Source organism: Cucumis sativus, chromosome 2 (genome assembly GCF_000004075.3).
Source record: "Cucumis sativus cultivar 9930 chromosome 2, Cucumber_9930_V3, whole genome shotgun sequence".
In the NCBI taxonomy this organism is placed as follows: domain Eukaryota; kingdom Viridiplantae; phylum Streptophyta; class Magnoliopsida; order Cucurbitales; family Cucurbitaceae; genus Cucumis; species Cucumis sativus.
Window position 1 is genome coordinate 20237302 of NC_026656.2, and position 69980 is coordinate 20307281.

General features: G+C 31.5%; 9 protein-coding genes across 14 annotated transcripts; 5 read left to right on the forward strand and 4 right to left on the reverse strand.

The window, feature by feature from the left end:
• Positions 1-253: 253 nt before the first annotated feature.
• On the reverse strand, positions 254-745 carry LOC101204732 (lachrymatory-factor synthase). Its single transcript, XM_004148375.3, has one exon. It carries the CDS (start codon positions 743-745, stop codon positions 254-256), a length of 492 nt encoding a protein of 163 aa, XP_004148423.3.
• Positions 746-1407: 662 nt separating this feature from the next.
• LOC101204487 (lachrymatory-factor synthase) lies at positions 1408-2257 on the reverse strand. Its single transcript, XM_004148374.3, has one exon. The coding sequence runs from the start codon at positions 2143-2145 to the stop codon at positions 1609-1611; it is 537 nt and encodes a 178-aa protein (XP_004148422.1). The 5' UTR covers positions 2146-2257; the 3' UTR covers positions 1408-1608.
• A 4794-nt stretch (positions 2258-7051) lies between these two features.
• Positions 7052-14213, forward strand: LOC101218249 (casein kinase 1-like protein HD16). Of its 3 annotated transcripts, none has more exons than XR_968768.2 (18): positions 7052-7714; positions 8519-8650; positions 8734-8807; positions 8915-8984; positions 9206-9261; positions 9385-9456; positions 9863-9957; positions 10044-10110; positions 10200-10329; positions 10415-10633; positions 10742-10884; positions 10955-11129; positions 11246-11336; positions 11438-11595; positions 11696-11884; positions 11970-12225; positions 12835-13219; positions 13926-14213. XR_968768.2 is itself a non-coding variant. In XM_011651429.2 (16 exons), exons 1-16 carry the CDS (start codon positions 7346-7348, stop codon positions 12027-12029), a joined length of 2100 nt encoding a protein of 699 aa, XP_011649731.1. In that variant the 5' UTR covers positions 7052-7345; the 3' UTR covers positions 12030-12709. The 3 variants fall into 3 exon arrangements, 1 of the variants encoding a protein (XP_011649731.1); XR_968769.2 differs by having other exon boundaries at positions 12838-13219; XM_011651429.2 differs by lacking the exons at positions 12835-13219; positions 13926-14213 and having other exon boundaries at positions 11970-12709.
• Positions 14214-14819: 606 nt separating this feature from the next.
• On the forward strand, positions 14820-15554 carry LOC101218010 (mitogen-activated protein kinase kinase kinase 1). Its single transcript, XM_004148344.3, has one exon. The coding sequence runs from the start codon at positions 14820-14822 to the stop codon at positions 15552-15554; it is 735 nt and encodes a 244-aa protein (XP_004148392.1).
• A 621-nt stretch (positions 15555-16175) lies between these two features.
• On the forward strand, positions 16176-19441 carry LOC101217770 (ultraviolet-B receptor UVR8). 2 transcript variants are annotated; one of them, XM_004148343.3, is made up of 5 exons: positions 16176-16485; positions 16606-16770; positions 17288-17323; positions 17443-17567; positions 17662-19441. In XM_004148343.3, the coding sequence occupies exons 1-5, from the start codon at positions 16392-16394 to the stop codon at positions 18985-18987; spliced, it is 1746 nt and encodes a 581-aa protein (XP_004148391.2). In that variant the 5' UTR covers positions 16176-16391; the 3' UTR covers positions 18988-19441. The 2 variants fall into 2 exon arrangements, with proteins under 2 accessions (XP_004148391.2, XP_031737283.1); XM_031881423.1 differs by having other exon boundaries at positions 16177-16504.
• A 667-nt stretch (positions 19442-20108) lies between these two features.
• Positions 20109-26710, forward strand: LOC101217533 (nuclear pore complex protein NUP85). Its single transcript, XM_004148342.3, has 18 exons — positions 20109-20606; positions 20767-20869; positions 21060-21170; positions 21281-21364; positions 22000-22071; positions 22179-22235; positions 23062-23181; positions 23275-23475; positions 23604-23714; positions 23787-23824; positions 23916-24072; positions 24452-24553; positions 24669-24725; positions 24859-25005; positions 25445-25515; positions 25591-25681; positions 25826-25882; positions 25970-26710. Exons 1-18 carry the CDS (start codon positions 20221-20223, stop codon positions 26165-26167), a joined length of 2163 nt encoding a protein of 720 aa, XP_004148390.1. The 5' UTR covers positions 20109-20220; the 3' UTR covers positions 26168-26710.
• Positions 26711-27482: 772 nt separating this feature from the next.
• Positions 27483-32697, reverse strand: LOC101217303 (protein unc-13 homolog). The gene is made up of 5 exons (XM_031880909.1): positions 32113-32697; positions 30754-31623; positions 29715-30170; positions 29029-29215; positions 27483-28948 (listed from the first exon to the last, which is right to left on the reverse strand). Exons 1-5 carry the CDS (start codon positions 32629-32631, stop codon positions 28017-28019), a joined length of 2964 nt encoding a protein of 987 aa, XP_031736769.1. The 5' UTR covers positions 32632-32697; the 3' UTR covers positions 27483-28016.
• A 4987-nt stretch (positions 32698-37684) lies between these two features.
• Positions 37685-42325, forward strand: LOC101217059 (probable transcriptional regulatory protein At2g25830). 3 transcript variants are annotated; one of them, XM_011651432.2, is made up of 8 exons: positions 37685-37850; positions 37947-38107; positions 38476-38537; positions 38840-38996; positions 39078-39355; positions 39530-39650; positions 41685-41817; positions 42090-42325. In XM_011651432.2, exons 1-7 carry the CDS (start codon positions 37760-37762, stop codon positions 41775-41777), a joined length of 963 nt encoding a protein of 320 aa, XP_011649734.1. In that variant the 5' UTR covers positions 37685-37759; the 3' UTR covers positions 41778-41817; positions 42090-42325. The 3 variants fall into 3 exon arrangements, with proteins under 3 accessions (XP_011649734.1, XP_004148388.1, XP_031737352.1); XM_004148340.3 differs by having other exon boundaries at positions 41685-42218; XM_031881492.1 differs by having other exon boundaries at positions 37690-37850; positions 38444-38537; positions 41685-42218.
• A 607-nt stretch (positions 42326-42932) lies between these two features.
• Positions 42933-46877, reverse strand: LOC101216826 (carotenoid cleavage dioxygenase 8 homolog B, chloroplastic). Its single transcript, XM_004148339.3, has 6 exons — positions 46546-46877; positions 45014-45757; positions 44669-44859; positions 43867-44056; positions 43663-43765; positions 42933-43479 (listed from the first exon to the last, which is right to left on the reverse strand). The coding sequence occupies exons 1-6, from the start codon at positions 46813-46815 to the stop codon at positions 43334-43336; spliced, it is 1644 nt and encodes a 547-aa protein (XP_004148387.1). The 5' UTR covers positions 46816-46877; the 3' UTR covers positions 42933-43333.
• Positions 46878-69980: the final 23103 nt, after the last annotated feature.

Below are 69980 nucleotides of genomic sequence, written 5' to 3' on the forward strand. Positions count from 1 at the left end.
TAAAATACAGTTCATATACACAAGAAGACGTAAGAACAAAATCTCAAATGAGATACACAATCATAAAATCAAACAAATTAAACACACATGAGAATTTCTAAGATAAACTCATAGTCAACGCAACTTAAATAACATAGAGAATTCAAATTTCCCTTTCTCTACAAACATTTGTTGTAAGTAAAAGGAAAAATGAAACTAAAACTTATTATCAGCTCCAAATAGTTCAATATAAAGATTTGAAAAATGATAATGTTTATAGGGGACTCTTCTTCAAAAAGTCAGCCATTTTATTCACCATTTGGTGGAGACCAGAGTCAAGATACTTCACAAACTCCTCCAGCGGCCACCCTTCGATCGGATCCGCCACGAACGACCAGACGAACTTGCATCCCCCGCCGCTTCCCTGGAGTAGCTTCATGGTGGCCACGTAGGATTTGAATCCCATGTTGTTATCGAGGATCTCGTAGGTGAGAGTGTGTGCGATGGGATCAATCAGATTCAGCCTCTCTTTGGCCCACTTGATCGACGACGGGGTGACGGTGACGGCGCAGTGGCGGACCAAGCCTGGCTGCCCAGGTACGCCTTCGACGTAGTGACAGGTGTCGACAAAGGGGAGCCATTTGTGGAGGCTGCAGAAGTCGTCGGTCAGTAGCGGCCAGATTTGATGGGGATCTGCGGCGGTTGTCTCGGCGAAGACTTCTCCTTCCCACTTCGACGGAGGCGGCGGTGGCGATTGTTGTTCCATGGAGAGATAGAGAAGGTTTAGTGTTTGTTGTTCCTTTATGATGGATTTTAATTTAGATTAAATAGACATTCCTATGCCACTAAACGATTTCTTTATTCTGTTTTCTTCTCAACTTTAGAAAAATGGGAATCAGATGGGATTCTTTATTTAATCGTTATTATTATTATTATTTTAACTTTCATTTGGGTGAAGCATAAAAAAATATTATTAAGTTAATTAAATGATAAGTTTAGAAATATTGACATTTTCTTATAGTAATTATATTGTATGTCATATAAAGTCATACATAAGTTCTAATGATTATGGTACTATAAAGGCTACTCTCGTGTTCCGTCTAGTTAAAAAGTAGCTTGTCTAATACGTTGTTTGGGTTGAGTTTAGATTGATTGGAATTTGAAAAGTCTCACTACCTTTGATTCCGATATAAAAATAGAAACTATTTAAATATGGCTTAAATGTACAAGCTTGTTTTTTTCAAGATGGCTTTGTAATCACACTGTCTTATGTGAGTATCAACTGTAAAATCATTTTAGTTAATTTATACTTTTTATATTGAATTAGAAATTCCCTTAAAAGTCATAAATGTAATATTTCTTATTTTTCTCTCCTTTTTTTTTTTGCAACAGAATATATTGTTGTTTTAAAAAAGAAAAAAAAATGGATAGAAATGTTGGGCATTGATGTTTGAACTTTTCTTTGAAGTGGAGAAAGGACAAAGGAATCGCTACCACATGCATGGCTGACATTAGCATGGTTTTTTCAAGAACGATAGTAACTATATAATATAAAAGACAGAAATTGAAATTAGCATTGAGGAGAAGCCAAAAAGGCATAATTATTACAATAAGAACCTCAACGAATGGTTACTTTGTGATTTCATTTTCTACTACAGCAGCCTCCATTCGGTTGGCCATCGACCTCAATCCCACTTCATACTTCTTCACCAAATCCTCCAGCTTCAAGCCTTCCACTGCCTCAACCTCAAACCTCCACTCAATCATGCACCCACCCCCGCTCACACTGCCCACCTCCATCGTCGCCACGTACGACTTGAATCCTATGTTGCTATCCACTATCTCGTAGCATATGCGGCGGTGCTCCTCGTCCACTCCCACCAGGCGTTCTTTGGACCAGCTAACAACGCCATCTGAGCCGTCGGAGGAGGGAATCGAGAACCCGGAGCAGAACCGGACGGAGCCCACCTCGGCGTTGGTGCCTGAAAGTCCGTAGCAATTAGCTAGAGTTGGAAACCATTTGTGGAAGTTGAAGAAATCCTTTATCATGGGCCATATCTGGTCCGGCGTCGCCACGGTTAAGGTTTCTGTAACCCGGCCTTCCCATTTTGCTGCCATTGGAGAAGGATCGTGGAGTCCGGTGTGAAGATATATCCTTCCCCCCATTGCTAAATGCTTAAAAAAAAGTTCAGTTTGGGGGTTTGGGGATTCATGCCAATCATGCCCATTGGTAATTCAATATCGTTGTTCCATTCACGACAGATGTTGGGTCCAAAATATCATTTTTCATTTTCGTATATGCATATTTAAGGCATGTTTGACCACTTTTGTGGGTTTTCTCCTTTATTGTTTATATTTTTGTGATAAACAAACAACTATGCTTAATAATTATTCTTTTTTCAAAGTAAAAACAAACAGAAACATCAATTTATAACCATTTCTTTGTTTCTTGTGTTATCTTTTCTATCGTTTTTGTTTATTTTTTATAGTTTAAATATTTATATAAGGTCAAATTCTAACTCATTTACAATAAGTCTAAATTTAAAACCTCTTAAAATGTATAAAATATTTAAATTTGAAAGATCAAAATAATATATAGGTTTAGATATTCAACTGTTTAAAATTTAAAATTAAATTTAACATGTAAATACGAACAAAAAAAAAACAAAATATAAAAATACAACCAAGTAGAAAAGGAACATAAAATTTGAAAATAGAATAATACATGAATCTAAGTATAAAAAATTTCAAATTTGAAAATTAAATTAAAATAAACATTTAAATATGAACCCAAAATAAAAGTAAATACATATATGAAAAATTAATAATGGAGGGAAACAAAATAACAAGTATTAAGCATATATAAATATAAAAAATTAATAGAAGAAAATAAAAAAAAATAATACAAAATTATTAATATTGGAATTGAACTCAAAATTTAGAAAAAAAAAATGGTTTCAACATTACACAACTAGCAAATTTAGAAAACATACGAAATGGAATTAAATAAAACGTCAAGAAGATTAGGAGAAACTGGACTATATAGTTTCTCAAATTTTGTTCCTTTTAAAATTTTAGAAACGTGCTACTTAAATTATTTAAGTTTGGTAGTTCAATTTTAAATTTTGGATAAATTATAATTATGGTTACTAGAAAAAAAAACTGTAGAAAGTTGCATGATAAAAATAAGTAAATTTCCATTAGGTGCAATATATACTAAAATTTATCTACAAATAACTACATAAGTAAACGATGAGAAAAAAAACAATAGAATGGAGCCTCAAACATCCCATAAAAAACGACATCGTTTTCAATCATATAAACTACTGATTTAACTTAATCAAGACCAAACAATTGAAGCTATCAATGTATTACAATTAATGAAATGGTTTAAGAGTAACAAATAAAGAATAATGAACTTTAAATTAATAAACAACTATTACCTCCACTAATTACTATTCTAAGCACGAAACAATTGCTCAGAAAAGTGGGCTGGAGTGGAAAGCCCAGTAAAAATTGGGCCTGAGCTGGGGTCATCAAATGGAAAGTCTTCGTGTTGGGCTTGTTGACGGTTGGAAGCGAGGAGAGCAATCTCAGCTCGAGTTTTGGCCAACTGGGTTTCTGCCACGTGTAATTCATATTGTAATTGGGAAATAATCCCAACACATCCGTAAATTGGATCTTCAATTCTACATTTTGCTTCAAAATACAAAGTCTCTGCTGCTTCACCTCGTAGATCCATAGGAACTTGCTGATTAAATTAAATTAAATTAACCCAAAAGAGAGTCTAAGATTTTTAATTTAGATTATAATTTAATGAATTGTTCAATAAATGAAAACAATGTACTTACTTGAAGGAATTTAGCAACATTACTAGCACCATAGATTCTATGAACAATGGCGAATCTTTGAGGATTGTTTGAGGGAAAATAAGGAGAGAAAATGCAATTTGATGAACATCTTCTTCTTAAATACTTACAAGCTGCACAACGACTTGGAATCATAAGTAAAATCTTGAGACAAAAAATGGTTTTGGAAGAAAATATTAGAGAAGATTTTGTGTAGATTTTGCAAATCTTTTTGTTGTGTGTGTATATATACACACACACATGTTGTATTTTTTTGATTGAGTTGAAATGAGATGTCCAACGGCTAGTTTTTGAAAAAAAATTATGATTTAGAAGGAAATTCTTAGGTGGTTGGTTATGGTAATAAGTAAATTAAGAATTTGAGGCTTTAATATTTTCCTTCCTAAATGTTTCCTTTATATATTTCATTTACTTAGTTGTTTTTCCTCATGTCGTTGAGTGAATCGAATTTATTTGTGTGATTAAATATTAATCGAAGTGTTGTTTTAATACTATTTAGGAGTTATGTATGACTAATGAAATGTGAATTTCATGTGGTTAATAAATTGTTACGCAATTTGATTACATGGTTAAAGTTTGATTTTTATAATTTTGTTGTTGTGTTGTGTTCGTACTTTGGTTAGTCTCTAGTTGTTGTTTATTTTAATCCGTTGAGTTTAGTTTCATGAGTGTACGTTATATTGATAAGTTGTTGGAGTTGTTGATTCTAATATCTGTATATAATGAGTTGATTGATTTGTAAGTTCAATGAATCGTATGTAATTAACTTGAGAAATCACACACTTGTATTTCAATTTGTAAACATTTCAAATAGATAATTGTTATTCATCGAAACTTAAATCAAATGAGTAGAAAATAAATATAGTAATGTGGTTGAAGGGTAGTTATTTTGTATCAGTATAGTGTGTTGTTTTATGCATGTGATAGTACCATGGACGTTGTATGGAATAATATACCACTGTTATTAGATATTATTGATCTTAGTAATGTGCCCATTTTTTTTTATATACATGATCACACATGCCTATAAGGTTACAATTGATGATGAGGTTCTGCCCCCAATATGTATTTCAAAAGTTGAGAAACAAGAACGAGTAATATAAATAGCAAAATTGTGACCCTAAATGAAATAAACAAGTGGGTGGAGCCATTTACAAGTTGTAATTGTTTTGTCTTAAGAAGAAACAAATTGTATAGTTCTAATTAGGAATGACTTAGATTTAATATTTAAGTTTGTCAACGTGTTTTTGTAGTATCTCGTTGTGTTCTTAACATTTTTTTTTAAATATATATATATTAAGAATATGTAACGAATGCAAGAATAATATAATACATCACACGTAACTGTTTAAAAATTAAAAAATGTTTATTTATTATCATTATCGTTTATCATAATACATTTTCTAGAAATATCCATCGATGTCAATATTTTATTTTGATTCTATAAGATTTTTACAAGATAATGATTTAATGGAGTTCTTGTAAGGATGACCCATTTATATAAGTCCATATAAAACTTGATCCAATATTCAATTTTATGTTTTTTTAAAATGACATTTTGAATAGTCAGTAGCGTGTGAAAGTATCACATTCTCCATAAACTGCATGTGAGGGTTTACAGCTTAAAATAATTATTGTTTCTCGTTACAGCTTCTAGCTCATTTTTCTTATTTCTCATCAAACGCAACGATAATTTTTCTTCGCTTTTTTTAATCTCACTTTAAATTCTCTTCAAACACAAGCACAATTTAGTTATTTGATTTTTTTTTTCTTTTTTAGATTACTTCTCTCGCTTCTCACTTCTTCCTCTTGTTCTCTATCACACGATTTTTCATTAAGAACAACAACTGTAAAACGAAGAAGGAAGAGAAAAAAGTTAGAGAACGAATGAGAAGAAAAACGTAGTAGAGAAGAAGAAGAAAGCATATAAAATAGAATAAGAAGACGACGACGACGATGAGACAAAAGATATAAGAAAAAAAAAGTGAAACAAAAATGAAAAGCAAAGAAAAAAGAACAAGCATTAGTGCATATCTAAAAGCTTATAGATTAAACTTGCAAGTAAGTTAAGCTTTGTCACAACTTGACATAATTAACCTATTTTAACAATAATAAAAAAAATGTTTCAACTTTCTATTTATAAAATAATCGTTTTAACCCATTAACCTCAAACATTACACAAATAAATCATACATACCAAAACGTTGATATTAAGTTTGTGCTATTAATTTCGTGGTCAAAAGCTAAATACGTAAACACGTTTATTAAAAATAACAAGTAAGCGTCAAATCATTCATCCATGAAAAGGAAGAAAATAAATCCCCATGATTTGTTGTTTTTCTTTTAAAGTATTATTTAATAAATTTAGAAACAGAATATAGAAAAAAGAAACATGTGAAAAAGCTTAGAGTATTTAATATATTTGTCACAAAATTGATAGACAAACCTTATGAAATAAGTTGGCTGTCATGGATTATTGATTCCAATCTCCAAATGCAATTGCTATCAACATATTCTTTCATATATATACATATAAATTTAATTCAAAAATTAGTTAATCTACGTTAAAAATAAATAACTCTTATGTTTAATAAAATCGTAATTTGAATTCATTATTCCATCAAGTTCTTCCATGTATTTTAAGATTTTTCTTTAAAAAAAATTAAAGCTAAGTCATTGGACTTTTGAAAGTAAGCATATTTCACCTATTTACTTCTTTCTTTTGTTATATACATTTTACGATGGGTTGTATAATAAAAAACCATATGCTTTATTTGATAACTACCTATTTATTTATTTTTAAATTTTCCTTTTTTTTTCCAATGTGGACATTTGAGTAAGTCAGTTTTCAAGAGTAAAAAAAAATACTTTTTTTAAAAAATAGAAAAAAAAATAGTGCATATGAATTTAATCTTCAAACATAAAAAGAAATAAAATCGAATGGATATCATATAGGGCAGTAATTTTAAAATTTTGTTTTCTTTAATTACCTAAAAACTCAAATATTTATTTTGACAAATTGTTATTGGAATTCAAATTCACAATTTAAATAGATGGTAATGATTTTTTTTTTTGAAAATTTGTTATTTAAAATAATTATTCTCACCTAATTAGACATTAAATAAACATAAAGTTTAAAATTTTGATACTGAATTCGTTAATTTAATAGAAAAAGAAATGAAAAAATGAGTATGGATTATGGTTTTCATAAACAAAGGCTAAGCTCTCAATATCTCTCTCTACTTTTCATCGTTTAGCTCTTCTTCTTCTTCTTCTTCTTCTCCAACCTTCTCCTCTGTACTTCAAAAATCAAACTCACCCTTTTCTCTCTTCTCCTTTCATAGATCTCCAACTTTCCATATCCACTTCCCCTTCTCTCCGATTTTCCCACATTCTCTCTTCTCAATTTGAATTTTCCCATTCCAATGACCCTAAATGCTTCCTAACTCTCCTTCTCCGGCGACCTCTTTCGCCCTTCATGGACCACCCTCTGTACCATGCCTGACCTCCCTCGCAATCCACTCACGACTCGGTCATTCCAACTTCCGCTTCCGATTGCCCACAAAACACCCATTAAGTTAACTCTAACAACACGCCACCCATCCCAACCCGCTAAAGGGAGTGGTGGGAAGAGTATTGAGGAGGGGAAAGACGCGATCGGTGCCGATGGTGATAGGGATTTTGTGAACCCTGGAATCGGTTTTGAAACAAAGGTACTACCTGAGAGTAAAGACGAAGTTGGGAAGGAGGAAGAGGTAGGGATAGTTGGTGTTGGAGGTATGGATGAGTTTGATAGCGGTGGAAAGAACGGTGATAAGGGTCCTGTAGCTGAAGATGAAGGCACGACTACTCCTCTTCCTGAGAAGGTGAAGCTTCTTTCATTCTTGGTTATGTGTTTGTTTTTTGACTTTTCTTGAATTATTGGGTTTTTGTGTTGGTGGTTTGAGAAAAGATAGCGAAGGATTAGTGAAGGAAAGTTGGGGGCTTGATTTCTTGGACTTCTTGGCTCATTACTGGGCAATCCCAAGTTCTTCGGGGGCGGTCTTTTTGGTTATGAGCTGATGCAACTTTTAGAAATGGCATAGTTTTGCTCTGAACTTCTGAGAGGGTTTCCATATATTTGGAGCTAATGAAGAAATGGGAATTTGCTATTCTGTTTGATTTCATTTTTTTTTCTTTATATTTGGAATTGTTTTCAGATAGTGTCATAGTATCCATTTCAAACTTCTCGAGCTGCAAGGATCTGATTGTGAAAGACAAATACTTTGCATGGAAATTATTGTGGCTCTACCTTTATCTTTCCTTTTGTGATTTTATTCAATACCCTATCTCTCAGCCTTTCTTTCTTTAGTCTTCCCGAGAGAATTATTTCTTGTAATTTTATTCACTTTATTAGCTCTTATTTGTCTCCATCTTGTTGATTGATCATTTTATACTGTATTTAGCATAGGATTATCTTCATTTAGATTTGTTCTTCTGGAATGACGTGGAAGTGATATGATGCCCATTTAAATAATGCACTCTATTTTTATATTTTAGTTTTTTGGGACAGTAATAGTGAGAGATTATATCTGGGAGTATCCCTTCATGAATATTGTAAAAAATTGTTGTCATGGACGTTTTTTTTCTTCAGTTTCTTTTTCAAATGGTTTATCCTCTTTATGCAACAGGTTCAGGTTGGTGGTTCTCCATTGTATAAAGTTGAAAGAAAACTGGGAAAAGGAGGTTTTGGTCAGGTGTATGTGGGTCGACGATTGGGTCCCATGAGTTTGAATGAAAGATCTGGCCCTGGAGCTGTGGAGGTATGGTATCCCTATCTGTAATGTCTACAGAATTATTTGTTTCATGCTTTTCCAACATTTCATATGATCTGTTAAAATTTCAGGTAGCCTTAAAATTTGAGCATAGAAGTAGTAAAGGGTGCAACTATGGACCTCCTTACGAGTGGCAGGTTTACAAGTAATCCTTTTCTCAGTTCTTGTATATTACATTTTAATGTCAGAAGGTTTCTTATACTACATATATGTATGTATACATGTTCTAATCACTTATCTCTTGGTTTTCAGTGCATTAGGTGGCAGTCATGGTGTGCCACGAGTTCACTACAAGGGTCGGCAAGGTGACTATTATGTCATGGTAAGTGTTGGTTCCTTTAACTTTTTTACATTTTAAGACTGTTAAAGCCTAAAGTGAATTGGGCATTATTATTATTTTGAGTTAAAAAATTGTGAGGTAGGACATTAAACCATCAACCTTTGGATGGTAATTGGTGCCTTTGTCCATTGGCCTATGCTTGAGTGGCCCAAGATTTGCAGCTTAATTTTATCGTTTTGTTTATAACTATAATTTGGATATAGGTTATGGACATGCTTGGACCTAGTCTCTGGGATGTCTGGAATAACAATGCTCACACGTAAGTTTAATTTAACAATTTATCATTCGTTTTTCAATCAATTTATCGATTTTGCCACTAGTTGAAACTTATACTCATGGTTTTACTGCATGGTAATATGTCTTCTTTTTCTTTGAATCTCAGGATGTCAATTGAAATGGTAGCATGTATCGCCATTGAGGCAATCTCCATATTAGAGAAGATGCATTCTAGAGGGTGAGGCCTCTACTCTGTATACTCCAAATAGTGATGATGGATAAACAGTTTTCTGGTTTGACATTGTGTGATTGGATTGCCATGGAATCAAATGGGAAGAAACTCAAAGTAATGGCTTTTGGATTGACATTTTAGGACTACCTCTTTTAGTTCATTTCACATTCACAGTAGAGTTAAATAGGGTCATAGGATGCTGTAGCTGTAAAGGGACATGTTAAGTCTGTCAGATTTAGGTACCTTTGCACAAAACATTGTGCTGCTCATGATGAATGATTTTTGCATCTACTAGGGCTACTGAGCTGGACTCTTTTTACGTAGTTGGCTCACTCACTGGCTTATGAATGATTTAATTGTCTTCTTGTAATTATTTTCTGCTTTTGAATAGCTCTGTTAACTTCTCTGACAGGTACGTGCATGGTGATGTGAAGCCTGAAAATTTTCTACTTGGTCCTCCAGGAACCCCAGAAGAGAAAAAATTGTTTCTTGTAGATCTTGGTTTAGGTATCTCAATTTTCATTTACTGTTCCATCTCATGATTTTTAATACTTATGAAACTCATATTACTATTTTATTGGTTCACCATTTAGCAACCAAGTGGCGAGATAGTTCGACTGGACAACATGTTGAGTATGATCAACGACCAGACGTTTTCCGGTATGAAAGCTGTATGTATGATATGATATTTATATGCATATATTTAACATTTAGGCTCTTAAACAACTCCATCTCACATCTACATTCAGGGGAACAGTTCGGTATGCTAGTGTGCATGCACATCTTGGCAGAACTGCTAGTCGGAGAGATGACTTGGAATCGCTTGCTTACACTCTTGTTTTTCTTCTCCGTGGTCGGCTGCCTTGGCAAGGATATCAGGTTTATGTTTTTTAGGGCTGATGGATGTTAACTCTTTGTGCAACTTTATGATACATTTGTTCTGAACTTGAGTTTATTTATCCAGGGAGAAAATAAAGGATTCCTTGTGTCAAAGAAAAAGATGGCTACTTCCTCTGAAACATTGTGCTGTTTTTGCCCTCAGCCTTTTAGACAGTTTGTTGAGTACGTCGTCAACTTGAAATTTGATGAAGAGCCAAACTATGCAAGATATATCTCCCTCTTTGATGGGATTGTCGGTCCAAATCCAGATATCCGTCCAATAAACACAGATGGTGCACAGAAAGTATTCCCTCTTTCTATGATTTTCACTTATCTGTTGACTGCCCATTTCACTTTTTGGTTGTTAACTTTGGACTTGAGCATACTCTAAACTATCATTTGTTATGTGAAGCTTATATTTCAGGTTGGGCATAAGAGAGGAAGGCTATCCATGGAGGATGAAGATGATGAACAACCAAAGAAGAAGGTTCGGATGGGGATGCCTGCAACCCAATGGATTAGTGTTTATAATGCCCGTAGACCAATGAAACAAAGGTTCGCACTTGAATCTAAAGATAAAGCTTAATTCTAACAAAAGGTTATTGACTAATTTGTCCTGATGTAGATACCACTATAACGTTGCTGATATGAGGCTCTCTCAGCATATTGAGAAGGGGAATGAAGATGGTTTATTTATTAGTTGCGTTGCTTCATGTTCAAACCTTTGGGCCCTTATTATGGATGCTGGAACTGGCTTTTCTGCCCAAGTTTATGAACTCTCACCCTACTTTCTTCACAAGGTTGGTTACCTTCCATTTTGGTCTATGAATTGTAAATACTGCTTTATTGCTCATCAACATAGTTAGGCTCTTATCAGTAGTCAAATTGCCAATTACATTCGTGTTTGTTTATTTAGGAGTGGATCATGGAACAGTGGGAGAAAAACTATTACATCAGTGCAATAGCAGGGGCTAATAATGGAAGCTCATTGGTAGTGATGTCCAAAGGTTAGTCTTAATACAGCATATTCCAAATGGCTAGAACAAAATGCAGCTGTATTGCGTGTCTGTGTGTGTTGCTTCTCATATTATATTCTAATTTAATGCAGGGACACAGTACCTCCAGCAATCCTATAAAGTCAGTGATTCATTTCCCTTCAAGTGGATAAATAAGAAGTGGAGGGAGGGATTTTACGTTACAGCCATGGCCACTGCTGGTGGTAGATGGGCAATTGTCATGTCACGTGGTGCAGGATTTTCTGACCAGGTATTAGGCTATTAGATTTTGTTAAAGTTGTTCTGTTAAAAGCTATTGCATGACATTGAAGGGAATTTTCCATGAGTGTTGACTTTTGATCACTTCACAGGTTGTGGAACTAGATTTCCTATATCCCAGTGAAGGCATTCATCGCAGGTGGGATAATGGTTACCGCATCACATCAACTGCAGCAACTTTGGACCAGGCTGCTTTTGTTCTGAGTGTGCCAAGGAGAAAGCCTGCTGATGAAACTCAAGAAACACTCCGTACATCTGCCTTTCCTAGTACACATGTGAAGGTTAGTCGTGGAGACATACACTATGTTATGTCTTTGCTTAAAATTGTTAAATTTCTGAAAGGTTTGGTTTCTGGTGTTTATGCAGGAGAAATGGGCAAAGAATCTTTATATTGCATCTATTTGCTATGGCCGAACTGTTTCATGAAACACTCCTAAGTTGATGCCACTTAGAGCCTGGAATTTTTAACAGATGGTGCTCTTCTTTAGGCGGATATGGATTTTTATGGCAAACACTTGACTGTGGCTAATGGAGTTGATGTAGCTAAACTATTCATTAACATCACCAACGTGTTGCATCAGTTACAGACGCCTATGCTCTGGCTTTCATTCATGTTATTCAAGTATGAGCTAATTTTAGATCTTTCATGTCCCTGGGGTTTGGGTACTTTTACCAATTTGTTAAAGGTTTTGTATAGTCATGAGCACTAGTTCTTGGTTGAAGGCATGTGCACAGCATAGGTCATCTTTTCTGGGTGCTGGGGAAATGTGCAGTTACGGTTATCAAGCATCAGTGGGCTCTGGCTATCGATATCCATTTTGCTTGTACTTAGATCCTTATCTATCACCTTTTTGGAACTGAGGATATTCTAAATGTCTGAACCTGGAAGATATCGATTTTACACTTCTAAGCGACACTTTTAGTGGATTTTGTATCAATATAATCATTAGTTAACTGATGATTTTGTGGCCTGTGCCTACCCCCTTATTTTTGTGGATATGTACTAGGGCAGATATTGATTGTCAAACTCTGGAACTGCTGTCATATTTACTCCCCCCACCCCTTATTTTAGAATATTAAATCAATTACTTCCTCTTTACAAGGTTGATATGACCCATTTATTTATTTATTACCCTTTAATTCTGAATTCCATTTTGGCCAGTTGGTCTACAGTTTTATTTCCGTGGCACCTTCCACTATGTAAGATTATAAAGTTTCCTTCCCCCTGCAGTAGATCACAAGATTTCTCAAACCAGAGACCCTGTAGCTGAATATAGTCAAGGGACAAATTGCATCTACATTTGGCTGTACAGAGGCTGAATGTGGAAATTTGCTAATGGACTTGTTGGTTGCAGCAAATTATGCCAGATTCAGCCATCAGCTAGTTGGCCAATTAGATCTTGCCAATTTGGTAATGCCAGTCCACTATTACCATTCTCTTCTTGTCTTTGACCTAGATTTTGGAATCGGAAAGTTGTGGGGCTCCCATCATCTATCAAGAATGAAGATGGCTGCCATCTGATTTCCAAGTGCCATCAAACTACTTCATGCAGTTCTTCCAGTGATTCTACCATCGTGTTGCATTTTTCTTTGAGCAAGTACATCGGTGTAGTGTGGTAAGGAAAAACTATTCCTTTTAAATGTTTGTTGATATGAACTTTGTGGTTTTCAATTTTAGAGGTAGCAAAGGTAAAAGTCAAATACAATGCATGTTAATGTAATTTAAGTAGTGGATCCACTACTAATTAAACACTCTCCCTTTTCTATTATTGATCCACTACTTCTTTTATAGAAACGACAACTTTCATTTTTTTTTAATGAAAGTTGTTTCTATAAAAGTAGTGGATAAATAAAAGAAAAGGTAAAGAGTGTTTAATTAGAGTGCTCCTCACTGATAAACAGGCAGTACCTTTTCCCTGAGAATTAAGTACCTGAATCTCACGTCCCTGCATTGATTTTTGAGAGAAAAGACTTCTTTTTCTGCCACTACCCGACTGTCCCTTGGAAATTCATAGCAAAACATGTCCAGTGGGCTTCAGAACATTTTGAACTTGTTTTTGGAGATGCTACACTTTGGATTGACAGTAGCTTGGTTATTTGTCAATTTGTTGCGTTGCATATACTTCTATTTTTGAATCATGATTCATGTGATGTGATTGTGTGGTGTGCTGTACGCGTTTGGATATCAATAGAAAATATTTTCTCGTACTGAACATGGAGGCAATGAAGATCATTTTTCCTTGTGATTGTATAGACTGCTCATTCAGAATTAAAGAATTGAATAATTTTTGTTACTTATTCTGTTTCTATTATTAACTGCAGGTGTCTGAATTTTAAATTAGCACCTTCATAATCAATCTAAGTACATAATCTCTGAAGCCTCTCAGCTCGATACCAGATTCAAGAAAAACTGGATCGTTTGTTGATCACATATATGCCATGCACGTCACCATTTTAAGCTAGAAAGGTACATTGACGTGTTTGCTGGGATATTTAACTTCATTTTCCTGCTTAGTTTGTCAACTGATTAATGAGTTCCTGACATTTTGGATTATTGGTTTATTTGAGAGCTGCTATGCATTATCAACATCTTGCCTTCTTTCCTTCTTACTCAACATCTTATAACTCACCGTATGACTCCATTTATCATTGGGTCTGTCTGTAATGTTTGCTTGTTTTCAAACGTTTCATACGACATCTGAAAAAAAACATCAAAGTTAGATATTTTAAATTCCAAATCTGGGCTTAGCATAAACAGATAATGAATATGAATACAATCTTGATGGATCGTCAAGATTCATTTGCCTTGATAGGTAAGAAATTTGATTCCCCCAAGTTTCCAGGTTTATTTTTTAATCTTGACATTGTGTGCGTAGAGCTTCATTTTTCAACTGCATGTAACAGGATCTTTAGTGGGTAGACATGAAGGAAGAGAAAAGGGTGGTGTTTATTTATTTATTTATATTTTAGCCATTACGTGCCTTGTGGCTGACCACCATTACAACAAAACCGAGCAAGCCTATGAATTTTCCGCCTTACACTTTTCCTCTCCTCCATCATCCACCAAAACTATCCCCTCAAACTACACAAAGAATCGTGTGGCCACGTTCCTTACCCCATATTCCTTCCTGAAATATGTGTGTATATATGTATGTGTGTGGATATATCTAAGAACTGTTTACCGCCATCTTCATTTCTTTTCCTTCAACAATTCTAATGGAGTCTGTTGCCTCTACTTCATCCCCTCATTCCGTTCCTCGGTTCAAGCCCTCCCAACCTGTGGCCGATAGGATCGTTAGAGCCCTCCACCATCATCTCCGTCTCCTTCACCGCTCCGGTTCTAATTTCTTCGTGTTGGGAGCCACAGGCAATGTTTACATTGTGTCTCTATCCTCCACCCCCTCCTGCACTTGCCCCGACCGTATTACCCCATGCAAACACATATTGTTTATCTATCTTCAGGCCCTGGGTTTGTCGCTTGATGACGTATGTCTTCGGCGAAGAACGCTGCGTCCTTGCCAATTGAATCGTTTGCTGGCTGCACCCATTATGTTAAAATCCCTTGCTGAAATTGGGTTACGTAAAGTATTTCATCAACAATTCTTTCAGGTAAATGATAGAGCAGCATCTTCTTCTTCTTCTTCTTCTGTAACCGTTGAAGATATGGAAGATGGGAGTGCTTGTCCAGTTTGTTTGGATGATATGAAGAAGAAGGATCGGGTTGTGGCTTGTTCGACGTGTCGGAATCTTGTTCATGAAGATTGCTTCACGAGGTGGAAACGGAGCAAGGGAAGGAGAAATGTTAGTTGCGTAGTTTGTAGGGCACGGTGGAAAGATACGAAAGATGAACAACAAAAGTATTTGAATTTGTCTGCTTATATCATCAACGAACACGACACAATCGATGCCACTTTATATAATAGCAACAACAACAATAATAATAATACTTGAATGAAACTTCATAAACATCTCTCGAATAATAAAATATCATCCCCAAGTATTTCAAAACTTCTTTGCTTTATATCAAATTAATTCAATCGTCAAAAAGTAAATTATAGGGAGAAGAAATGTATAGCAAGTTTAGAGGAATTAATAGGTTGTACCTAAACAAAAATTGATCATACATTATTTCAATTTCCTTTCAAGAGATTTTTAAATATTTTATTTTACCTTTGAGCTTTAGTAGTCAAAATAATAGTACACGTGACAAATGAATGAGATTTTTTAGAAAAAGAACTATTTTATTAACTTACCTACCTAAAATGGAGATGAGAAATGGTATGCGACCATAAGATTATTTGTAGCTTACGATCGAGGTAGATTTTATTTTAATCTTGTAACAATTTCAAGTCAAAATGAAAAAAAAAAAAATGTAACTACAAGAATTTAATTAAAATTTAGCATGAAGTTCATAAAACATATTTGAAAATTAAGATTAAAAAGTGGTATTTTTCGAAATCGCAACAAGGTTATTTTTTAAATATTTAGATAAAAGGGACAATTTTCAAAATTAAGGTGTAAAAAGTGATATGCTTCAAAATTGAGGTAAAAACCGATATTTTTCAAAATTATTGTATGTAAGAGATAGGCTTCTTCTTTCTAAGATCATATCTTCTTGTTTGAAGTTCCGAGTTCAATGATGAACTAGATCAACCAGTTATAGAAGTGAATTTTGTGTTATTCAATCAACCGATCCAATCTTCGTTTTCATCTCGAGCTCAACTTCTGATAGCACCATTAGCAAAGACGCCGTAGCTCTGTGCGTTACGTCCTTTGGTAAGAAAGGCGATGGAGGAGTCCGGAACTCGACCTTCTTCCGGTAAGTTGTCTGGTAAAGTCGTCGCAATTTCCGCCGGTGAAGCTCACACTCTCGTTCTCACAGGTAAGAGAGGACGATGGAGGTAGGGAGAGTTTCTGATTTGTACATTTGTGCATTTCTGTTGTTTCGAAGTTAACGGAGAACGAATCGGAGCTGGTGACGGAGTTTTGGTGTGGCTTGTAGGAGATGGCAGAGTGTATTCATGGGGAAGGGGAATGTTTGGGCGGCTCGGGACGGGTGCGGAATCGGATGAGCTGTTCCCCGTTCGAGTTAAGCTTGGTTCGGGGGAAGAGAATCTCAAAGTTGTGGCGATTGCTGCTGGTTCTTATCATAGCCTCGCTCTTACTGGTTAGTGTGCTTGTTTTTCTTTTCGGATATCAAATGTTGAATTCGATAGAGCTTTCTTTGCACTAACAATTGCCAAATTGTTCGGGTAAATGGAGACGATAGTATTAATTCTTTGCAGTATCTAAATTCTAAATCTAATACACGAGCATCCTATGATTCATTCTCTTGAAATATCCGATGATTTTTTTGTTCCTCGACGAAGAAGCTCGAAAAGTTTGATTCGCGTTCATTTTTAATGGCTTAGAGATATTTGTTCAACTGGTTGAGAACGTGAGCAATGTTATTTAAAGAAGAAACTGAGATAAAACTTTGAAGTAGATCTTTTATGAAATGGAGTGTTGAACTCAACGTACCATTCAAGAAACTAATGGCATAAACCAGAATGAATCTTATAAGTATGACCGAAGTATAATTTAAACTAAAATTTCAACACTTAGCCATGAAGACAGAACACTGAAAAGTATTCCCAGGTGCTACTTTACTGATTTGCAAATTCTCACCCTCAATTTATTCGCAGATGATGGTTCGGTTTGGTGCTGGGGTTACAATATCTGTATCCTTTGAAATGCATTCAGAGGAGAAATTATTAAGCATTCTTACACTATAGCTAGAGAGCATTTCATTTTTCCTTCTTACTGCATATGCCCTTTTTCATCCTTAACTATCATAAAGATGGCCAACTTGGATTTGATGGCGGGAATTCCGCCACCCCCTGCTTGCTGAAGCAGTTCCTTGAGTTGGAACCTCCAGAATCTTTGACAGAAGAATCAGGCTCAAAGAGTAAGGGATCACTAAAGGTCTGTTGGTTGGTTCTTTCCTTGTTTTGATTAATGGATGCTGAACTTTGCTTCTTTGTTTTTGGTTTTGAAGTTTCCATTGCTTCTATATCAGATTTGTGACATCAAAGCTGGGGGGCAGATTTCTTTTGCAATTGACGATCTTGGAGCACTATGGATGTGGGGTAATTGTCCAAAACCAAGCGGTGAGAATGAAGTTGGCTTATCTTATGTTAGCAGCTTCACACCCTCTCCAGTGTGGGAGTTCCATGGCCATACCGTTGTTAAGGTTGCTTGTGGAAATGAGCATATTGTGGCTCTAGTTAGTGTTGGGGAAACCTACAATAAAGCTGAAGACTTAGTTTGCTACTCCTGGGGAGATAATTCTCACGGTCAATTAGGCCTGGGAGATAAAGATAGCAGAGCATGCCCCCAAATTATCGAGACATTTAATGAGGCTTCCCCTTGGGCAGTGTACGAAGTAGCATGCGGGGCATTCCATACTGCTTTACTAAGTCACAGTAAGAGACCATGTGACACCTTAGAAAGTGTGTGTTGGACATTTGGTCTGGGGGAAAACGGACAGCTTGGGCATGGCACCACCCAAAATGAATTCCTTCCTCAGCCTGTAAAAGAGTTGCCACAATCTGTATCTCTGATCTCAGTCGCTTGTGGCCTATTTCATACAAGTGTTGTTTCATCAGGTGGAGATCTGTGGTCTTGGGGAATGGAAAGGGGACTTGGCCTTTGTCCAGATGCTAGTTTTACTGGAACCAACACGGGCGATGCTATATCTCCCCTATCCATCTTCTGTAGTGGCACTGAATCACCAAAATTTTTGGATCCTGTTCAAGTTGCTTGTGGGGCTGCTCATACTGTTATAGTTGCACATGATGGATATAAATTGTGGTCGTGGGGACGAGGAAGAAGCGGGGTTCTTGGTAATGGCAAGGCAGTCGACTGTTTTACTCCCACAGTTGTGTTGTGGCCTCCACTTAATGAGGATTTCGATCAAGAGGAAACTGAAACCAAATGCGAGGAAGATAAAGTTGAAGAAAATAAAACCGAGGAAGATAAAGTTGAAGAAAATAAAATCGAGGAAGTAACCGAAGAAAACAAAAAGCTGTTAATGGCTATGGAGGAAATAAAACTTCTTCTAGATAAATTATCTATCATGGAACGGTATGCAAGCTTTCTTCATGGCTCAATATTTGGAAAACCTTTCCAAGAGGGAGATATCCCACTATCATTGCGAAATTCTGGTTCCTTCGACATTGCTAAGGAATGGGAAAGCATGTTGGAGTCATCAGATCGATCAAATCTTTTAAGGTTGGAGACGGTTTATCAAAATATGCTGGCAAGTATTAAAGACAAGATATTGAAGAAAAGGGTCCAGGAGCTTGTGAAGGAGTTTCTTCAATCAGCAACACCCCCAAATTAGTGTCTCAGACGAACTGTTAATCAGGTATCAAAAAACCGAACATTTTCCAGCTATTCGAATTTTCAAATTTGTCATCGAAGATTATCAGTACTATTATAAATGGAAGGAAATGCATGGAGATGAGGGCCCGCTGAAGCTGAAGCTAAATATTACTGAACAAATATCCTTTTTTGGACCAGAGGTTATGCTTTGTAGAATTGGAATTGCATGTATGTAACAAGTAATAGGAATGCTAAGTTTATTGGACTTATTTTAAGTCAAATAGTTAGTCCTAAATTGTCCCATGTGGCGTTTTAGGTATCTACTTTTTGAGAGATTGGAGTTCAAATTTCTGCCACTAACATTTGTAAAAATCTATTTCATATGGCTCAAATCTACTAAAACACTTTACACGAACTCAACACAACAAATCTACCAATGTAGTGAAAGTAGTTCTTGAAATGTTGATATATAATCAACTTTGTCATACTTTGTCAGGTTAAGTTTCTGAATTGAATGGTGATTTATCATGGTGGTAAAGTAAAAAGTAAAAGGTTTGAATTACAATTTATTTTGATTTCTACTTCTTAACTTGGAGGATGGGTTGTATTTTCCAAAATTCGATGTTGTATTTGTGAGGTAAAATTAATACTTATATTAGAATTTGACAGAACAAACTATTATACAAGGGTAAAAATAATAGTAAAATCCTTGGATGATAATTTATTTAGTATGAATATTCACAACATAATGAAATGTAAAACTACTTGTTATTCTCAAGAGGTATAATATTGTAAAATGATTAAAATATTTTATAATTTAAAATATTCTTTTAAAAATATTATATCAAATTACTTTACTTGTTTATGCTTTCAAATATACCTCTTTTTTTTTTTACTTTTAATATTTTCATTTTAAAATTAATAATTCAAATTTATATAAGTGTTAAAATCACTTTCTTCAATTATTATAAGTTTTGAGGGTCAAATTTTAGCATAGAAAATTTAGAATATAACTATAACTACTAAGCTTGATTTTTGCAATTTGACCTTTTTTTTTTAAAAAAAAAATGAAACAAGAACAATTGGTTTGTTATTTAGACCGGACCGGGAAGTTAAGGTTTAATTAGACCTTACTGTTAAGTTTCCCGCTTTTTTGCCTTTTCTTCTTCGAATCGTCTTCTCCGCTCCCGTAACCCTAGCAGAGCTCTCTCACTCCACTCTACTTCCTTTCTGGTGAGTTAAAGCTGCCGAAATGCCAGGCCCTGCTTCCGATTCTTCTCCCAGCGGTGCACTAGTCTTGTCCTCTTGGGAGGCCCGAGAAGTGGTCTACCCTATCCGGCACGAACTTAAGCCTCCTATAGCTCGATTATCCATTTCCTGGGCCAGAGGCAACTCCTTCCGTGTTTCAATTTTCACGCAGCATCCTGCCAACCATACTTCAGATTCTAATGACGGTGAAGTTGGCGGACAAGTATTGGAGGTGAAGATCAGAAATGGAGACGGAGAAATTAGTGCTGCAGAGTTTCGGAGGATCGCGTACGGTTCAGTCTCCCCCTTTGCGCTTCTTCAGAGTCGGAAACATATGGTTTCGGGATTGTCGAAGATGTCCATGGGTTTACCACGGTTTAATCCGGACGGGTAACTGGGATTTTATTCTTTCAACGAGAACTAGCATACTATTGCTCTGTGAATTGGAATTGGAAAGAGTTCTGCTGATTTGTACTTTTATATTTCAAACGATCTTTGATGCACGTTGAGTCAATCCTTGACTGATTAGAGGGAACTCTTTTGAAAACAGGTGGGAATACTTAGCGGAGTATAGCAAGGACATCAGCTCAGTTATTGGTAATCCGAAGTTAATTCCTAGCTCAGCGATTGAGGACCCGCTGGAAATTTTGAAGGTGAGTTGATATGTTTGGATTTGCATTTTAATTTCGACTTTAATGGCTCTTTCTAGTGATAATGAATGGAAATGTTCGCGTGGGGTAAAGTTTAGTAGTAGTGTCGTTGTTGACATGTAGTTACTGATGGGAAAACTTCCTTTTCTATCATTAGTAATCTTGTTTATTGATATTTTAAGAATCCTTGTAGAAAGTCGAGGAGCCTACTTGTCTGAAAGCTGCATGGGAGCTGATGGATGTGTTTTATGCAGACAAGCAATCTCATTGGTGGCTTAATGAACGCCTTGTTGATTGGTTAGCTGTATTGATCTTCCCATCTTCATCATTATTTTGTTTAGAAACTTTATCGGTAAATTCCCACTAACCGTAATAATTTTCTGATGATAACTCATACTTGTCTTTTCATGGCAGGAATATGATAGTGTTCTCTCAACCACACAATCAACTATCCATTCAAAACTTGTTGATTTTCAAAAAGAACTTAATAACTTACAGGTTCTCCATCATTTGCTGTTTTGAATTTATCTTATTTACCAACGTGTTTGTTCTAGACTTCTAGTTTGGTAGTCTTTTATTCCTATTTCTGTGTTGTATATGTGCTATGGTATACTAATTTTATGAGCCCAAGAATTTAGAGTATTCTTCTCAAAATAATTTAAAGTCTTTGCCAGCTTTTATTTACTAATTTTTTTAACCACTTTAAACAATTTTTACCAATTTTCTCACCTCCATACCTAGCCAACCTCCTTTTCCATGTTAAATCATCAGGTCCAAACAAGCATTATCTTAGTTCTTGTGCACCTTTTTCTGCCATGCATTATTTCTGGTTGTGATTGATAGCCATTTCTGTGAGGATGCTGGCTACTATCTGCGTTGTCGGTGTAGAAGGTGAATGCAACTTCTTTTTGTTGCCATATACAAAGTAGAATTGTCGGGCTCGTTCTCAATATTATTGCTTCTGCTTCAATAAGTTTCATAAATAGTTTTTTTGGTAAAGTTGGCTTTGAATGAGTTATTGTTATTGTTTCCTTACTAGGCAATTGGATTTATGACTTGATATTTGCAAATGTTAGGATCCATTGTTCTTTTTGATCATTGGTGGCCATCCACTATTATTTTTTTATGTCAAGGTAGTTGAGGATAATCCACGCTATTGGGATGTGATTTTATCAGCATTAGCAGTTGGCTGGCAAGAAATTGTGGTAAGTGATTATAGGATTTTCATTTGTGTTCCATTCTTTATACCCATTATCCAGTATATGACATCACCAAGTGCTTTAAAACGATGTAATGCTGGTTCTGCTTGCAGGTGAAAATGTTGCGCTTACATGGATCGTACCAGCTGGATCAGCTTAGCCGTCGGGAGGTTTGTCCAAAATTTTCTGTTGCTCATCAATTGCAAAAGAACTCTAAATATGATGTGTAAATAGCCTTGTTTGAACCTTTGATCTATGAGTTGCTGGTGCATCTTCATTTACATTTTTGTGCATCACAAATACTTGTTATATTATTTCCCTTAAAATATAGTTTACCCGTTACTTAGTGGAGAAGGAAGTCATGAAGAATGAAGTTTTACTGAGCAAACATATACTGGTCAATGGTTACCGGTGTTGGGAATTGGGTATATAGTCTATAGAGTTGTAAAAAATGCAATTATATTTCAACTGTTTGTCCTATAGAAGAACTTCAACCATGGAAGGAAATTTGAGCGAGACTTCCTGGAAAAGGAAAAACGTTCTATGAAGTGGAAGTATATTATCTAATAGGGGAATGTAATTGATGAGTTAAATATGAGAGGAGTGTTGTTAGAACATTTTTTGTTTGGGTGGGTCCTATCCTTTGACAAGATTGTACCGTAAGATTTTGATATGATAAAATTAAAAAATAAGGAGGATATATATGCTCCCCAGTCCCCGATGATTGATGAACTGATCTCTCAAAAGTTGACGAAATTTATCATTTAAGTTCTTGTCCTCGTTAGCCTTTGGCTAGAATTAGGTGGTTATGTTACTTGTACAATGATAATTCAAGTTTTCTTGTATTTTGTCAATTTAGTATCTTTTAATACGAGTAATGTTGTGTCTCTATCTTTTAATACGAGTAATGTTGTGTCTCTATCTTTAAAATAAGAGTAATGTTGTGTCATTTGAAATTTCTTTTTATAACTTTATTCGATATCTTATGAATGACAGACAGAGAATGGCCTGGTAGAGGCAGTGGCTTTTCTTATTTCAGAAATGCCACGCATGCGCCCAGAGTTGGATTCTGGTAAATTTGGTCAATGCTTCAAAACCAAGCCTGATTTTACCAAGGTATGTTTCTATGTTGAATTAAATTTAAAATTTTGCACACTTTGTTATGAAAAGCCTTGATACACAGTCTAGAATATTCATGTTGTTCAATAGGCATGGGAAAAATGGCGGTCGAAAATAACCAAGTTAGACGGCTCTGGGTTTTGGGTTCATTGTACTCATGTTCAGACCAGAAAAGGTTTGCAGAATATGCTTCGGATCATTCTAGGAGATGTTGAAAGCCTCAGTGGTGCAACCTGCAATTGGATGGAGCTGTATATCTCTCAGCTTTTATATGTCAGACCATTTTCGATGGTAATGTTTGTCTGCTTGATACAGACTTCTACTAGTTTTCAATTCCCACTTCTAGAATAACCTACCACACAGTATCTGCGGCCTCCCATTCCTCTTTAAGTTGCTAATATTTAATTTTGTTTAATCAGGGTCTAGAAAGCATGTACAACCTGGCAGAAAAATGTATGCAGTTAAAACCAGCTTCTAATACTGATCGCTTGATGGCACTAATTATTGGAATTCTTGGAGAAAGTCCAGAGGTAAGGAATGTGGAATTTATCTGATCTGATTTTCTATTTATTGACTTGAGGGGCTTATCTGTTGTGGCTCAGATTGTTTTGGCGGAGTGTTCTAGAGGATTTGGCCCCTGGTGAGCTAAAGTAGCCTTATCTTTGGTGCCTATGCCCTAGACATGCATTGGTGCATAGAGTTTAAAGCTTTTTAGTATTACTTATTGGTAGGATGGCTACACATGCTATGGAATTGTTGATTGAAGAGAATGATGAAGCAGAAACTCTTCTACATGAAGAGCGCCATGATCTTGGGGGAGTCAGCATAGAGGAACTTCATCGTCTTGTTTATGCTCAAGTTCTCTGTTCACATGCATTTACTTGGCAGGTTTGTGTTTTTCTCTTTTTTGTGATGGGTTTGTTTTAAAATATTTGGAGAAGGATATTCTGCATGGTTCTACTCATCATATAGACTTTTAATACAATCTTGTTGTATGATTTTTTTCACCTCTCATTGGAGTTGTGTTCCTCTAGCTAGGGAGTTAAATACTTGCAAGGTTTATGTAGCTCGCAGGTTAGAAAGAAGAGGGAGGGAAATAAAAGTTCATTGGGAGTTTTTAGATGTTTAAATTAGATCCTTAACAATTAACATGACCAGAGTTTCGTCGTCTTTGTTCAGCTCTTCATTTATATTTATTTATATAAGGTGGTAAAATTCTTCCCAATGACATCAACTAATCCTCATGTGTCTGATACTTGTGTCTCAGATAGCTCCAATTTACTTAACATCATGCGCAAAGCAGGGCATTGGTTTTTTAGAAACGTTGTTATACAGTCAAGCGGTTCAACATAATGGGGTGCTGCTTAAGGTAATTGGCACATGTTATACTGCAAAAATATTTAGTTGTTCAACCTCTAAAATTTCTTCTGATTTGGCTTCATCTTTTGAATATGAATTTTAACGTGGTTTGGTTCTCCTGGTAGAATTTAGAGATATGTCGTTTATATGAACTCGACAGCCTTAGTTCAAACATTATGAAGGTACGTGTTTTTTCAAGTTTCTACATTTTAGATATAAACTAGGCTAATTTTGTAATGAACACTACAAGTATTTCAGGAGTTCATATTTGTTTACATGCGTGAACATTCTCATAATATATATCTGAATGTTTAGATTGCTGGAGTTTACCATTGGAAGCATGGCAGGAAGGGTTGTGGCGTTTTTTGGCTTAAACAAGCTAGGGATGAAGTTCGTCTTAACAAGATTGCTCAGCAATTGTTTGATTCAGTTGGAAAGTCCATATCTGATGAAAGTTTCAAGGTGACAAACATCTCTAAATCCAGCATTTGCACGATCCCTAGTTAGTGTATTTTGCCTTGCCTTTTAAAAAAGCGTGTCTTTAAGGAAACACTTGTTACATAAGCATGTTTGAAAAATAATTTATTAAACGTTTACACTAAAAGCACTTAAATTATTTGTATTTATTATTAGAATTTTTCAAACCACTTTTGATTATTGAAAATTTTATAAAGGTGCTTTTAATAGTCTGAATCACTCTAACCTAATGTATAAAATATGAAAAAAGCGTCAGACAGGTCGCACACAGCCAACTAGAATACTGTAGATATTTTGTTTAGAGGACCATCTATCATTTTCTGGCATTTCTTGTTAATTTTTTTGTAAGTGTCACCACATGTGAAAAGCATTCCATATTTGTCCAATCAATCACATTCATATTCGCCATTGATCTGTTCTACAGCAATGGGAAGGATTAATCGAATTGTTGGGTTCTGAATCTAAAAATACTGGAGGCCTCGAGTTTCTCCACAAGTACGCTTCGATTCGTTACGTCTCTTTTCTTTCGATTTATTTTATTTTCTCATCTAATCTTTGGTAGATGAATAGGTACAGGGATTTCAAAAAATCGCTGCATCAGGTTCATCAGAAGGGGAAAACCACAGGTGCTGCACAATCTGCAGTAGACTCCCTCATTGCGGTATTACTCGATTTGCCTTTACGTTAACCTTTAATTGAACCATTTCAAGATCATTTTAACATTTTAAAGATAATGGATAGGGTATTAGTGTAAGCACTTACGAGTGGGTTGAGTTGTTTATCAGTCCCTTATTTGACTCTGCAGCTTATGAAGAACCCTTCAACACCTCAGCGCTTTTGGCTACCAATTTTAAATGACTCGGTAATTACATAATTATAATTTTTCACGTTGTTGAGTGGAGTGGTTGTGTTGTTACAATTATAAAATCACACCTTCAACACTCTGCAGTTGAAGCTTATCGATTGGCACGGAGGTCCTCTGCTAAACACTGAGCAGACCAACCTTTTGTTGAATAAACTACAAGAGCTGTCCATGGCGAAGCTTCGACCTGACTTCGTCGAATCTGACTTGCCACCTCTGGCCTTGAGCTCCATCAGATTAGCTCTTGCAAAAAATCTTGGACGTGCTTTTCTCGAGGGGTGTTGACGGCACGGCAACATTAACTACTACTTACTTCCCTGGCTGCGGTTATCTATCACCATCAATAAAATTATGTGATGGTACGTTTCCTGATCAACATGTTTGTAGAAGAGAGGCCTACTTTGCTCATGGCTTCCTCATTTTGTTTATACTGTTGAAGATTTCACTATTTGTTATTAGGGTAATGGATAGTACCGAAGTGTTGATCTTTGTTTTTGGGGAGGAGGTTCATGGGACATGAACATCACCTATGCATTATGTTTGCATTAATGGTTGTTCACTCAGTGGTCAGTTATTTCTACTGTTCGCAAATAGCTTTTTGTATCTCTCTTTTTCTTTAGTTTACATTTTTGTATCTTTTTTCATTGTAAAATTGAAAAATATTCTACTCGGTTTTGTTTGAGTATACACTTTCATATGCAACTAGTCAGTTCGGTTTTGCTGATTTTGGAGCCAACCAAGAACCAAATCAAACGAATTGGTTTTATACAAGGGATCCAAACCAATGTTCGATAAATAAATAAAAAATACCAATGGATTGGTTTATTATTTGTTTGGTTATCAGTTTCTTACACTTCTTTTCTTTCTAAGTTTTTATTGTTGCTTTTCCACTTTGTTTTGAATGAGTTTCATTTGCTAACTTTAAATAGAAAATTGGTCTATTTCTTTCTTTATAAATTGCAATTTAACATTTTTTTGGTACTTTTAAATAATAAAACATGCATGTAATGTAATAGTTAGTCTTTTTTCCTTTCTAAAAAGATATACACATATCATAGTTAGTCTCTAACTACAAACTAAGCCCAATTTGATACTAAAGAACCAAACCAAACCATTTGGATTAGTTTGGTGCTTGGGTTTTTGTATCACTCTTATCTACAATTATGACTTTTTTTTTTCTTAAAAAAAGAATTTTGAACGTCTTTTAAAAAACAACCAAAAGTATTAAAAAGATCAAATGTTTTCAGTTTTTGAAAGACTTTTGTCACTCTAGTTGGATGGTTGCTCGGGGTCTCTTCGCACAATACTCAAAGAAAAAAGAAGAAACTTGTTGAATGGTTCTCAACAACAGCAGTAGATTAAAGATAGAAAAGAGTAAGAAAGAACGGAAAGTAAAAACCCATTCAGCAGTTTCATCATCCTTAAAGATGATAAGATGATATCTTTTGAAAACAACGTTATCCCAATTATTAGTTTCTGAATTCTCAAACACGATTCAGTCATCACTGCGCCCATAGAATAACTTTCATTCACCTTTATTTATGATCAATTCTGCTTTTAACAAAAGTTGGTTTCACCATTTCTTCTGCCAAACAATACACACTCAAACCAATCCAATATTCTCATTCACTTCCCCAATCATATAATAACTGTACATATGAAATATATCGCATCAAAATAAAAGAAAAAGGGTGGTTGTGCTATATATATATATATATAATACACACTAATTCCAGGATAGCGTTAGTAAATAAAAAATAGAATACACAGCCGATAATGATTCTATCTCCTATGACATATAATCATTGTATACCAAACAAAAATGAGAAAGCCCAAAAAAAAAAAGAAAATAAAGAATAATTAACAATCACCTTCCTGAGATTGTTCCTGCCCTAGTGGAGGGATACCCTTCTAAGACAAAAAGCAATTAAATAAATATCTACCAACCTTCTTCCGGAGCTTCATCACTCCCCTCTCCTATATGGTTCGACTTTCCAAAATCCAAAGCAGCAGCAGCAGCAAGAGGAGATGGAAGAATGAATGCCCTTTTAGTTTTTTTCACAAGGGGGATCCTGTAGAGGAGCCAACCATTTTGTGGGGGAGCAAGCATTGATCTCTTCCATTCACCTGGCTATTACAACTTCTTAGGCAAATTGTAAGTTTTTTTTAGAAACTTTGAGGCTGCGTCGTCATTGCGGTAGCACAGAACACGTAGAAGAGTGTTTGGCTCAGTTGGATTCCATTGCCCTGAAGTAGGAGGTAATGGAAGCCTGGATTTTGCAGAAGATCCAAATGTCTCTACTGTCACACGTTTGAACCGGTCTATGATACTTTCTGTATCAGTTCGCAAAAGAGGAATAATGCCTCTCAGTGTGGTTGAGAACTTATCGATCATCTCCAATGGCAAACCGTCACCATTTGCCCAGAATAAATCTTTTAGTAATTTGAAATCATCTTCAATTATTTGAGAATCTTGCCGGGAAAAGGCACGTGAAGGGCCTCCAGCAAGCAAAACAAGCAAGAATCCATCAAAAGAAGCCTTCATTATATCAGTAATAATCCTTGTTCGAACTCTTTCATGCACTGTGTCAGAAATGATGAGCAAATGCCGCTCAAGCTCCTGAAGGAAAGGTTCGATCCTAGAAGATGAGGGCTCCCCTACATATAAACCATCCCATAAAACATGACTTAAATCGTGGAAAACAACTTTGTAAGCAACGGCCTCACTGAGTTGCTGGACTCCTTCCACACAAGCAGCAGGTGCGAGTTCAAACTTCTTCCCCACACTAGAAAAATCTTCTGCATGGGCAGATTCGGAATTCCTAAGATGAGTGACTATTCTTTTCTCTATTACCTCCAACTCCCCTCGAATTCGATGGAATGTGTTTATACGAACACAGATATGAGGCATCCCAAGTGAATTGTCCCCATTCAATGTTGCAACCTGGGAATTTTTCCTTTGAGAATTTGGTAATTTTTCTTTCTTCTTCCCAAAGCCTTGGAACTTTGATCCAATGGTACATCTGGTCAGTGCTGGCATAGTTGGAATATATGTATTTCGTGATCCTGTTAGATCCAGAAAAACAGTGAGTTATAACATAAATAGTAACAACTTACAACAGTAAATTAATGTTTGGAGAAAATACCACAGCCAGATCTTGCTTTCGTCACATAATACTGAAGACATCTATCAAGACCAGCCACCAGATCAGGAAGTAAAGCAGGATGCATGGGTATTGGCAGCTGAAAGTATGCATCCAATGTTTCGTCAATTATTCGAAGAACCTCAACAGCAGATGACGCAAATCCTTGATTTTCTTTTGGATTCCATGCCTTAAATCATGCGAAGAATCAAAGTCACTTCGTCAATAAGAATTATATGACAATTTATTTTAGAAAAAAAGAAAAAGCAGTGGCAAGAACCTAGAAATATAATAAGACCAACTTCCTTCATATCATAGAAAAATTCAACATAGACTAAAATTGTTGCACTTGGAACACACTTTTAGGCTTTAGCAACCAGTGATAACCATGAAAGCGATTATTAATGCAAGCCATGTGAAACCAATCATTGATGGAAGCAACTGGTTCAAGTAAGCATGTCCAATCCCTAAATGCTTTTGGAGAACTAAAAGACAACTTGAAAGTAAAACTGGTGCCTCTAAATTGCATCCACGGATCAGAAAACTGGTACCTTTATCATTTTAATTAGAACCTACTGCTAGACTGTGAAGATCAATAAAATTGAAAATAGTGAAGTGCTATCACAATTTGCATTAACCAGGGGAATTAATAAAATACTACACCAACACATCCAAATTATAGCACGCACCTCTTGTTGCAAATTTCGGTCCACCCATTCCTTCATTCTGTCCAATCTTGTTTTTATCCAAGATTTAACAAGATTGGCAATTGCAGAATCAGCCTCATAAGGAGGCATCTCACGAATTATTGCCTTGCCACCGTCATCACTGTCCACTGAATCTTCAACTGCTATTTGCACTAGATCTTTCTCCAGCTTATCAGCAGCTCTAAGCACTTGTATAGCATCTGGTGTTAACTCTCCAATACCCGAAATAAATTGCTTCAATTCATTTCCATAGCAAACATGAAGAGTGGCTACAGCCACTCCCGCAGCAAATGGATGCCATTTTTTGAGTATCGGACTGAAAACCTCCTTCTCATTAACTGCAAGATCACCAACATCCTTTGCAAGGATGGCTAGTAAGGGAAGAGAATTTGGCCGGCTTTTTGATGCTCTTCTACTTGAATCCGCCTTCTCCATTTTCTACTTGTACAAAAAGAAAACCAGTAGTCAAGTAATAGACTTAAATGTGAGAAAGTTCACCATAACAAAGGATGCGGAAGGCTTCTGAAAGATATGCTAAATATTAAATGGACACAGTCAGTGTTTTCAAAAGCACAGGGAACCCTTAAGGAATAATGATGACACGAAGGAAAACGTGGGTTTTAGTGATGTAGAGACATATGGAAAATGAAATATTATGGAGTGATGACAGAGAAAAAAAAACGAGGTGCTTTGGTGCCTCGCATGCACTAAAACTATTGAAACTATTGACATTTAAAGGTCAAACGACTTTGTAAAATGAAACATCAATGAAAAAGGGTCTTTGTCTCTGCATTAATTTTCAGCCACTTCCATGTCAGGAAAATATAATGCAATGAATGTTTGACACCTAACAATAGATAACATCAGCCTTTTCTTATCCTTTATTCTATTGCAGTAGAAAAGGCCAATTCTATTCCGTAGCAGAGGCCTTAGAGACAACACTGATCAGTACAACGTCTGATGTATCTCATAACCTATACGTCGTAACTTAAAAGGGAATGTCGGAGCAGGTATAACTTGCCTGAGCAAAAGCAGTGCGCAGTGATGATCTAATGTAAGTGTCAATCCTGCTACGTGCAACATCAACCTCACCTTTCCTCCTCCTACGGTACTCATTTGATACATCTTCAACTAAAATTTTGGCTGCTGATACCCCTAAAGATACAATGCCTTGCATGGTATCGATGTTCCCAGAATCGAATGTATCATGATAAGCAAGTAGCCTCTTCTCTGCCCAACCCAGAATTGAGCTCAATGTAGAACTCAAAACCTTGGCATAGTCAGAATCTTTTGAGGTCTTTGCATCTTTAGCAACTTCTGTTAGCTGACTATCAGCACCATGAAGCAAATCCAGTTCAGCTTGGCCAGTAGCAACAAATCTGTGAAATAAAACCCAGGTAAAACAAAGATTGTGCAACATTTGGTTCAACCCCAGCATTCCCCAAGTCTTCTTAATATGCTCCATGAGCTCATCAATTTCTTCAATGATAGATATTTCATCGTTTGCATCAAAACAGGCTTCGAGCAGCATCACATAAAGCTGGAGATTTAGTGGCATCCCATCGGCCCAATGGCATACTTCATTTAGTGATCCATCCAATGATCTGGAAGCAAGAGCCGTAACAGCACTACGAAGAACTTGCATAGACTCATTATTTCTCCCAGTTTCTATGGGCCTGTCTAATGCTGCATGAATTATTTGTTTTAACCGCTGTCCTGTAGCATTTGATTTATCAACGGGAATTTTAGGATGCAAAAGGAGACCGGCTTCTAAAACTTTCAATGTCCGTTTTTGCCAAGCGTCATACTCCTGATGATCTGTAAAATCTGAAGCCTTGAGCTGCTGCATTAGTTCTAGAGGAACTACAACTGACTCGATTCTTCTTCCCACCTGTAACAATTTAAGAAAATACAGATTAGAAAAAGACAAAAATTAAGTATGCATTCAAATTTAACACGTTATGTTTCCAATTGGATGGAGATACTATTCTCGCTGATTGCAAGTTCAAACCTCATGCAAATTCACAAAATTCAAGGTAATCTAGCAACTCTGATCCGGAATTTTAGCTACATTTTCACATGATATGTCTAAACCATCATCATCGACATCACCTACATATCCTCCGCCAAGTTGAATCATATTTTAGCACGTCGCACAAGATCAACAATTACTAGAACTTTAACAAATCCAACATCTTAATCACAAAACAAGGAGTAAAAAAAGAAATATAAAAAATCAGAGAGGCAATGGCTTCCACCAATCCCGATAATACTTTACGTCCAGCAATAGCAAAGTGAAACCACATGGATAAGATAATCAAAACTAATCGAATTTGGCATGAAATGGAAAAAAAAAAAACCAAAAAACAAAAACAAAAACCTGGCCAGCAGAAATTCTAAGGAGCGCTCTCCGGACTCTTGAATCGACAGTCTCAGAAACCCCCATTTGTAACCTCATCAACTCGCCCACAGTCAAAGGACGCTTAGACTTTCCTTGACTGGAGGCGGAGCCAGGACTCTTCTTAGAGCCAGAACCAGGAGATTTAAGGCCCAGTGCCTTTTTAACCTTAGAAGCAGCGGTAGAAGTGAGAGATCGCTGCAATCCAGGAGAGCTCGGAGAGTGGTGATGAGTAGGAGAGTCTGCATGTGAATTGGCAGAAGAAACATACGTGAGATGCTTGCCTGAAGAAGTCCGACAGGCGGCGACGAAGATCTCGAAAGCGGTGAGACGGAGATCGGAATCGGAGAGTTGAGAAGCAAGTTGGCCAAATGGAGAAGGAAGATCGGGAGCGACAATGACAGGGCGGACTGGAGTAATAGAAGGCGGCGGAGACGGCGGCGGAGGAGTGGACTCTCTCTTGGAATGGCCCAGAGTGAGGTCTCGGAAGAGGTGAGCCATGGAGGAGAGGGAGAGGGAGAGGGGAGAAAGAAAGAGAAGAGAGAGAGAGAGCGCGTCGAGAGTGAACAAAGATGGACTAAAAAGTAAAAGAGCGGTATCAATTTTTTTCCCTTTTTTCTTTAATTAATTTTCTAAACAAAAATAAATTAATTAATAATTAGGATTTAATTTGTTGTTATTTGTTAATTAAACCCAAATATTAAGGAATATTTGGAGCACTTAATTGTTTGTTATAATTAAATGGATGTTGTTATTCTTATTATTATAGTTGGTAGATTCTATTACAACCGTATGCAAATTATTTTAATTTTCATACTAAATACACTTTTCTTTCTTCCTTCTCTTGGAATTTTATATATTAATAATTTATCAAAATATTTTTCATTCTACTTTCGTTTTTGGTTGAAAGTATATGTTTTACTTTACATGTCGATGTTAATCGTGAGTTGTTTGAACTAAAGAAGATGGTTAGTTGTATTTTACACACGTATGTAATAAAAAAAAAACTTTCCCCCACTTTAATCACATCCCTTAAGAGTATGAAGTTCCATCTTTGTATATAGTTTTGAAGCATACCTGATCTTTAACCAACTAATTCCTACGTTATGGTTAGAATATTAATGACATTACTTATTAAGGATGAAATTGGATTTGATGATATGTATTAAAAGTGCAAAAAGATGAAGATGAAGAAGCCTAAAATGGAAGCAACTCTACGTTCAATTGAGGTGGGGACCTACTATTGAGCTTGTAAGTTGTCTATAGTTTGGTCGACTCTTGAGTTAGGTTGAGTGTAACCCCAACTGAGCCTAGGACCTCGGTCAAGCTTAGGGTCAAACAACAACTCTTCTAAATTGACTCAATCAATTAGAATATGTATAGCAAGTATAAAGTGTCAAACAAATGTATTGGTTGTTTTGGAAGACTCTTAAAACTATTTGTTGATATCGTGTGAATAACTTGAACATGCAACTTTACGGTTCAATAAATAAAAACTAAGGTTCTCCCCTCGTGATTTATCTATAAATATTACTAAAAAGTAAAAGAAAACTATCAATTTTAAAAAATAAATATATATATATTAGTAATTAGTCGACTAATATGTTAGCTCACAAAATTTATTTCACTAACTGAACTTAAATGCAAATATCAACTTCAATTAATCTGAAGTATGTCTCTACTTAACTATATATAGTCCATAGCTTCTCAAACCTCGACATGTTCCAACATCATTTCATCTCTTTAATTAGCCACATCAGTTATATCAACAACAAACTATACGTGAAAATTAAATTTAAGATTTATTAAAAGTCAAATGATTAACATTGAGCAATGAAGGTAGACAAACTAAAATAATTTCGGTCCCTATACTTCAAAGTATAGCTTGATAAAATACTAATTTTCTCCCTACACTTTGAAGTCTCTTTCGCCTTGATTTCAATATACTTGATGGTTTAGTTTTGATCTACATACGTTCAATAAAATTATAATTTAGTATTTTAAAGACGGTTTGGAGCGAGAATTAAACAAGACTATAACAACATTCATTCAAGATTGAATAAAAACTTAACAAAATAAAATTAAACAATATTGAAAATGAAAGAAACAAATTAAAGAAAAATTGATGATAATATATTGAGAGAAAAAGTCAAATGAGGTTGGGGCTGTCAGGCAAATGGACAGATAGGATAGCTATTTGGAAGCACTGTCCATTTAGCTTTATTAAGTTCTTTTTTGTTTTACATCATCTCCACCCAATTCAGATTAAACTATTATAAAGTTTACAACTATATTATATACATATGATTCTATTTAATAATTTTGTGACAATTTGACTAATCTACACAAATATCTAATTCCACTTGAAATGACACTCACAATCAAACACATGGTTTAACAAATAAAAATAAATAAAACTACAAATTGTTGTCTGTGAGAGTTGTTAAATTTTAGATTGTAATTTTAAGTTTCATATTTAAACATTATTGGCATAATGTCTTTCATGTCTTTATATGATTTTATGACTGCATCTACAGCTCTAACTTAGCGTAGTTCTCATACGTTTTAATAAATATATATAAATATAGCAGAATTTTAGATTTTGTCGATGATAAACATGATAGATTTGTACCGATTTTTATTAATGTCATCAATAAACATTGGTTGAAGATATTTTTTTTTATCATTTTACTATATTTGAAAATAACTCACTTCAAATTATTAACTCTCGACTTATAAAAGTTACATACAAAGCTAAATTAAATAACTCAATAAACTTATAAACTTTTCCATCAAGTTTAGAAAATACATAAATATAGATCCCAAAAGAATCTTAATGTTGAAGTTGTTTTGACAATTAATTCAACCATAAGTAACAAGTTTTCAAAACAATTAACTTTAGGATGCTTTAATCACTCCAAAGAGTAATATTGATTAAGGATGCATAAGTGCTGGTGTGATCTACAAATCAAATTTAAATCCAATAACTTTATAACAATAGGATCAAGTCATTATCTTCAAAATTATCTTTTAAACTCGTATTTTTCTATATGATATTTAGAGTCTACTCGTTTCAATCTAACCTACATAATATATTAAAAAAGGTTACATATCATCTTTTTCTTGCAAGTTAAGATCTGTCCGTCAACTTCTTTAGCTAATTTTAACACATCTACAAACATTTTTGTTTTATTTCATATACTTAAATCCTTTATTTTAAATTTTACCACGATAATTATAAAATAGTCATACATTTGTTTTTAATTTATTTTATTTATGAAATTAATTTTAATTAAATACTAATTATGATTAGTTGAAATATTTAGCCCTCGAATTTAACTCTCTTTTTTTAATTTTATTATTTCATATCTTTTATTTATTTTTCACCTTTCAAATGTTTTATATAAACTATTTCTAATAAATTTAAGTTAAATAAAATTCTAAAAAAATGAATTTTATTAAATTTTGAAAAAAAATTTAAAAAAATTAAATTATTTAAACTTTAAGTGTATAAGAATTTTCTTTTAAAAAGATTAATTCAATGGCAAAGTTGGATTTAAGATTTATTTAAATTAAATTTTAAATCTAAATATTTTACAAAATTATGTTCACACTGTACTTTTTTTTCTTCTCTTTCTTCTTCCTTCTTTTTATATCTTTCATTATAATTTTTGCTCCATGGAAAAATTAAATATTGAATCATTTAAAAAAAGAGAGAAAAAAAAGCATAATATATAGGTAAGAAGAAAAAAAAAAAGAAAAAACAATGATTTATTAAAGGGTGACTATTATTTAAAAGAAGGTTGAAAATTTCATGTCGTATTTAAAGAAATTAAGGTAAATTGTTTTGCGAAAACTATAATGATTTGATAAATTAAATATACAAAATTTGTGTATTGGGGTTAGAATATGATTTTTTTAAAAAAAATTAATAATTTATTTACACGTAACAAATACGTTAAAAAAACTGACGTCGTATTTAAAAAATGGACTAAAAAATATAGGACATTTTGAAGAATTAATTATACAAAATCTATGTATTGGATTTATAATATAAATTTATTTAAAAAATCAATAAATTATTCGCATGTAACAACCACGTAAAAAATGTTGGAAATAGACGTCACATTTCAAGAAATTACTGTAAATTATTTTACGAAAATATGATAATTTGGTAAATTAAATATACAAACATTGTGTTGGATTTAGAATTGGAATTTTTTTATAAAAAAATGTATAGAAAAATAAATTTTATAACACTACCTACATAACTCTCCCCAAACACATTTTATCATAACATTTCCCCCAAACACATTTAATTATAATCACCGCAATAACTCTTCCCTCAAACACATATCATCATAACGGTAACCCTCCATAATCCAGCCTTTCCCCCAAACACACTCTTAGTATCTAAAGTGCTCTAAAGAAACGATGCTTAGAGACAATGGAAGTAAGTAGCTAGGTATATTATGTTCAAAATAATTTTGTAAAAGTACGTTGTTATGCTAAACTATTACGAAATGTAAACATAATCTTACATCGGTTACACGTCGTAATACAATATAATATATATAAAAGAAAAAAAACCATAAGAATTTGTTTAGTTAGTAGGATAGAAGAAATAAATAATTAAAAAATAGTTATGGTGGTTAGAAATGAAGTGAAATTGAAAGAAAAGAAAGAAAGTAAAGAATTCCAAAGTTTTGAGGCTTGAGGTAAGAATTAAAGAAAGAAGAAAAAAGGGTATATGACAGTTGGGCTCATTTTGTCGGCAAATCTCAATTAGAAGCAACAATCATTTTCACTTCTTTTTTAAATTTCATCAACATATATATATAAAGAAAACATATATCCTTTTCATTTATTTTGCTGCTTCTAATTCACGTCTTCAAGTTTCACTTTCCTTTTCTTTTAATTACCATTAATAAATGTGTTGTCTTTCTGATGACACAAACTAAACCTTTCATATTAATATCTAACCACAGATGTTAAAGGTTTTTATTTGTTGATATTTGTTGATAAAATCTGTAACGAAAATGGGTGTAGTTGTAATTAAATTTAACTGATAGGTCAATTGTAATGATTTGCAAATGTAATTGTATTGTGTTTACCTAAAACCATCAAGTTTGTCAAATTTATATTAACGGTTATAGTTTAGGTTAGTAACAATGTTAAAATGAAATATTTTTTTTAAAAAAATGCAATTGTAATCCAAATTGAAATGATGACAATAACAATAAAACGAAACCTTAGATACACCAATCAATCGAATTGGAGCTTTTGTTTACAATCAATCTAAGCATAAGCGTAATCAATAAATGTAAATAAATGAGATTTACCTCTCAAATTACCACGGATTTATTTCCATTACTCTTCGGTAAAGATAGTTTAGAAACACGACGGCATTGGGCTGATTGGTGCAATAAAGGATTAGCCCAAGCCCAAAAGAAAAAGAGTAAGGACCATACAACAACTTAGAATGATACTCCGACATGTCGCTTAGATTTCAAATTCAAACTACACATCGTTTTAGGAGACGAAGCAATATAGGCTTAGCTCAGTGCAAAACTGCAGAGGCCGCCATGTCAAAAGCTTCGCGCTGTGTCAAAGACGAAGTTGCTACAATATGGGTTCGCTCCAAGCATTTGGAGTAATCCTTAAAAGATTCCCCCTAAATTCGATCATTCACAAATCTCCTCGTTTCTTCCATCCTCACAGTCTCTCTCTCCATCTCTCTCTCCTTATCTCTGTACATCTTGAATCAGTGTCCATGGCCCTTTGAATTGATTCCTGAATTTATTTTGTCAATTTAGGTAGTGGGTTGTGTTCTTCATCATCATTGGCTGCCGTAACATCAAGTTCTCCTTTGTGGGCTTTTGATAGTGAGCTGAAAAGTCGTGGTAATCAAGTGCGAAGGATATGGATGTCTCCGGTTTGTATGGGCAGGCGTTCCTGCAAGATTGCTGGCAGGAAGGTACATGCTTTTCAATCTTATCACGATCTTGTTTTTTGGGAGAAAATATTCCATTTGCTCGGTAGAGTAAATGTTATTTGATTTTCGACGATAGTAACATTATTACTTTGATCTCTGGGTAGTCCTGTTATGGTGGTTTTGATGGTTAATGAGCTTAAATATCTCGGACTTTTATTTTTTCTATATTATGAGTTGGTAACACTTCATTTTCTGTTTGATTTTATCTAGTTGGCTTTCTCATGTTGGAGTTTTGACTAATTATGATGTGTCTTTTAGTGATACTTCGAAGTATGTTTGATGATTGTGTATGTTTTGTTGGTGATATTGACCTTATAGATAAGTTTCTTAGCGTGCTTAAATACAAGCAGGGTGCTCAGGATGCAAAGAAGGCAAAGCTTTATGCTAGGATTGGAAAGGAGGTTGTTTCTGCGTAAGTAGCTTCTATTTCTCCTTTGAGGAACGATTTTCATCACGTGTAGAATAGTTCTCTTAGCAGCTATTGACAAATGTTTGGTTATGGCTTTCAATAATAGTTTTGAGCTTGTTAAGCTCTACCATTTTTGATTTCGCGACATCTACAATTTTAGCCAATATGGCAGTAAGAGCCTCTAGGAGCTCGAATTGGCTCTTTTTCATTGCCTCACTCATGACGTTACGTACTGATCTGTATATGTCTTCTTGTAGCACAAATAACGAATTGCTCATATGTACATTTTTTACTTCATGATATAGCTGTAAAAGGGGAGGAACAAACCCCACATCCAATCCCCTTCTGACTACCCTACTTGAGAAAATTAAGGAGCTTGATATTCCGAAAGAAATTTTTGATCGCAACATTAAGAGGGCTTCTGAGAAAGGACAAGAGGCTTACATAGAGAAAACTTACGAGGTTTTCAGTTAGCCAGTGGTATTATCTTCAGACTTTGAGTTCAAAAGAACATATTATTAGCTGTAACACGCATCTCTACAGGTATATGGTTATGGTGGTGCTAGTATGGTTGTTGAGGTCTCAACAGATAAGGTAAATCGCTCAGTGGCAGCTGTTAGAGAAGTATTGAAGGACTATGGTGGAAAGATGGCAGATTCAGGATCTGTTATGTTCAAGTTCAGACGTGCTCGAGTTGTGAATGTTAAGGCCTCTAATGTTGACAAAGACCAGCTTCTCAACATATCTCTAGATGCTGGCGCAGAAGATGTTATTGAACCTCCCGAATATGAAGATGATACAGAAGAAGATAAGTCGGAAAGGTAGTATCTCCACACATTATCAATAGCCTTGTTTGATTCTTTAATACACGGTGGTTTGGTTGTTGATATGGCTGTAGTAGTAACGGAACACTATACACCTTATGGAAAATCTTTCTTTGTATATTCAATTTGATAGTTATTTTGACAGAAAGTTTATCTCTGTTTTTGTTGTAGATATTACAAAATTGTGACTTCCACGGAGAACTACTCAGGAATACTATCCAAGTTACGTGAAGAAAACATAAAGTTTGAAACTGACGGTGGTTCTGAGCTACTTCCTATGAGCTCTATTGAGGTACGTATTGTAACGTGTGTATGCCTTGTTGCATAACTTTGAATTGCTTCAAGTTTTTTCTTCTTCTCAATTTACACCTTGTTGGAAGGTTTAATACTTTAAAATTGCAAATTTCAACTTGAAACAAATTATTAGATTAGAAGGTAACAAAGGCTTAAATTAGTCCTTCATTCAATTATTTGTAACTTTTGATAAAGGTTTCGGAGCACAAAATTTAGATTTTGTGTGCATTTGCATGATACTTCAATCATAGGGGCATTAATGATAATTGGATTGTTGCTTGTGTTTTTTTTTAAGAATAATAATAACAAAAGAAATTTACAGTTTACACTTCATGGCAAAATTGTGTGTAGTGGGTTTTAGTGATAAAGTTTGTAAATATTTTGTTGTTTTTGACAACTCCTCTTGTTGATTATTTTTTTTCCTATAAAAAACAAATTATTTCATTAACTAGTAAATAAAATTATAAAAAATGGAGGATCGTATGTATACGAAGATTACCAGAAAAAAAAAAAAAAACAATGGGGTAGAAGAGAAGTAAGGCTATGATTACAGAACGGTGGAGACAATTTACCCCAATATTAGAGCTATAAAGCAGTGGAATCAATAGAAAATTTAATGCCCTGTTCTTGTTTTCTCAGATAAAAAAGTTCTACCAGTCTAAAAATAAGCACAAATAACATTAAACTATAATATCTTTTTTCTCGTTCTTGAAAGGATGGCTGGTGAAATTGAGAGACTGAGAGATAAGAGGAAAAAAATATCCCCGGCAGAGCTATGCCAATGGAAAACATTAATGTTAAAATTCCAAAAAGCTGTAGTGAGCATAGATGCAAGTGACGAAGATGTGAATGGTAGTCTGTTAAGTGAAGCCTCTTTACAAACAACACAACGGTTAGGGGAGATAGGAATCCAGGGGATCTTCGTTGGAGCTTGTCATAGGTGTTTAAAAGCGACTGGATACCTGTCCTTCCAAATAGATTGATACAACTTCATTTATCCTCTTCCAAAAACTGCATGATATCAAATTTTTTGGTTGCATCTGAGAATCTCGTGTCTTTTTCTTTTGGGTTTCGTCGTAATTTGACCAATAGGGAACAACAAGGATCACGCCTCTTCTTTCTTTGGTTGAGGGGTATAGCTTTAGGGAGGGAAGTATTATATAATTTGAATAACCTTCAAATGGCTTAAAACATACTCTTTATTGAGTACTAACTTTAGATCCTTCTAGGTTACGATAGCTTCAGATCAAACATCATTATCCTGTGGTAGGATGTACAGGAATAGATCTTAGTTTTTAGTTATCTTCCTCTGCTTCGATACGCCTTGAAAAGGTATACAGAAAGAAACGGAGGAGTGTGGGGGCCTCAACCAAGACAAGAATATCAAAAGATTGTTCTATCAGTAAAGTCTACTTAAGAATGGAAAGATTGGCTCAATAATTACTATTGACCTGCTAAGGTAGCTAAAGCCAATTGAGTGCTATTTCATAGAGTTCAATTTGCCTAGAGATAAGAAAGATAAACTAGCGCTGATCATCTCTTTATTTAATAGAAGAGAAAAATGTAGTGTAAGAAAGGAAGTGTGGCATTTCTTCTAAAAGAAAAAAAAGATAGACTCCCAATGACCCATTGGTGTATTACAAGACAGATCTTGAATTTGACATAAGAGAAGATAGACTATAGTTGCTAAAAGGAAGTTTAGCTACACCAACTTTCTATGAGAAAACTTCACATCTATTATGATAAGGTATTGATCTAGAGTAACGTTAGTATGGAAAAAGGCTTCAACTATTCGATAGGAATCAATTTGGGCGAGTTTTTAAAACTACAAAAGTCAAGTTTTGAAAATTAAGTTCAAAATGTCAAAACCCAATCCAGTTTCCTTTTTTTCTTTTTTTTTTTTGGTGCATGTATGTGTGCGCTCAAGGGGTCCTCTAATTTGTTAATGCACTAAAAATCTTCTACTTCAAAATAAACGCTTTTTCAGTAAGGTTTCAGTGTTCTGCCAAGTTGTGACATTATTGATTTTCAGGTGGATGATGAAGCTATGGACTTGAATAAAGAACTAATGGACAAGTTGCTTGAACTCGATGATGTTGATGCAGTTTATACTGATCAAAAGTGAATATTTCTTCTTCTGTAATATCTGATCAACATTGAGAGAGGTAATTTTCTCTCCCATATGTTGGATTTCTGGTTATGATCTTAATTTCGTCCCGTCGCCTCAAAACTCGAAAGCTGATAGATCTTACTGAGATGAGAGATTTTTTTAAATTTTGTAAGGGTTATTTATGAACATTCTTTACTACATTTTGTGGGTGAGATTCTCTATTTCCTTTCTAGTCTCAAGACTTAAAAAATCATTGTAGAATAATACTCATACAAGAGTGATTTCAATGCCAATTATTCAAAATTTATCTTTTCACAATTGTGATAGGGACTGGGGGACTGGGGGAAGATTCTTGTTGTAGCAACTCATTGCAAGTATAATTCAAGGATTGCTTCTTCTTGATACTATTGGAAAATGATCTTGCTCCACAAGTGTAATAATCATGGTTGTACATCATCATTGATTGTTTGAATAAATCACGCACTCACAACATTTAACGTCAGAAAAGTTGTATGATATATATATTATATGATCCTCACGACTTAAGCTTACTATTTCTAGTGCATGTGAAATTATTGCTCTCTTTTACTCTTTGGCGAATCTATGGTGGTGAACTAAGTTTAGCCATACTTAGGTGCATCCCTGGGGCGAACCCTTTTTTTTTTTCTCGTTCATTCTAACCATGGAACAAAAAAAAATTTAAGAAGAAAGGAGAAAAAAATGACAAAATAAGGTTAGACAACTGGGAGGGTTGGAAAAAGATGGGTGCAGATATATATTTTTCCATTTACAATTTGAAAAATACAGATGCTTTCCCATCTCTCCTCCCAAGGTATAAATATTCAAGATTCTTGACCTGGAACTAATTCCTAGTCAACATTATTCTTTTCTAAAATCCAATCATTATATGAGATTCATACTGATTGGACTAATAAGGAGTCACATGTGGGAAATCTCTAGACACACAGAACTTTCCTTTTTGGAACTGTTTTTAGGAATAACTTCTCAGAAATCTGCTTGTTTTTTCTTTTATTTATATGTTCTTGTACTTCTAGCCTTTTTTTTATAATTCCTTTACATGTAGTAGTAAGGTAGTTATAAACCTTTTTATTATACTCAAAACTGAAATTATCGAAAACTACATGTACATCCTACCACAGGATAATGATGTTTGGAAGATTTCAATATTTTTTTATAAATTCTTTATACTAATGAGTCAAAATCAACAGATTCAGAAAGAAAGTTGTCAATAATGATACTTAACATTGCCATTACTAAAACTGTGTTGTCATCCTCTGGAAACTTCCTATCTGTTGAATCCAATCTAGAGATTCATGGCCATCTTGTACAAAGCAAAGTTGCATATATTAATTTCACAGGTCTAAACTGAAGAGAAACTGATGAATACATAAGGAAGAAAGGGCCTACATTTTGTACAGGTACATACAATCTACGTGGCTGCACCGTTAGTTGCATCGCCACATGTATGTATTTCTTACCCTTACTGTGTATATATTCTGTGTTTTCTGATACCAATTAATTTAATAAGGTACTTCAGTATTGAAGTGATCTTAATTTTTGGGAACCCAGCAACCATGTAGGCCATAAGGAAGACCATAAGGAAATTTTGCTCTGGCTATCTCTTCAAATGTTGATCCATCTAGTAGTAAAGCATACCCTTCCCCATTTTGCGCACTGACCATAGAGATCACCACTCCTGCACCCACGTAAACACATTTCAGACACATTCCCTTCCCTTGATATCAATAAAGGAATAGGGTTTCATACATTAGTTAAAAGTGAAGATTTAGTTAAAGGTGAAGATCACGAGTATGAGACCTTTCAATTGGTATGTTCATTTGTTTTATTCACTCTTAGAGGATGATATAAAATGACTCACCATCATCTTCTTCGGTTGCACCTGGTCGAGCCACGAAGAAAGGCTCGGAAGGGATAGTGCCCTCCTCATACCAATTCTTGGCCACCTTCTTCACCAAATCGATCTGAAACAAACAGATTCGTAACAAGGATAAAGTGAATTTGTGGGTCGAGGAAGAAGATAAAAAAGACAAAGATGAAGCATTTAGGTAAGGGAAAAGAGCACCTTGGTAAGTGTGTTGGGGAAATTACAGGGTCTTTCGGCTCCACAAGCATAAGCATATCTATATTTTTTGCCTAAGTAAGCAGGATTGAAGCTGCACATATCCATTCCTCTGCCATGTTCATCTGGGTCCAATGCTGCCTCCAACTTCCCATATCCACTCCCATCCAGTGGTATTCTGAACCTTCCAACTCTACAAAATTTCCATTTCCTAATTATTCATCTAATTTCTCCTAAAACATCCATGAATTTACGTGTTGTTTGACATGATTTGAGGAGTCTAAATCAAAATTAGTCAAAAGGCTTTATGAAACCAGATTATTATGAATAGTTATTGGTTGGTTCTCTCAAAAGAATTCAACAATTCCGGCTGTGTAAATGTTTGTTTTGTTTTTTCTTCTCAAATTCAATAATTCCGGCTTTGGAAATTCATTGCCCCCCTATTAACTTTGGCATGTATATATACCACACATCCACTTTTTTTTTTCTCTGCATGCATGCATAAACATACTAAAAGGGGGAAAAAAGAACTCGATGGACCCCTTACACAAACAATCCGATTTTGATTGTAAAAATGGACTATTAAACTACATCTGTAGGTATGAGTTTTTCACCTAAAATGATGGTGAAGTTTTACGTTTGGTCTTCATGGTTTATAAAAAGTTAAAATTTAGTTTATAGTGTGGAGACTATTTATAAAGCTTTTACTAAATCATATGGATTAAATTCTAACCGTTTTCAATTCATAAGAATTAAATTTGTAATTTATACAATAAGGAAATATGTATAAGTAGACTAAACGAACCTGGCATCTGGAAGGGGATATTTGAGAGAATCACGCAAATTATGAAGCCTAAGTCGATCTAAGATTGCAGGATCGGCGTTATGTTCGCAACAATCAGCAATCACAGCAGTAATCCTTCCCTTTTCATCCCTCTCTTCATATGCATTTATGAAATGAAATGTAATGAATAATGGCACTTCTACACTTGCCACCTGCGTCATGCCATTGAAAACCATGCATTATTATAAGTTTATTCGCATAATTAACTTCTTATTGTAAGCTTGTAAACAGATTTATGTATGTATATTGTTCAAAATTCAATATTCCAATGAGGTAAAATGAGATAGAAATTAAGAAAAGACTTACAATATTTCCACTAGCTTTGCACATGACATGCATAAAGGCTTTGGACTCCGGCCGCCACTCAAACTTGTACAACGGTGTAGGCTCCGCCCTCAGCAAGTTTTGAGCACAATATCTCAACGGCATCTCCGGCACCACCACATAATTCTCCGTCACCGGAAACGAGTGGACCCAACCCGGGGCCGGTCCACCCTTGCAATTGACTCGACCGATCACCTTCCGCTCGTTCGAGCTTGGTTCCATCCGAACCACCAAGTAACCCGGGTTCAAAAGATCTGGCAATAACGTCAAAAACTCTGAGTCTGTAACAATTGGATGAGCCGAGTGAATCAAACCACCAAGTGAATCACTGTACTCAAACTGTCCCACGGTCTCTAACGTGTCTGGATCGATCATTATAGACCCCTTTTGAGTTTCCGTAAGGCAAACAACTCGACCGTCGCCAAGCTTCACAACTCCAGTGTTTGCATTATCAGTCAGTGATGCACCAGAGAAAAGGTTTGCAAGCTCCCCAACATAAGCAAGAAAATTATCAGCTTTGGGGACTTCAGAAAATTCACGATAACAGATCTTTTGATTCTTCATGGCGGCTTTATAAGCATTCGATTCAATCTGACGGTGACCGGCAATTAGTCGACCGTTATCAAAGTGAAGCTTAACAATCGTCGCGTAGCCATCAAAAAGATGCCTGAAGTTATAATCACCAATATTCCATAGTCCAGGTCCATTTCTCAAATATGTCCCACTCTGCATGCAAAAATATAAAAAATAATTATTATTCAATGTAATTAACAATCTCCTAATAATTTCAAGATTAAGGATGCAGAGACAATTAATTAAGATTAATTAAGGGTTTGAATAAGACATTGGAACCGTAGTCTACATCTGACAATTCAATTTTGATGTTAAAATGTTTCGTTCGAAAAAGACAATTATAGGAATTGTTTTCTAACCTTTTTTTTTCGTTAAAAAAGAGAGTTTGTAGGTTATGAATATATATTTATTTTTGTAGTATATTTGTTCTATGAACAAACATAAATCAATTAAACGAAAGAGTATCCATGTCTAGCTACAAGGAACGTATGGAAATTTGTTATACAAAACAACAATAATGATAAAATTTCTTTTGTCTTATTTAAACAGAATTTTACCATAAAATTGAAAAACTTTCCTGACCCAAAATTCATGCATGTTGAACAATTGGAGTATATATAATGTTTTAATTAACTTTTAAAAAAAAATGTATAAAAAGAAAAACAGAAACAGAATTTCAATAATGATTAATCACTGTGTAAAGTGTTTGAATATAAAATGTTATTTGTGTAGTTGGACGACAATACCCACCATATGAATGGAAATTTCTTAATCATATATGTCCATGCACTTATCGGACACAAACTATTCAAACAAGGTTAAAATCACTTTTATAACATAATCTTTACAGTTTTGATACTCTTGACATTAAAGTGTACTTTAGCTAGAGTGATTTTTGAACATGTAATTTAAAAACGTTAGTAATGATAAAAACGACGAACCAGCCAAGAGGGTAAATGTCCTTGGATGGAGAGTTCTCCTTCCCAACGGTCTTGCCGAATGCTGGTCCATGCAACGTGATTATTCGAGGTGTCGATCTCCGGCAATGGAACAACGACCGGTGAAGGGGGGTGGACTGGACTGGCTATGCTTCTGATGGTGAAGTTGGAAAGGGTAGGTTTTGAAGAAGGTTGGATAGGAAGAATTGGATGTTTGGTTTTGAAGTTGAAGGGTGAAATAATGCAGCTTCCCATGGCCATGGAAGCCATCATTGAGAGAATTGTTTATGATTTGTAAGAGAGAAAAAGAGAGAGAGAGAGAGAGAGAAAAAGAGATTGTGAAGAGACAAGGAAATGAAAGGGAAGGTATTTATAGGGTTTGTTTTTTGTGTAAAATGTTGGAATCTTGATTGGTAGAGTTCCATTTCACAACAAGACATTAATTTTCTTTATATAAAAAAAATGAAATAATTTAATTAGTTTTTATTTATTTATTTAATTTCTCTCTCATGCATGGTGTTTTGTGAAGAGAGACCATAGAAATGTTGAATGATAGGAGGCAATATGCTAAAAAAACAATTAGCAAATTAAACCCATATTACAAAATATATGTATATGGTAACTTTATTTTATGTTTATATATATGGTCATTAATATAATGCCAAATCCAAGTTCCCTAAGTATGTGTATTTTCTAGTGAAGTTTGAGGACAAATTTTAATTTTTGTAAATATGTGTGAGAAATCAATTAATTATCTATTATTGAATAATGAATTTAATTAATTAAAGATAGACACAATTCATTATTATATTTGTCACATCAGAAAGAAATCAAAAGATTGATAGGCAAAATAATGACATAAATAAGGGTTATTCTATTGGTAATTTATTATTATATTGTTCATATATAATTCTTAGAAATTAACTTATTCAAGAGTTTATTTTTATCCCTTTATTTGCTGAGTAGTTTAAAAATATATTTATGGATAACAAAAAAAGATGGATAAAGAGGGTAGGATGGATTTTTAAGATATTTTGTAAATAGTTTTCTAATTCATTTTAAATATTTTCACGTTGATAATTCATAATTTACTATAATATATATTTTAAATTTTTTTATGATTTGAATTTCAACTAATTGTGTTGAATATGAATTGTTTGATATAATTTTAAGAAAAATAATGGTCATAAAATGGTGAATCAATTAAAATTTTAAAATATACGATGAAAAATGTATTAATATGAAAAAAAATATTTATTTAAATTGTTAATAAATTAGAAGGTTTTTTTTTAAAAATGAATCTAAAAGCTACCAAATAAGAAAAGCTATTATTTTAGATTGCTTAACTATTAAGCTTTGTTTTTTTTTTTTTTTCTATTTTCTTCAAAAATCAAACTAGAATTTGAAAACTAAAAGAAAAATAGTTTTAAAAAATATTCCTGTTAGAATTTAATCGAGAATGGCAACTTTTGTATTTAAAAAATCTTAAAATTATGGGAAGAAATTAAATAGAGAGAAGTAGACACAATTTAAAAAAACTAAAAGAGAAAAATGGTTACCAAATAATGCCTAAATTTTGAATATTTATGTATAAGAGAATTGATGGATAACATAAACAAAACACTAGAAAGGAATGATATATATATTAATAATAATTATATTTTCAATATATAACCTCTTTTAATTTATTTAGAAATATAAGAAATAAATATTCATCAATATTGACATTTTATAGATGTACCCAACACCATTTCAATAACATCAAAGCATCGATATTTTTGTTGGTATTGACATTATAAACTTTGGTATTAATTTTACTAATTTTGAAGAGTTAAATACCAATACCTTATTAACTGAGTTCTCAATATAATATTTATTTACCCTTAAGCATCAATTATTATCCACATAAACTCTATAGTCTATTGGAGTTGACTTATTATTTGGGATAAACATTACACATTCCTTGTGGTAGAAATGATATCGATATAAACTATTGAAGAAATTATAGTGCTGCTACTAATAATTAATTAAGAAAACCAGCATATTTTAACTATAATAATCATGAAAAATTGTCGTCTAATCCTCCAAAATTTTTAGAGAGAATATGGTAGAGATTAGCATTAGGGTTGTTTCCATCCATTCTATGATAGGAGAAGAGCAAACAAACAAACTTTGCTCGATAGACTTTGATTTTGTTCAATGTCCAATTACTTTTAATAAATCCTACGTTTTGTTCTTAGGGCTTGTTTGTTGGTTTATTTTCAAAACATTTTGTTTTGTATTACACTTTCCCAATAAATTCTGAAAACATACTCAATATATATTATATATTTTTTTCTTACATGAACATTTTGATCATTATGTAGTCGAATTCAATAAATAGTGGCTTTTTGAATGTTAAATTTAAGGTATAGTAAGAATACAGACACAAGCGTCGAATATTTGTAAATAGAAAATTAAAATTAAACAAATTTTAAAACACAAAACTAAACGAATGATAAATTTTGAGAGAAGAAATCAAAATAATATTTTAAGAAAAGAAAAAAAAAACAGAAAAAGTAGTAGTAGTTCTAAAAGTCCTAATTGATTGTGACGCCATATGAAAACTAAGGTTTCACATCAATTTTAAATGATAAACTTTGAATAAATATAATCACCGTTTAAAATAATCATCATAAGTATTCTAATCATCATCCTTTGAAAATCCCGAAGTCGATAATTGTAGCTCAAATTAGGGTTTTGGTCAAATCTCTCTTCAAACCATAAACACGTTTAATTGATTTGAAAAATCCCATTAATCTCTTATTTGAGATAAATGCATCCAAATGAAATATTTATAAATATATAGCAAAATATCATTCGTAGATTCGTAGATGTTCGTAGAAATTAATAGACTATTATCGTTTTATGAATGATGATAAACATTAAGAACATGTATAAAAAGAGAAAACAACCTTATTTTTTTTACATATAGAATTACTCGAATTTTTATTCCTAATTTTGTAATAATAATTAACTTTATAGCGTGGGAATACATTAGCAAAGAATAGGATTTACAAATTTAAATTAACTTAAATTTCATCCAAATTCATTATTTATATCCATTTTCATTATATATATATTTACTAATAGTTCTCTTTTCCTCAAAAGAATGAGACTTATGAAGCATTTCTAATAATACAAAATTTAATTTAGTTTTGATTTTATTTTATATAAAAGAAAAAAATTCGTGCAAAGATTATAAATAAGTCTTTAGTTCATATAATATATTCCTATAAACTTTAGAAAAATTGTATATGTAAATTACCGTCGATCTAAATTCATTTTTGACAAAACTACTCTATTAGAAAGGTTTAGGATATTGACAATGTCCAACTACATATTAGGTCAAATCACTACTATACCATTTTACAAATGATGGATTTTTTTCCTTGTGTGTAAAAGTAGATCAAAAAATCATCTCTATCGGACTTGAGGTTGACAATACAAGCTTTAAAATCAATTTTCATTTTCTTGGCAAAATCAACTCTAAAACAAACAGAGAATATATATGCCGCCCTAGAAAATGAAAAATAGTGAGTTACAAAAGTAGGCGAAAAGGAAAAAAAAAAAACCGAAAAGAATTAGGAAGGAGAGACAATAAGAATAGACAAAGAGAAAAAATGTTTTTATTTTATTTAACATTAAAATTAAAAAGCTATAATAGAAAATAAAAATAACGGTCGAGATGTTTTGCCTACTCATAATATAAATTCGTAGAGATAAATTCCAACTTTCACCGAATAAACGTACTCTGTAAATAAACTTACCTATTATATACATACCAAAAGAAAAACTATAAAGTTTTGCATGGGATCACACCCAATTATAAGGCTAGCTAGTTAGGTAATAAAAACTAAGTAAGTTGGTTTTTTCTTATATATGGTTTTTGATAAAAACTAATTTAAAGTAAGTGTTAGTGTACCTTCCAAATATATTCCTAAACAGATAAGTGATAAACAAACATAAATATTTAAAGGGTAATTAGCAAAGAATTAATAATATTATTGTTTAAGAACCCTAATTGTACAAAACTCCAAAAGAAATGGATGTAAAGGAATAAATTGAGAATGGAAAAGAGAAAATAGAAAAGAAAATGGAATCAAATAATAGTAAGGTATGGGAGAGAGATGTGATGGAATATTTGGCCGTCCAAAGTGGAGAATAATAATCAAATAATTTTTTTCCTTTTTCTTTTTAATAAACAAAAAAACTCTACACATTTTTTCCAAACCCTAAATTATGATGTTTTCCATAAACATTTTTTTTTTAAAAAAAAAAATCAAATTCTTTTCTTTCTTTCTTTAATAATATTAATTTTGATTCAGTTTTACTCTTACCAATTATCCCACTTTTTTCTCTTGATTTTAGTCCATACCTCTTATGGAAAGTGGATTCAACCTCAAGTTGCCTTCATTTTTTATTATTGTTTTTACTTTTCCCCCAACACATGTCGTATTTATAGGTCCTTATGTTTGCCATATCAAAACATGGGGAGAAACTTAGGTTAAATTATAAATTTAGCACCATAATCTAACACTCATATATCATACCATATCATATGTTACTTTAGTGTTGAACGAAAGACATTCATTTTCGTCCAAGTCTAGTGTGTCTTCAATTCTGTATTCTTATTACGTTGTTTGGTTTTCACAACTTATATCTACGGATGTTCGATTGTTTTAGCAGAAAATTTTTTCATGAGAAAATCAAATACAATATTGAGTTTGATAAATGTTTAAGATTGTTCGTAAAAATTAATCGAGACATACACAAATTGATTGTCCGGACACTCATAATCGTATAACTTTGTTTGTAAGAAACTTGCAGTATCAAATATCAATAGAGACGATGTTGTAGGTTTAATAGAAATATGAAGAAAGTATATATAAAAAGAAGAAGGAAAAAACAAAAAATATAAAATAATTCAATTTCTCAATAAAAAACGTTTTGGAAAAAGATATCGTGGGTTGAAACAATTTGCTTCCACATGGCAAACAAAAGTGTTTACCTTTATTTCACAATTGGCCTTGTCATTCAAAAACATACACAATTTGTTTACAATCATTGTTTTTGTTGCCATTGCCTTGGAATATTTTTATTTTATTTTTAAAATTAAAAACTAATTAATCAATGAATTGTTATTTAGTTAAAATGGTAATTGGCTGCAGAATCTTAACGTGGAATTATGATTTGCCAAGTTCTATTCTCTTTTTTCTGTATAAAATGAATGAGAGAAAGAGAGAAAGAGAGAAAGAGAGAAAGAGAGAAAGAGAGAGAGAGAGTAGTCTTTAATATTGAGACTTGTAATCATTTTCCATCTTTGACTATATTAAACATAATATAGTGCCTTACGATATGTTTGTGTTATGGGAAATTTCTATTCCCACGTATATAATTTCTTATTCTTCTTTACTGTTTTTTCTACTCTTTTTAAAGAAAAAAAAATATGACTTTAATTCCTTGAAAATCTTAATGTGTGTGTGTATATATATATACAGTCAATTTGAGGGTTTTGTAATTTCTAAATAAATTCGGTTCTAGTTCAAGCGTTTAATTTAAAGCTAAAAAATATGTATTTGAAAAATATATAAAAGACTGTATAGTTCGAAATTAAAAAAAAAAAGAAATTCAAGAAAGACAAAATAATTAGACATTTTGTAATGTAATTAGGAGATTCTATGACGACCAATTATGAGACGATAATTCTAATTAATGTGAATTTTGTGTCCATATATTCTTTTATTTATATATATATTTTGGAATCCCTCAACCTCATCATGAACAAAAATAAATCTTTGAGTGCTTATTACAAAAATTGATATTAAATGAAAGTAAATGGAGTTGAAATTCAGATGATGAAATAATAATTTTGACAACATATGTCAACTTTGACAATATTTGTGGAATCATTTTAGAAAAAGAAAATCAAAATATGCATTAGGTATAATGATTATGATGCAAATATATATACTTGATTATTTATCCAAGAGAAATATTATTCATTTAAATTAACAAAGAGAGAGGTGACAACTGATTTTACAAATGTATCACAAATGATGCCCCTAATTCCTATACATGAAATTGTGACATTTTCTAGCCTAATTCCATGTACCAAGAGTATTCAATTATCATAATAATAACAATATAATTTTTTTTGGTTGGACATGGACATGCAATAATATTGCCATATATATTTACTATCAAAATAAAATATTTAATTTTGAAATATTTAGAGTGGATAGTGTATATATATACATCCTCATCTGATATTCAGAAATTTCTCGAACATGTGTAAACATATTAAAGAGGAATATATTCTCGTGGATAATTGAAACTACAATAATAAAATTGTAAAATTGATTTATTTTTTACCATTTTTCTATGTTTAAAAATAAGTCGACTATTTTACACCATTTGAAAAGAGCCTCAGATAAATTTCATTTTATTTTTCTTCATTGAGTTTCTTCTTCGTACTTTCATTGTTTCCATGATCATATTACTAAATAATAATGAACTCCTTTGTTAATTAATTAATTACCTTCTTCCTTAGCAAAAAAAAAAAATGCATCTATCAAATATGCCATCCCCAACTAGCTCATGAACATACAAAAATAATTAGTAAGGTAAATTTGATTGCTCTCTCGACACAATACATTCATTAAGTTACATAGTTAGGGTAACATATTACTTCCACAATCATTCGAAAAAATCTTCCGATAATTCTCCATTAAACCCCATCTTTTTTTTCATCGCTTCAATTTGAAAAGATCAAACAACCAAAAACTCTTATAGTTGAATCAAACATTAACCTAAAACATAAAATTAATTGTATTTTACCAGGTTGGGTCATTGATGATGAAAAAGAAGGTAGCATACAAATGAAAAATTAGACTTTCCTTTTTGTATTATATTGAAATTAAATGTAAAAGTTAAGTAATTAAATAACTATATACAAATATGTAATTAATAAATAAATAATATTTGGGGTAGTTGTGTGGTGTGGGCATAGAGAGTAATTAAACTAAGACCTTTGTATTTGCAATTGTCTCCTCAATGCTCTCTTTGATTCCCACAAAAATCATTTCCCAACTCTCTTTTGTTTTTATATATGGCAGACAAAATTAACAACACCCCACAATACTCCCCAACAATCTCACCCCCTTTATTTACATTATATTAATTAACCAATTAACTTCCCCTTAATCATATCTTTATGTTAATTATACTAATTACTCTATTAGTGGAGGGTCCAAATACCCTAACTTTTATATTCATTATATTCTCACTCAATTCTAATCTCCACTCACTTCAATTTACATAATTGTTTTTCTATCAATAATCCTTAATACATTCTTCTTGTCTACTCTTAAATATAGAATCTCTTCTCTTATAATATGACTTATTATATTGTAGATTTATAGATTGAAATTCTATGTCGATCCAATTTTGAAGAAAAATATATGTAAATGATTCTTGAATTAATTGTATAACATTTAAATTAAAAAAAAATCTTAATTATCAAATTTGTCTAATACTTGTTTATTTTGATTCGACACCAATCCACTAATTCAACGTGTGTGTCTAATATCTTTAATTGACAATTTGGTTGATATATACAATATGTTCATATCAAATTGAATGATTGATTATTTCATTTTTCTCCAATATAATTCGATTGTTCGATTTTTTTCCATGCACTATGGTTTCAACGCCTTAGCTACAAACTTATATGTACAATAAATAAATTATAGTTTACTTCTATTCAAATATTTGATTCTGATCTTGTCAAATTAGTGTGGCACAATTTATTATACTCTCACCATATGTATTTTTTGTTAATTAGAACTTATTTTATATATAACATTGTTATTAGATTAATTTTTTGGTTTATTTAATTATAAGCTAAGTTTTATGCTGAATATTTGAAGTATGAGATATGAAATTAGGTAATGATAAGTATATAATCAATTAATTGATTAAAGTGGGAGGAGAATCCACAATATAAAAGAAAAAGAAGAAAAACTATAATGGGAATTAGGTTTTCTTATTTTTGAAAGAAGAATTGGTGAGTGCTGAGATGGGAGACTTTTTTTATAAGAAAAAACAAAGAAGAAAAAGAGAAAAAGAAAGATTTTTTTAAAAAAATTGACAATTAATGGATTAAATGATTAGGAGTTGAATGCTTTTTACAATTTATTTGACCTTGACTGTTCTTCATATTTCAACCCTCCCTTGATCCTCTCTCTTATGTATCAATTTGTAATATTTTCACATCCATTTGATATGTTTTATGATTTCATTGCACAATTATCCAATTATAATATTCAACCAATGTTTTGTATCATAATCATGATTCTTTGAAATTAATAATTTAAAATTTCTTTTCTTATTATATTGTACTTATGTACTTAATTTTATATATAAAAAGAGCTTTAATGTTCAAGAATTGTGTATAAATACATCTATTGTGTCTAATACTTAAATAATATTTAAGTATTATTATTGAGAATGATATTATATAATTCTTTTAATTCATTTTCACTTAAAACAACACTAATACTGAGTTTTAATTTCATTAAATTTTTTAACATTTTTTTTTATCTCTTAGTATTTTTGTATTTTTTTCTTTACCTATGATTTTAACTTTTAAGCTTATTTTAAAAATAACCAAATTGTGATACAATAGCTAGGTTTATGATTTTAATTATATGATGTAACCATATAAGTTGAAGGACATTTATGAATTGGAAGAAGATGCGCACCGAACGGAGATGAATTTAGGTGTCGATCATGAACTAATATTTGCTTTGTCATCATCATTAATGGAGGCAAGAGTTGTTCAACCACTTTTGTATTGTTTTTTCGACGTAGTCTCTTATTTATTGAGGTATGGTTTGTTTTGCTCTATACACCGTAGAATGAAGTCATTTATTTTAATAAGGTATGGTTTGTTTTGCTTTATACATTGAAAAATGAAGTCATTTATTTTAATATATATGCGTGCGTGTGTGTGAGTGCGTGTGTGTAAATTTCATTTTTCTCAAAATTTTCATCATACTCTTTTTTATCATATTGCTAATAAATTTTTGGGGGGAATAAATCATTTCCATAATTTTCTATGCTATTTTTTTCTCACCTTTTATAAATAAAACAATAAATTTCTTATTTTCTAAAAACTATCGATATATTTCTTTTGTTTATAATAAGCCACCAATATAAGCATATAAATTTATTGCAGTTTGTCCAAATTCTCACTATACCATTTGCTAGAATAAAAAAAAACCAATAAAATTTCCAATTTTCAAAATAATTTACATAATATTCACACTAGAATATTTATAATGTTAAATTTTAAAATGCATATACTTCTTCAATAGTGTAAGTTAAAAGATAATATCATAATTCATTAGTTCGACAAATTAGATTATTGAAAAAAGAAAGAATTAGTCGTAATAATTAAGTGCTCTAGCTTGATGAACTTGAAATTAAGATAGTTTAGTGTCCATATATTCTGATGGACAATGAACCAAAAAGATAAGTTCAATAATCAATTTTTTTTTGTGTATCTATATTGTTAAGTGATGCATTAAAACTAAAATTAAACTTTTGTACATATATTGTTACGAGCCATTTTGGACCAATGATTATTATTAAGGCAAAAGAAAATTCAATAGAAGCCAAGATAGGATCCAAAGAAAGTTGGGAGAGGGAATAAATCTAATTTTTAAATTAAACATTAGGTTTAGGTTACCATTCTAAACCATTCTAAACCCTAATAATTAATTTATTCATATAAAATTATGCTTAAGTGGTTGATCAGGTACTCTAATATAATTTTTAGATTCCAACCTCATCCCCCAAAAATTCCCTAATGCATAAAATCAACATTGAAAAAGGGGTTAGAAAGATTACAACAACAACATTTATGTACTATATAATAATATATTGTTCTATTATATATGCTTTTATATGTGGTCCATCTGTAATTATATAATATACTTTTACCAAATCTCCTCAACTTGATACACATTATTAATCCTTTCCCTCCAAAGAAAAATATATGTTATTATCCATAAAACTACAAAGTTTACGTACGTAATCCATGTCATTACTTCCAATTCCAATTCTGATTTCTGGATTATTATTGACTAATTATTTAATTTGAAAAACAAAATTAGAATATGCTTTTTTGTCGAGAAAAAAAAAAAAGGAAAAAGAATATACCATGGTTATCAAGAATAATTTGGAAAATATTGTTTTATGGTTTGTACTTACATTAACTGAAAGTCTGAAAACATATTTTTTTAATGTTAATTTAATTCCTCTTTTTCAAAGAAATAAATAAATATTGAAATGGTTGTTTACTTTACACATAGTAGTAATTATATTGTTAATGTTTGAAATAAATTATTAGAAATTCAAGCCTACCATACCAAGATGATACATCTAGAGAGTGTTCATAGATTAGCCAAGTTGGATGAGGTTGAGAAACCTCCTAGATTCAATATCTTCTCTATCATTTTATTGCCTTTCATGGAAAACATGATTACTGTTGCTCAATTTCCTTTTTTACTTCCACAAATAACGTATACTTTCTATGTGGGCAGTACAACCTAATTCACCTTCCTTATTCACATTTGTATTTTGTTTATCAAGAATATTATTCTCTCTTTTTGATTGGGGTTTAATTCATTCTTTTCATGTACGTAGGGTACACTTATTCACCTTCCTTATTCACGTTTATGTATAAACATTTATTACTTGTTTATCAACAATATTATTTTCTTTTTTAATTGAAGTTTAATATTAATGTATTCTTTAGCATAACCTTATTCATTTTTGTGTATAAATATTCATTATTCGTTTATCGATAAAATTATCAATAATAATATTTTTTTATTGAGGGTTTTAGTTTCTTTAACTATTAATTAACAACTAATTTAAATTCGTATTAGAAAATAAATTATATTTTAATCACTTAAAATTTTTATTCTTAAGATCAATTGTTGGATGATAAATAAACTAAAAGAAATTATAAATTGTAATATCTATAACTATATTGAAGCAAGAAAACACTTTTCAAAATTAATAATATGTTTTAGTTTTTAGACTTTGAAATTTTAATTTTAATCCCTATTTTAAAGAAAATAAATTTAAAAAAATTAAAGAAGGAAATTACATTGCTACTCTGTCTGTTTGATGATAATCTCTTATTTTATTTTTAAAATGGGAAATAATAAATTGAGAAAAAAGAACTACTGGAATACCATGTATGTATAGAGAATTTTCAAACAAAGTACTAACAATTTCCATTTAAAATTAACCATCCATAAGGATATTCTCATATTTCTTTTTAAAATTTGATATAATTTAAAATTTTGAAACTTTAAGATATTTTTCCAGCAAATTAAAAAATTAATGGATATTTTCTGTTATTTATTTAATTTAAGAAATGAAAAAGTGAAAAGACATATTCCTTACGGTTGAATGTGAATAGTTGAAGATGGAATGCGTGTTTAAAATGGTCCATTATAGATTGGCCCAAACCTAAAATGGGCCTGTATATAGCCCATCATTTAGCCCTCAGGAAAACAAGCTATGCACTCTATATTAGACAATACTTTTTGGAAAGGGTTTCTAAAAGATAATATTTTTTAATAAAATTAATTTCTTATATATATATATATATACACATTATCGTTTTTGGATTATTTCATTAGAAGACAAAAGTTTTTATATTAATTTCTTATAAATATCTTGGAGGAAAATAATATAAAATAAATTATAGTTTCGATTTTGAATTATTTAAGAGGACGAAAAATTTTGCGTTAATTTCTCATAAATATATTTGAGAAAACAATAATTTAAAATAGATTTAGTGTCGCTTTTGGATTATTTTAGAGGAAAACAAGTTTTATATATATATAGCAAAATTCATCATAAAAATGTCAAACTTTATATAAAAAATAACGTTAAAAAAATTCCTAAGTTTTTTCTAAAATAAATTTCAAACAAATCCATATTTTTTTTTATAAAAAAAATGATTTTTAGTTATGATCAATTAAAGGCATAATTGAATTGTATTAAACAACTACTAACTAACTAATGAATTTATTTTTAAAACAAAAATATTATTTTCACAAAATTTTGGATAATATAATATTATTCATTAGTTAAAAAGAAGTAGTATAGTAAAATTGTAATCGTGATTGCATTTGAATGCTCAAAAGGAACTAAAACCCATACCTAAAGGATAGCAACGATCTATATTTGTAATATAATTTATATTTTCTATTTTTTTTCTAAATATTGGTCACGTCAATTTTCATTCTTTATTTTGATGGAAAATATATTATTTTGAAACAACTCTAAATCAAAGTATAAGAGTAAAAAAAGGTTGGGTGTATTTTATATAATTTAAATAAATATTGTATAAACATTTTGAAAAAGAAAATAGTAAAAAAAAAAATTAAAAGGATTTTGAGAAGTAGATTGGACAAAATTGCAGCCTTTTTCACATGAGAAGTAATTGAATATGTCTGCCCATTGGAAAATACAGACAGCTACATTCCCCAAAATTCACTCAATTTTACAAAACGAAATCTATAATTTCTTTTTTTTTTTTTTTTCAAATCTAAAATAAATTAATAAATTGTAGAGATAGGAAGAGGATGATATTATGGGAAAATAATAAGAAGATGAGAAAAAAAAAAGAAAAGAAGAGAAAAAGGGTGGGAGGTGTCAAAAAGAAAGGGAGTGTTTGGAGGGTTGGTGCAATTGCTTCGAATATAAAACACTACACGACACCAATGCCTAATATCAATCATTGTTTTCCCATCTTTCGAGAACTTCTTCTTTTCTTTTTCTTTTCTTTTCTTTTCTTTTAATAAATATTCATTTTTAAAAATTATGTAACATTTTTAAAAACAACAAATTAATTAAACTATTTTTAAACCATACCCAATTTTATCAAACTCTAAATAACTCATTTATGTTTTTTTTTTTCTATCCATAACATTTATCCTAAAATTATCCTAATTTAGTAAATATTTGATTTTTATATGTTCATCAATTTATTTACAAATATATGTCAAAATCTTAATGTTTGTATGCCATTGGATTATAATTTGTTCAAGTATGAGAGACTTTTAAGAAAAATCTCAATTATAACTAAGTCAAAATGGAGAATCTTAATTTGAATTTCTGCCATAAAATAATATGAAATTTAAATATTCTTCTTATATTTGATTGCATTAGATACATCTTAATATATTTTTGACTTTGATATTTCATTTTATTATTTTGAAATATTATAGTCAAATTTATCTACAACCTCAATACTTACAAATAATTTTTAAAAAAATCTCAAAATAAAATTGAGTCAATGGAAAACACAATATAATTAACTTTAACACTATAAAATTAATTAGATTAAATTTCTAAATATTTTGGTGATATTTTCAAACCTATTTATGGATTGATATTAGGAAATTATGAAAACAAAAATTGGTGAAAAGAATTATGGAATGATATTTAGTAAGAGAGGTGTGGGGTCAAGCACGTGCCTTTCCACGAGACATATCGTGTACCTGTCGTTGACAATTAAACTTCTCACCTACCAATCAACTCTCTCCAACGCATCAAAGCTTCTTCTTTCCATTTTTTCGCTTAAAATTAACAAACTCAATTTGCTGCTTTATTTCATAATTTCTATCTATTTAGTTCACAAATTTTAATAAATTCTTTCAATTTTATCTAACTTATTCATGCATTAAAATAAACATTTAACGTTGAATCAATATAGAATATAACAATTTGTTATAGAAAGCTTTCAATATGTCAGTATTAGCTTTTAATTAATCGATTAGACTTGTAATTAGAAAAATAAAAAATCTTTCTTTTTACTTAAAGTTCTAATTTGTGCTTATTAGGAAAAATACTTTTTTTTTCTTTTTTTAATTTGAAGCCCATGATTTAAAAAGAAATGAAAATTGAATGAAGCACCCAATATAGTTAATTATAATCTTAGATTTCATTTTAACTCTTTAGAAGAATAGTTTTTTTTTTTTTCTTTTAAAGAAAAATAAAAGTGACACTAGAGTTAGAGTTGTTATGTATGTCTAAAAAAACACAAGCATGACCTAATTTATAAGCACTTAATTTTAACTCTATAGAAATATTAAAATAATTATTATTCTCAACTTTAGTTCATAAGATATAGTACTACTCGACATCATTCAACAAAATGAACACTTACACATCATTGTCACATTAAATTACATGAAAAATAACAAATGACACCCTATCGTGTCAATTTTCATTCATCATTCTAACAATAAAACGTCACTTCCAAATTCCTCTTAAAATCTAATATAAAAAAAAAAACATAATTCCAAATTTACTTTTAAATTGATTCATCAAAACGTCTAATCTTAATCTATATATTTTTTTTAAAATGTTTAAGTTGGTGGGTGATTGTTGATTTTTTTTTTTTTTACACAAACATTTATTGTTTCTATAAATGTTAAAAGTATATTAAGAGATTGTATTAGTGAAGATGAAAAAATTATTATGGTTATATATGAAGAGAAGAAGAAAGATATTGTTGTGGAGACAAGGTTGAGACAAAAGGATGGGTAAATTAAAAAGAAATGATGCAATGTGTAAGAGAGAGTTGAATTATTGGGTAAATTTTAGAAAATAAGGTACGGACAAAATCCCTTAAAAAAAGTGGAGAAGTCGCTCTCATAGAAAAGGGATAATATGACGTCCTCATCTTTTCTTTTCTTTCCACAACGACGTGGCGGGTTTTGGTTGGTCCAGAAGCGCTATAAGACAAAAAGGCCAAGAGCGGGCCATGGTGTCCTACAACTGGAGGGGTGGGCTGCCCCCTTCTCTCTCTCTCTCTCTCTCTCGCCCTTCAACTTCAGTGAAAGGCTGATTTCTTAAGTCAAAAGTTAAGAAAGCTCCATAAAGTTTTTCTTTTTTTCTTTTTCAATCTCCACCATATTTAATTCTTACTACTACTTTTTGTCTTATTACCATTTCTCTTTTTAGTACACTTTTCAAATTTCTTTCAATGCTCCATTTGGCTCCGATATCTATAAAAAATCAAAAACAATACTTGACTTTGGCTCACTCTTTACCATTATGGGAGTTAGGGTTTCAAATCTAACATTAGACTTAAAAAGAAGGTAAACATATCTAATTTTACTGACGTCTTGTACAACGTATAACTATAAAGATCAGTTGTTATAACTCTAAGTTAGACTAAATTTGTATATTTTTTTCCAACCTCATATGTCTCATGTGCTGAAAGATATATATGTGTTTCCATTTTTTATAATTATTTTTGTTACATGAACAATAATTTGTTATGGGTGGAGAGATTTTGATATGAGTGTGTGTGGTCATCAGACAATACTTATTTATTATCTTCAGCAACCTACAAATGGTAAATAGTAGGACTTTCTTTCTTTCTCTCTATCAAGCAAAAATAAAAAGTAATGTTGGTATTTTTGGGTTTGGATGGTCAATTTTAATTACTCTACATTACTTCTAATCAATCTTAATTTTAAATTTAATCCATACTTGTTCTTCATTATTATTGTTTTGAAAAAGTATGAAATTTGTTAGCACTATTTGGTAACTATTTTGCATATTAGCACGTACTCATTTCAATTTATCAACCTATCCATCTCTTTTTGTACAAAGATTTATTATTGATTTTTATATTTGAGTTAGAGTTTAACTCTCGTACTAGAAAAATGAGTACAAGACAAAATGACAAGTATGGTAGAAAAATGATAGAAAGTACAGTTTAATTTAATTTCTAAAAACAATAAAAAATTACTGGAGGAAACAAAAAAGAATTATGTAATTTTGGAAAGCATTGTTTATTGTTTTTTTTTTCAATGATAGGTTAAATCCATAAAAGAGGACTTAGATCAACCAAATAATTTTTTTTAAAAAAAATCCAAGTCATTAAAATTAATTGGATTCTGAGATTATGGGCCAAAGTATAGTTTAAATGAGATGGTGAATATAAGATCCAATTGTTGGACTAAATAGTCCAAAACCCCCCCCCCAAGGCCCTAATTAAGCCACTTAATTAATTCTTGTTATTTTTTTTTTTTAAAATTAATTATATTTAATGTTTATTAATGAATTATTTTTCTATTATGAATTTTAATTTCTTACTTGCCTTTTTTATATACTTAAATGCAGCAAGTTTTTAACTTTAAGAATATATATATATATATATATATAAAAATATATGTAATTAATTTGTCATTTTCAAGAAAGACCAAATAATGAAAATGAAATGATGACATATCACAACTCTTTCCTTCTAAAATTTTCATCGACAAACAATTATTTATTCTCACATTTTACAATTTCCTCAAAACTTTTTCTTTATTTGACTTTTTATATATTCATTTTTTTCTCTCAAAATTGTAATCTCTATTAAATAATACACCAATAATCATAATGGTATGTTCACTTCTTCTTAAATCATATTTAAAAATAAAAATAAATTTATGTTTGCACTATCTCTAACGTAACATGTTCACTGTTTCTAATTAAAAGTAACTTAACTTGAGTATGAACTCTTTCTCTTGAAATCAAATATAGTATTAAAAAATAAAAACAATATCACTAGATTGTAATTCTTTTTGCCTGAAAACTAAAAAGGTTGTGTTTATTAGTGGGCCAAAAATGCTCCAAATGTTTTTAAAAATACAAACATTATTTCATATTCATCAAAAAAAATTTTAAAAAAATCCAAGATATAGGTCATGGCCTGTAGACCTGGCTAGGCTTTATGGGGAGGGTGTGTTGAAAAGTTATTTTCTATTTTTCTTTTCTTTATGACTTGAGGAAGAAAATATCTATAAATATATAAAAGGAAAATGCTGAAGTACTTTCTAAAATAATTTTAGGAGTTGTATAAATTTAAATACAAAATTAAGAAAATTTGTTAGGATTTTATTTTAAACTTGCTTTATTAACTTTCTAAATTAAAAAATGTGACGATAAGAATGAACATTCAAAGATCATGCTAAACAAATATCTTTTGCTTTTAATTAGAGATTTTTTTTTCTTTCGTTTATTTAAGTTATGCTATTTTATCATTAGAATGCTTTTTGTAATAACAAAATTTATTATTGTTATGATAATAATTGTTTAAATTAAATGTTTGTATGCCAATATATAATTTTTCAAAAGCATATAAATAAAAAGGAAATTTTAAAGGTTTAGCTTATTACTCATTCTATGCAATTATTGTAAAAATAAGGATGAAATAGACTTCATTTTTAAAAATCAAAACAGAAAACATAATGGTTACTAAACAAAAGCATAAATTATCCATATCAACCTACAATAATAAACATCAAAATATATATCCATACTATAATATACAAATAATTCATGTTGAATCCAACGAAAAAAAGAAAGGCAAACTTTTATGTAAATTATAAACGCAACATATGAATATAGCTCAATCAATTAAACTATTATTATTATTTTTTCTTTGGGTTGAAAAAGGTTCCTAATTTCCACACACATTTGTAATCTAAAAGTCAGCTTGATATTTAATATAAATATTTATATAATTATTTAATAGAGGAAGCATTCAACCACCAAGAATCTTATACTTATATGTATACATATATAATTGTTTGAAATTTGGATTGAAAGCAACAAGCTAACAATCAATCCATCCATGCATGTTTTTAGGATATCACTCTTTTTTCTTTTCTTTTCTTTGCTTCTAGACAATATAATAGTGATAATGATTCTCAAGAAATAATGTCACACATTTCGTTTTCTCATATTTTTTTTTTTCTCTTATTCCTTCCTTTGGCATCATCATTTCACCATTTTATTTTTGTCATTTTGTTTCTTTTTCTTCACCCCTTTGAAAGAATAATACATATTATTTTTCCATTCTTAATAATTGATAAATGAGAGTTTTCTTATCAACCATTACTAAAGATTTCATATAGACATAAAAGGCCAACATCTTATTGTTTGAAAACGAAAATTAAAGCGCTCACCCGCCGACTTTAGGTCTTGCTTTGATAACCCTCGATAACTATTTAACCAATAATATAATTTCAATAGAAAAATTAACTTCATGAAACTATATGTTTAATTAAGATTGATTGAACTACAATAAAAATTGGTCATTTAAAAGTATAAAAATTAAAACTAAAAAACCCTAAAGTAAAGAACCAATAGATGTATTTTAATCAAATTTAATTATATGGTTTGTATATATATATGTAATATTGTTAAAAGAATACATATAAGAAAAAGTAAACTTTGACTAACTTTACATATTTTGAGTTAATTTATCAACTAATATCTCTTAAAGAGAAGATTTTGTAATCATATAATTTAGATTTAATTAGGAAAGGATTGAATCTATCATAGAGTTAGTTAATATTTTAATACTTAGGGCTAAATATTTTTTTTCTTTTGTTTAATATAAAAGAATCACCTGTCTATCTCCACTTGTAGTTGTAGCCATAGCTCCATGTCATGGGGACAAAATACTTGATTTTTTTAGGAAAAAAAATCCAAATTATTATATATTTTACCTCCCTCTCCCCCTCCCCCAATAAATAAATAAATAACGTTTCTAGATTGGGCAAATTAGGTGCCACTATTAGTAAGTAGAAAGAATGTTCTTTTATTAATTAATTTAATATATGTATATAATACATTGGGCTGCTTTAAAGATATTATAAAGTACAAAACCAACTTGTGTGATTGGTTTTTTTTTGTTAATTAATTGGGGAGTTTTAATTAATTAATTTGCTTCTCATGACATCACAATCATAACACCAACCATGAATTAATAATAATTTTGCAATCACATCTTTGAAATTCACCCATTCCTGTTTTTCTTCCTTTTTCTTTTACATTATAATATAAAAATCATATTTATTTCCAAAAACAATAATTAACGGAGAATCTTAATTAATCACAAGTTCGTTATGTTAATGATTATAAAATTCCCAAATATATACTTCTTTTTTTCTTTTTTAATTCTTTTTCCCCAATGTTGGAGAAATTTGATGGTGTAGCCTACTTTCTTTTTTAACCCTATTTTCCTTCCTTTTCTTTGAGCTATTGGCTATAACATATATATATATATATATATATATATATATATATATATATATGTTATTTCTAAGGCAAAGTATTAGAGATTTGCAATAGAAAATTTATTAAAGATATGACTACTAATGAAATAAGAAACTGAGAAGAAAAAAACAACTGACTTAGATTTTTATTTGGTCTATGTGTTTAAAAAACTAATTAGGCTTTATTTAAGAATCTTCATGTAAATCATATTATCAATTTAAAATAAACAACACATATGAAAAATCAAAAGTGAGAGTTTTAGTGCTTCAGATTAAAATGTAAAATATAATTAAAATGCAGGAATGAAATGAAAATTACATAACGATTAAAGGATTTGTAACCGTATAATGTTATGAAATAAATTTAAAGTGTATAGTATATGCAATACAATAATGTTAATATATGGATTTTTTCTTATAGAAATATGGCAGTTTTTTATGGAGAGTATGACAGTTATACATGGTTGTAAAAATGATTAAACATATTTATTTAGCTTATAATGTTGTAAATTATGTTCTAAGATTAAAATAATGGATCGAAGTACACAAACAACAATAACAGAGTTAATTATGATCGAGAATCTTTATTATACTTAAAATAAAAATTTGCTAACTAGTTTTTTTTTAAAATTTTTTAAAGCAATTATACACATGGTCGCTATTACTGTCATTATTATTATTTGAATAACAAAACAATCAATATTATATTGTTATTTGATTATTGTCCATAGTATGATTTTGAAATCAAATAGAAAGTATAATTTTTGACGTAAATAACACTCAATGTATTGTACACGGAGTTCAAGGTATTAAGTTTGATATGAAAATAGAGTACACTCAACATCAAATGGATACGATGATCTTTGACGCGAATCAACTCGAAATTAAAACGAATATTGGACCACTAAAAGAGTTGGAAATACCCACGGGAGATGGAGGCAGAGCTAAGGTAAAGTAATGGATGTATGTAAGATTAGTATAATGAATGTGATTAAGTAAAGTAAAGTAATGGATGTATGTAAGATTAGGATAAATGAAATGAGTAATTAGGTGGAGAATTGACGTATTATATATATGATAAGGCCATGCAAATTAATTAGAGTTATTAGAGAAAAGAAAAAAAAGGGAAAATAGAAAGGGGACCCAGGAGGGGGAATTTGACAGTGCGGTGATAACAGAGTGACAGCGCACCAATTAAGTAGTTGGTGTCGGGACACGTGTCAGGCTATGGAGTTGCCGACAGTCGCTTTCGTAGCTTTCGTAATCGTCTCTCTCTTTCTCTCTCACACATCTTTTTCTATTCATTAATCAAATGCTTACTCTGACCTTCACCCTCACCCTACTAATCTCTCTCTTTCTTATTCTTCTTCTTATATAAAATTCAAAATTACCATTTCTGATTCCATCAAACCCTTTTAAATATTCTTTATTTCAATTTAATAAACACATGTATGATCTTTTTTTTTTTTTTTTTTTAAGTTTGACGTTTACTCATTGTTAAAATATATATAGATATTTGATAGTCCTTTTATTAATTTCTTGGGGTATTTTATGTTTAATCTTTCTTCATTTGATTGGACAAACAAGTATTCAATATATTTTGTAATACTTCTGGTTCCTCATTCTTTGACATTCTCAATTAGAAATATGTCAAAATGCATACCAAAATTCGTTTCTATAACTCAATATCACTCCATTTTGTTTTAGTATTTTATGACTCAATACCGATAATATATATACAATGCTTCTATTTTATATTTTCAAATTGGTAATGGAACAATACAAACAAATTAAAAGTTGGTCTTATTGTTTTAATAATCGGGTAGGTTTCTTGCAGACGGAAAATAGAAAAAAAAAATTATTTTAAATTATAAATTTTTTGAAATATTTATAAATATAGTAGATTGTAGATATGCTAATATTTTTGCCTATTATATACTGGAAATGCTTTCTATTTTAGTATATGGTAGTAGTAAAATATTTATAGATAATTTTTTTTTTTTTCAAATGGTTGAAAGTATAAATAGTTTTAGTTTGTTGTAGTAGTAAAATATTTATATATAATTTTGTTTTTCTTTCAAATAGTCAAGAAGTGAATCGTTATTAACCCTCTCTTTTTATTTTCTTCATATTTTATTTTAAACAGAGAATTTAGAATGATTTTTAAAAATGCTTTTATATATATATATATATAGAACATTCAAAGTTTGATCGTCAAATAACTGCGTAGAAATCAAATGGGAAGGGGAAAATGTGGTTTTAAAGAAACTTATTTCAAAAATTTCAAATTCCAATCTTAAAAACAACTAATAATACGTATCAATGTTCCCTTGCTTTATTTAATCATATCTATGATAAAGTTATGGATGTAAAATACGAATATAAAAAAGAGTACAAATTTATGTATCAATGACGTTTGATAGAGAGAAAGAGCTTGATTTCCAAAATAGAAAAATATATGTTCAACAAAAATAGTATACTGGTCATACATGTTCTGGATGTTTAACTCAGAGAATAAATTACATTAATTCACAACATTAAAGTTAATTAATAATTTGTGATGAGTTAGAGAATTCACGGACGTACATCTTTGAAGCTATAGTAAAATAATGTATTTAAAATTGAATTATGTGTATATATACATATACATTTTATTTTTAAACCATCCAATTACCTCAAAGTGGTGGGATGTTTGTACACAATCCTACTTTTTTTTCTAAAGTTAGAAAAAGATGTAAAAGAAAATTAAAAAGCAATTAAAAGGATAGAAAGAAGGGAATCTTTTGATAATCTCCCCTTTGTTTTACTTCCAAAAGTTCAAGAAATTTCAAGACTGAAAATAATAATAATAATTAGAGAGAGAGAGAGAGAAAATTTCTATACTCTCTCCAATATATATATATATATATATAAATTGGTTTCAATTTGAATGTTATAATTATATTAGATGGACTAAAACATGCATCAAAGTTAATGGTTTGTACTGTTCATTTTAATTTGTTTGGTCCATTGTTTTTTTCTTTCTTCTTCTTATTAATTATACCTTCATTTCATCTTTATAAATTTTCCACTCGTGTAAAGTAAAGATGACTTGTCTAACGCATGATTAAAAAGCATATTAAATTATTGTAATTATTCTATCCACATAAAGTTTTTCAAATTACTTTTATTATGATTATTGTTTCCAAAATTACTTTTTCACTTGATTAAAAAATAAATAAAATTTACTATTTTAATCCTTAAATTTTAAGACCAACTAGGATTTATAAAACACTACACTTTTAAAAGTTATTTTAAATATTGACACCAAATTTTATATTGATAATAAAGAAGACTTAAACCATATATAAAATGTTATGTACACATTTGAAATAAGAAAAAAAAAGGTTAATCAAGAATTTTTAACATTTTTTTATAAAAATTCTAGAACGAACAAAATTAATAAAAATATATATTTTTCCATAATGATATATTGATTGAAACTTTTATATATATATTAAGTTATAGGTTCATATTTTAGGCACTTATTTTATATTTAAATATTCGATAAAAGAAAGAAAAAAAAATGTTTATTTAAGGAAATGGGACATGAAGTTATAAGGTTAATTTAGGAAAAATGATTAAAAGGAAGTGGAAAGTAAGAAAAAGAAAGAAATTGGCTATAAAGAAAATTTGATGAATGTATGATTGAGATGACCAAATCTTAAAGCTATGTGTCTGGGGGACAATAAATCAATTAAATCTTTTTATTTATATATAATTATATATTCATATATTGTGTGTATATTATATGGTGGTGTTATTAATCAAAAGCATACCCTAAAAGTGATGTTTGAGAATTTGTAGGCTTTATTTAAATGCAATGTTTCAAATGGTCAACATAGTGGTCCTCTCCATGGCTCAATAGTTTCACTTGCTACTCATTATTGACGTGAGTGTTTTCTCTGAGTTCAATAACTATTGAATGAATTTGAGTTCTCATTTTTTAAAATAACTAATTGATAGATGGTTTATCCACTAAATTAAGTTCGAATTGACTAACTATTTTAATGTCATTGATCTAACTAATATCATGTAGTTGACAATTACTCTACATTTATAATGTTTAAAAGAAGTTTTGAGTGTTTTAACTAATATCGAGTTATTGGTTGATAATGAATGATCCTAAAAATAGACACTAGGTTGTCAATATTAATTATTGAAAAAGAAAAAGAGAAGATCTTAGGTCTTATAATTTGG

What these genes read in the sequence shown, in the direction of transcription:
- LOC101217059 (XM_011651432.2), top strand. Translation starts at nt 37,760, where the DNA reads ATGGGTTCGCTCCAAGCATTTGGAGTAATCCTTAAAAGATTCCCCCTA. An exon ending in ACATAGAGAAAACTTACGAG is followed by an intron (nt 38,997 to 39,077) that starts GTTTTCAGTTAG and finishes GCATCTCTACAG; the next exon opens with GTATATGGTTATGGTGGTGC. An exon ending in GAAGAAGATAAGTCGGAAAG is followed by an intron (nt 39,356 to 39,529) that starts GTAGTATCTCCA and finishes TTTTTGTTGTAG; the next exon opens with ATATTACAAAATTGTGACTT.
- LOC101218249 (XM_011651429.2), top strand. Translation starts at nt 7,346, where the DNA reads ATGCCTGACCTCCCTCGCAATCCACTCACGACTCGGTCATTCCAACTT. An exon ending in TGCCTTGGCAAGGATATCAG is followed by an intron (nt 10,330 to 10,414) that starts GTTTATGTTTTT and finishes TTATTTATCCAG; the next exon opens with GGAGAAAATAAAGGATTCCT. An exon ending in ACACAGATGGTGCACAGAAA is followed by an intron (nt 10,634 to 10,741) that starts GTATTCCCTCTT and finishes TGTTATGTGAAG; the next exon opens with CTTATATTTCAGGTTGGGCA.
- LOC101204487 (XM_004148374.3), bottom strand. Translation starts at nt 2,145, where the DNA reads ATGGGGGGAAGGATATATCTTCACACCGGACTCCACGATCCTTCTCCA.
- LOC101217303 (XM_031880909.1), bottom strand. Translation starts at nt 32,631, where the DNA reads ATGGCTCACCTCTTCCGAGACCTCACTCTGGGCCATTCCAAGAGAGAG. An exon ending in TTAGAATTTCTGCTGGCCAG is followed by an intron (nt 31,624 to 32,112) that starts GTTTTTGTTTTT and finishes AAATTGTTACAG; the next exon opens with GTGGGAAGAAGAATCGAGTC. An exon ending in GAAAGCAAGATCTGGCTGTG is followed by an intron (nt 28,949 to 29,028) that starts GTATTTTCTCCA and finishes TGGATCTAACAG; the next exon opens with GATCACGAAATACATATATT.
- LOC101216826 (XM_004148339.3), bottom strand. Translation starts at nt 46,815, where the DNA reads ATGATGGCTTCCATGGCCATGGGAAGCTGCATTATTTCACCCTTCAAC. An exon ending in GACATTTACCCTCTTGGCTG is followed by an intron (nt 45,758 to 46,545) that starts GTTCGTCGTTTT and finishes TTTTGCATGCAG; the next exon opens with AGTGGGACATATTTGAGAAA. An exon ending in TATCCCCTTCCAGATGCCAG is followed by an intron (nt 44,057 to 44,668) that starts GTTCGTTTAGTC and finishes GAAATTTTGTAG; the next exon opens with AGTTGGAAGGTTCAGAATAC.
- LOC101217770 (XM_004148343.3), top strand. Translation starts at nt 16,392, where the DNA reads ATGGAGGAGTCCGGAACTCGACCTTCTTCCGGTAAGTTGTCTGGTAAA. An exon ending in TCACACTCTCGTTCTCACAG is followed by an intron (nt 16,486 to 16,605) that starts GTAAGAGAGGAC and finishes TGTGGCTTGTAG; the next exon opens with GAGATGGCAGAGTGTATTCA. An exon ending in GTGCTGGGGTTACAATATCT is followed by an intron (nt 17,324 to 17,442) that starts GTATCCTTTGAA and finishes ACTATCATAAAG; the next exon opens with ATGGCCAACTTGGATTTGAT.
- LOC101204732 (XM_004148375.3), bottom strand. Translation starts at nt 745, where the DNA reads ATGGAACAACAATCGCCACCGCCGCCTCCGTCGAAGTGGGAAGGAGAA.
- LOC101217533 (XM_004148342.3), top strand. Translation starts at nt 20,221, where the DNA reads ATGCCAGGCCCTGCTTCCGATTCTTCTCCCAGCGGTGCACTAGTCTTG. An exon ending in ACCCGCTGGAAATTTTGAAG is followed by an intron (nt 20,870 to 21,059) that starts GTGAGTTGATAT and finishes GAATCCTTGTAG; the next exon opens with AAAGTCGAGGAGCCTACTTG. An exon ending in ATCAGCTTAGCCGTCGGGAG is followed by an intron (nt 22,236 to 23,061) that starts GTTTGTCCAAAA and finishes TATGAATGACAG; the next exon opens with ACAGAGAATGGCCTGGTAGA.
- LOC101218010 (XM_004148344.3), top strand. Translation starts at nt 14,820, where the DNA reads ATGGAGTCTGTTGCCTCTACTTCATCCCCTCATTCCGTTCCTCGGTTC.